Here is a 72,089-nt window from a genome sequence, read left to right as displayed (position 1 = left end):
GCAACACATTTTAGGCGTCACATATTCAACTTAAACAAATCACAAATCATGCTCATAAAACATGGATACATAACACTTATATCGGAGGAAACTCATTGTTCATTAAACATTTAAAATCCAAACAATTTCATAACATCGCAGCGGAAATCAGATAACAACATAAATCCAAATCATATATCCTTGCCAACATGGCACAATGTATCCAACATGTCTCAACAAGACATAACAACAAAATCCAACAAGAGATAATCAACATAAATCAAGATACAAGCAAGTATCGCAAACATTCACCCGAGTGCTACGTATCAGAGCATCGACACATCTACTCGAGCTATAAGGTAAACGGCTACATCGCGTCATTACCTGCACGTTACCAACAAAGGGTAACATTCAAACAGAAGGGGTAAGATATCATTCACTATAAACAAACGTATCATAATATTCAAAGCATGGTAAAGATCATACATATATCACCACTTCTCATCACATAGCATCTTACAAAACGGAAATCATGTCAATAATCAATTATGACGACATACCTAGTTCACAGTTATAATACCAATGCATCACAATAACATCTCATCATCACGTCACAACAAACATCTCATCATCTCAACAATTCAAACACAAATCAATGCAATCTAAATGCAATTCAAATGCGACTCGACTTATGCAAATGCATGTGGTACCATTTGGAGTAAAACTCCCACCGTCTCAAAATTTGCCATTGGGCACACCATCACTATGTGCCATTAAGGCCACCGTCTCATTATGCAATGGATGTGACTCAATGAACACGACATCAACACAAACACAACACACATCACAAACATCGACTAAAAATTATTACTTTATAGTAATTCATCACTTCATAATCACGTCTCTATGTTGTAACATCATACAACAATACATCACTTCACATTCACATCGCTATGTTGTAACATCATACAACAATACATCACTTCACACCAACAATCACAACATCAAACATTTTCATTTAGAGAAAGCTTCAAGAAGGTTTCCAAAGGATTTTCAAATCATATTCATTAGAAAGACATCAATTAAAGCTTCACGGAGGTTCAAACGGAACTTAAAAAGGAGTTACGGATCAAAATATACATCATGTCAAAGTTACAAAAAGTTTTTTACAGCAGGGTCCGCTTAGCGACCCTCCAGCGCGCTAGATGAAGTTCAATTTTCCACTAGCCAGCTTGAAGCGCGCTTCTACAAACTAAAAACATAAGCAAACCAAAATCTGAGCTCTGCTTAGCGGACCAGCTCCGCTTAGCGAGCTCAATTATTTTTTCAAAAACAAACAGCATTCGCTTAGTGCCCTCGAGCCCGATTAGCGGACATGCGATTTTGCAGAAAAATAACAGCAAACACAAAACTGCGAAATCACACACCCACCACCCAAAAATCATTCCAAGCAGCAATTAAACACATATAAACACATCAGCAACCATCATTCTTCATCAATCATTAATCAAAATATGTTTTCAACCAAAAATTCATGCAATTTCATCATAAACCTAGGGTTTCTACAACATTCAATCCATAGTTTCTACATACAATCCAACCCACCCTAAACATCATCCTTACCTTAGGTTTTGGATTGAAGACAACTCTAGCTTCAATCTTGGATTCTCCTCTTCTCTTCACTCTTATCTTCTTTCTCTATTTTCCTCAAATGAGATTCTAACTTCTATTTCTCTAAAACCCTTGTTTTGTTAAACCTTCACTAAACCTCAAATTACTAATGGGCTCTATTTAGCACCTCTCAATTACTAATACCGACTTAGGCCCAATAACTCATAACACTTACTAACTTATATTATTTACTAATAATTCTCAAATAAACTAACAAAAAAATCAATTAAGCATATAATTAACACATAACTCACACAATGCACATAACATAAATAATTAAAGTAAAAACGGGCATTACAACAACAAAGTCATCATTCTCAATGAAAATCATAAGGATATGATTTCCTTGTTATTCAAATATACAGAGTCTTCAATCAATATGTCATTCACTATGACATTTACATATTCATCATTCTCTATGCCCTTCACATTGTCATTAACTAGTATAACTTGTTTAGCCTTTTTAGGGATGTATCTTGTAAATTATTTAATTAGAGGTTTCTCAGTATTATTTTCTTTCAACTTCCAACATTTATCAATATTATGACCAACACACACACATTGATCACAAAAAAGTAAAATCTCGTATTCCGATTCAACAAAGAATGCATAACCCTCTCGTTCCACAAAATATACGATCATGGAAAGTATTAGACATTTTAAGGTCTATTTGCACACGCGCAAAATGCCCCTAAGTTATTTTTATAGTAAGCTCATCAATTGATAAATGGGTATCGATGCTAGAAGCAGCTGCAAATAAAGTAGCTGGTTCCTAATACTCTAAGGGAAAATCGTGCATCCTCAGCCACACTTGAGCAACTGTAATCTTTAAATTTTCAGATCTAAAATATCCATGTAGACAAACACATGAGCGAGGGCTTAACATTCCATGTCCATACACTCCAATTTTTTTTTGAAATCCTCTCTTAATTTGAATAAAAAATCAAAACAGTCACGTCCTAAATGAGTTAAATCCCATATAATTTGGATGCCTTCAAAGATTTCTTACCTTTACTTGTGATTAGTTTCCCATGTAAATTATTCTTGTAGCTTTAGATTCATGCTTTGTAAGCCTCTTCATGTATCTTGATCAAGAAATGATTACGTTTAAGAGAAGGCTTCGAAAAATAAGAAACAGGTATGTCCCATGCATTTTAAAGAGCTTGTGCAAAGGATTTCTTTTGTAATTGTGATTGGGATGGAGACATAGGAGTTGTTCGAGGAAGAAAAGTCGGCCATGGATAGTCTCTATGCTGGTGGCTTACACCAGAGGATCCCGTGCAGATTAGGTTTTCATTCAAACTGTGTCAGATTATCTAAAAAACCATTTACTCCTTAGTTTAAAAATAACACTTCTTCCATTCTAAATCATTTACCTTTTTGTAAAATAAATTGTTCCAAAATGGTTAATCTAATTTAATTATCTACTATTATCATCTCAATTAATAATGAAGGTAAAATCATAATATCATGTATAGTAACTATTTTAGGTTGGCCACAAGCCCAAATAGGAGGGCTCAATTGTGAAGCCTCTCTAATGACCAGACACTTGATCTCAACTACTAAAACATTGCATGTGGCCAGATATGATCATACAACTTCCTGGATCTCATGCCAGGCTAGATAGAAGAAATTTTAAGCGTCTTCCATATATAAACCCGAAGACGCGTATTCCGAAGCGTCTTCCATAGAATCTCTCTCCTGTAAAAAGAAATAGCTTGTTACCTAAAGAAACATATTTCTTATTACACCTAAGAATATTGGCTTCATCTGTTGGAATCATATTCAAGTCCCTCAAGTTCTTATGAAAACCAATGTATTTTCATTGCTTATCTGCTTCAATCAATATTTTTTTTGTTCCTACATTTAGTCAATCTTACATGAATCACGACAACCTCCAAGTCCACTAAACTAATCTCCCAACGTAATCTCGTTGTTATTGAGGTAGTTGTTAACGTTCCCAATCCAGTATGAGATGTTTCACCTCTTCTAACAGTAAAAATTAATCTAGTTGTGTTGACTTCTCCTATCATTCTAAATCCTTTTGACTTTTCAACCTTGTCGATAACTACTAAAAGGACAATCCTCCAAACAACTTCCACTACAACCTGCGATCCCTGAACAAGATATACTCTAGATCTTTCATCAACACAAATTCAACCTAGTCATGAAAAGAGCACATGAACTAGCAACACACGTTCATTGGAGGTAATACTCCCCTGAGTGGATGAAAGCCGAAAGTGTGCTCCCTCTAAAGACTATCCCATGCACTAACTAGTAGCACACGTCAATTGTAGAACCACGCCACATCCCAACCTCGTTGATACCATCTCTTAGAGTTGAGACACTCCTGGGTCACCATATTTCTTCTGGTATCAAGAGTGTCAATCTCATCTACCTGACTCTAGAGGAAGAAGAGGTAGACTTACTCTATTGGGAGAATTACATCATCGCCAATCCCCACCACATCGGTCTTGAAGGGGATGAAAACATGATGAAGGAAGGAAAACTCTTGACCAAAGGAGGAACCCTCTAAAGTTAGTGAGCTACAACAAAATAGAAAGTCTAGACAAAAACATCAAACATGTGGATACTATGTTTGATTATCACCATGCACAGGATGCAATAAAGTGTAAATTGTCCATTCTAACTGTTAAAGGAGACGCCATGACGTGGTTCAAAGCCCTGATTAATTATCACACAAACTCCTGGAAAGAGATTTGTAACTCATTTACTGCCTAATTTACTGCTCGGAAATGACAACCTACGATAATTGTCGTCCTTAGTCGGATTCAAAAGAAAAGAGAAACTCTACAAGAATATATAGGCTAATTCACTAAGGTGGACATAGAGGTAGAAGGGACGAATGATAAGTTAAAGTGTTGGATATCCAAGAAAGGACTGAGAGTATACTTTATGTATCACAAGAAATTAGGGCTAAAAGAAGCTTAGAGCTTAAACGACCTTCAACCTAAGCCCAACCTTACATTAAGTACGAGGAGAAACTCCAAGCTAAGGAAATGGAAAAGGGTCATTGGCTAGGGATGACAAGAAATAACCAATTGGCTAAAAGGGACCTTAATTGGTTTCAGGATGAAGGAAATAAAAAACCCCGTGCCAGGTTCTCATCTTACAACCTCTAAACACATCACGGGAAAATAATGTGTAGGGATCTGCCAAGACCAACTTTAAGGAAGTCAGGATAAGAAACCCTTACCCTGTAAAGGAATCAACTAGGACGAATAAGAAAAAGTTTTGCAATTTCCACAAGGGCCATGGGCACAACATAGATGAATGTGTGCATTTTAAAATCACGATCAAGGAGCTAATACAAATTAAAGATTAACTCGGTATACCCAAGAGGACAAACAAAAAGATAATCGTGGAAGAAAGAAATAGTGTAATGGACGTGGTGAATCACCAAAAAATAATTCTTCTCCATGTCAAGAGAAGTCGTCCCCCGAGAATAAAACCGAAGTTGTGAATGAAAGCAATGAAAGAAAGGACAACAGTGACAAAGAGGAAGAAAACCAAAGGGGAAAGCATTAATATATAGCGTCCATCACTAGAGGTCTTCCTCGATCAAATAACACATATAAAAAGACAATCAAAAGAAGGATTATCGAGTTAATGTCAGTTAGTAGAAAGGGATGGACGATCCTATAGGAGAAATAAGAGAGACTCATCCTTGAATTCAAGGATAGCGAGAAAGTGGGCAGTATTCCGAACGAAATATTTTCCTCTAGTGATAATGGTAACTATGACCAACTTCCATATGTTGAGAATTCTCATTGACAAAGGAAACTCGTGTGACATCTCGTACTCGAAGCTCTTCCAGAAGCTCTAGCTGAAAAGAGAAAGATTGTCACCCTATGTAGGCTCTGACCTGCAAACTTTCAAAGGAACATAATGACCCACCCTTAAGGATATATATATATATATATAGTTGATGGTTACTCTCTGGAAAGGCGTAGATGTCAGGTGGTAGACCTTCATCTTTGTATTTTCATGCAAAAGCCTTTACAATTACACTAAAGGAATACCCTTGGCACGACACTCAATATTGTGGCCTCATCAATTCATTTAAAGTTGAAATACCACAGCGTCCATGACAATCCTGTGACAATATGCATCGACATATCTAGAATCCAACTACATAAAGCCTTATAGCACAAACATGCTCAACTCTAACTATCTATGAGAAATAAAACACACTAGAAGTAATTGTTGTTTGCCTCAACAAACAGTTGAAAGCAATGGCGACTAATCAACACAATGGAGGACCGACATCCCCTACATGTACAATATGAATTGTTCTAACTCGTTGAATGTATGTGACAACGACCAAATATAACATGAGTTCTATCTACAAGAAATGACATAGAACATGCAGGGAAAGCTAACCCAGGACTACCTGGATTAATAAACAACTCTAATTTTAATCTTTAAAGTGAAATCCCATATTATCATGTAGCCTTTACCTTCATTAATAAATAAAGTGTTCACTAAATTTCTTTTTTATTAACATATGAGTCGGACTCATCACCAAGATTCACCACCCTCTCATCTATATTTCGTCTTTTGAATATTCACCAAGATTTTATTGATCTTTTGAATATGTGATCCAAATTTCTTCTTTATTGTTCACGATGTATCTACTCTCTAGATTTAAGAACTTTGGATGAAAAAACTCCACTTGCCTCAAAGCATTTTTAAAATAAGCATGCAATACAAAATAACTATGTTCTAACGACTTTGCATACTCTCCGAATATGTCGATATTTTTGGATGACATATTCAAAAGATCATTTTGAACCTTTTTTCAGTTGTCTGAGGCTTCCTTCAAAGATGCCTCCAACTCCCTTATTGTCTAGCAAAAATAATCTAAAGCTCCATTAACATTAACAAGAACTCCTTTATTGTTATTAAGAATTTTGGTTGAGATTGGTTCTCTATATTCTTGCTAGAGGTAGGGGAAATAGCACGAAAGAAGTTTGGATTGTCAATCCTTATGTGTATGTTGGTGTGTAGGTTAGCTCTTTCTTGGCTTTCCATTTAAGTTCCCTTGTCTCGTTTCGTTTCTTTTGTATTGGGTTGCACCCCTTGTGCGTTTAATACAAGTGCTTATCGAGAAAAAAAAAAAAGAACGGCCTCAATGTCAGATAATGTCTTATAAAAATAAATCATCACAACATCTTTCGTCTTTATCTCTGAATTAGCAATTACACTTTATATATATATATATATATATATATATATATATATATATATATATATATATATATATATATATATATATATATATATATATATATATATATATATATATATATATATATATTCTAAGAAAATTTAACAAATATAAAAAATAGAATGATAAATTTATACAATTATTTATATTAATTGTTGAATTATTGTATATCACAAATATAAATTGAAGAACAGTAACTTTTTTTTTTTGGAATATTAATAGAAATTTTTTTTTGGAACACATATTGAAATTTTAAATATAATTTTATTACATTTAATTACATTTAGCTTTTTTTAATTATAGTATCTTAACATGTCCCTTAGGGCACATGTTAGTATGACCTTACTAATAATATTAATTAAATTATACTCTTGAGTATTATACAATATTTTGTTCAAATATGCAATTATTATTGAACCTAGAAAGTAATTGGAACATGCATAAACCACAAAAAAGATAGCAGGTGAGGTCCACATAAGTGCAGCCAAATCTGTTCACAGGTGAAGAAGGGTCCAAGTGGGTGTTGCTTATTTCCCATGACTGACTCGGTCGGGTCCACGCCATGAGCTTGTGTTGCCTGGCTCCTCAAATATTCAATATTGGTTTTGAAATGATGGCTCTTCAAAGACTTTAGAGTCAAACATCAGTATAGTGCATAACTGCATATATCCAGGCATTGCATGCTCCATGCTTTGTAATGCAACCTTATTATTCCATGAATTGTATTTATAAGGTTTTCTTTTATACACTGCTTTTTTGTTCATGTATATATTTATTGAAAAAACTAAAACATTATTTGATTATAGTACAAAAATAACACTCATCCCTTTGTAAGGATAATATATCCTAAATATAAGAATTTTATATGTTATTATTAGCACTCATCATGTATATTTATACATTAAATTTAATAGTATTCAATGTGAAAATATTTTAAAGAAGTAACATGCGCTGAAAAAGAAGAAGTTGAATATAGAAAGAGGGAAATATATCGGAGCAGGAAAATATCTATCTATATAAAATAATATCTCAAATTTTCTTTCAATACACTGAATTCACGTTAGATAAGTGTAATAATTTAATTAGTTGTGACTTTCTTTAAGTCTATTTGGTTTAATAGAAGTAAATGTGGATTTTATTTTAAAAGATTGTGCATGAATAGATGACAGGAGGGATGAATTTTAACGAAAAACGTGTAAAATTATATTTTTCTTTTTTATAATATTTAGTTTGAGATAATAAAAAATATTCACTGCTCACAAAATATATGAGGAATCTCTTTGTCCATTCATATATCTTTTTAGGAATTTCGGTGAATTTTTTTCGTATTCAGAATTCGGAGATTTAATTTATAGTTTTTGGTGTTTTCGAAGATTTCGGAGATGCATTTTTAAATATTTTAATATTTGATATTGAGATTTTTCGGATATGCATTTCTGAAGTAACCAATATTTATTAAAAAAATTAAAATCAAGGTGAATCAATTCTATTAATAGTATAATTAATTGTATTAATCAAGATATATAATTAAATATATATCATTATAACTAAAATATAATAATAATTTGTAAATACCGGTGATAAATATTTAAATCAACACATTATTCTTATATAAATTTAGTTAAAGAAAAAAATTAATATAAATTAAAAATTATAATACTAATAGGAAGATATTTTTAACATGATAATTTCATTAATTAACAACATTACTCTATTTTTTTTATTGATTAAAGGATTCTTCATTGCACCCTGATACCCTTGATACAAGTGAGTTCAAATTTATTCGAAACGCACCAAATACAATAATTACTTTTATAATTTTAAAAATAACTTATGACAAATAAATTATTTCATAATTTAAATTTTATTTAACCTCTTTAGTCCTTATTTATAACTTAATCTCTATTCCTTATTTAAAATAATTTGTATTTAAATTATTCTTTATTAATAATAACTCACTTTAATTGTATTACAACTATATTATAAATAAATATCTTTTCAAAATAATTAAAATATAATAAAAAAATTGAGATATTGGTTAATTCGGATATGCATATCCGAAAACTCCTGAAACTGAAATATTGTAATACTTCAGATATGCTTATTCAAAAACAACTAAAAAATTGGATTCGATCAAATATGCATATGCGAATGACATTTTGGGGTTTTCAAGGGTGTTTTTCACCCTATATGGGTGTACAAAGAGATTCTCAAATATCTGTTTATTAAAAGAAGGACTAATTAAATATATTTTTTTATAAAATGGAGGGCAAGCGCCCAAGGAAGAAAAACTAACCGAGGAACATAAATCTCCAACAAATCACAAATTAATAGAGGAACATAAATATCCAACAAATCACTCTCTAACAAGTGAATAATAAAATTTGGGAACGAATCAAAATTACACATAACTTCAAGAAGATCAATTCCACTTCTCGCTAAAGCATCTGCACATAAGTTCACTTCTCGATAAACATGACTAATAATTTTTTTTCAATCTTGGAGAAAATAAAATCTAATTTTGGTAATCAGATTTCTTCCCATGATATTACTAGATTTATTGGAACTAACGTCAGTCAACATTAATTTTAATAGTTCTAAATCTCAATTTTGTCGCAAGTTTTAAACCTTCATAAACTCTTCATAGTACCACTATATAGACACTGAAAACAATAATCTTCTTCACAAATCCTCCTAGCACACCCTCTAACTGCCTCTAATTATGCCTCCACAACCTGCATTCCCTTTATTGTCTCTAGCTTCATCAATATTCAGCTTGACCCATCCCAACAGAGGGGACTCCCATATGATTAATTTCACTTCTCTTTGGAAGTTCAAAATGATAATTGACGCAATTCTCGCATTCCCATAATCCTTCACCAACTTGTTTATTTGAGTAATCAGACAAAAAGATCTAATGAAATTGTCATCATGGATCTCTTTATTACGCCAACTCCAAAGATTGTGGCAAGTTTCCGAAAACACATTCCAATCACCATATGCATTCAAATTCAGATTATTGTTCATATTTATATTAACCCAAAGGCTCATGTCACATGCGAAGGAAGTCGTTCTCGTGTTAGCATACACATCAGATAACCAATCGAGCATTGTAAGCGGACAACCTTTGAGATAATGCAACATATCTTCTTCAACATCACCACAATAATTGCACATCGTACTACCTAGACCCATGCGATTCTTTTTTTGATTCGTTAACAAGCCATCATAACTCAACAGCCAAATGAAGAACTGAATCCTTTCGGGGGCTTAAATTTTCAAAATGCTCTTCCAGTATTCATCATCATACTCATTGTAGTTACCAACAAATATCTTGAATATGTTTCCCACAGAGAAACTACTACTATCATCACCTATGGATATTCTCACATCTAGCCCCGCATCTATACATAGAGGAACAATGCTTGCGATTTTATTCAAGATATGCTCCGACAACCACGATTTTAATACTTTCCATTTCCAATCTCCTTCCCCATTCAAAAGATCTACAACTTTAGCCATTTTGATTTGTACAGGAATTTCAAGGTTTAAATCAACTATTTTAATCCCTGTGTCAATCCATTTTGTAGTCCAAGCATCAACAGTGTAACCATTACCAACCGAAAGCAATTGTCTTCAATCTTCGGCCAAATCTTAACTATATTTTTTCGGAAAATTGAATCTGTTGGCTTCATCGCTATTAGAAATGTTGCTTTTATAGACCCATTTAGCGATTGAAAAGCCAAAAAAATTGGTCACTAAACTCACTAGCGACCAAATTCGCGACTAAAACGGTAAAAATGTGAAAACCCTGGTCGCTAGTCCGTAGCGACCATTTTGGAGACTAATTTCTAGTTACTGATTTCAGAGACCAAATTCAGTGACCTAATCCAAAGAGCGAATTCAGAGACCATATCCAGAGACCAAATTTAGAGACCAATATCAGAGACTGAATTCAAAGACCTTTTTGGGACTGATTTGAAACTAATTAAGAGACGTTGTAGAATAAACTCAGTCTCTATTTCCATCTCTAATGTCAGATTTTTTTTAAATTATTATTAATAATTTATAATCCCTAAAAATAACTTTTTAGATCTAATTTAATATCTTTACAACTATTTTATACACACTAAACAATTAAACAGGCACATAACAATAACAATATGAACATAATATATTTAAGTATTATCAAATATAGTTCTCAAAGACATAGAAACTAGAAAAGTGAAATGGTAATAAACTGCATATTGTACCAGTGCAATAGTATTGCCTCAAGACATGGAGACTAGAAAAGTGAAATGATAAATCATAATAGAAAATGAAAGATCATATCTCTAATGTGAAATATATTTTAAAAAAATACATACAAATATAAAATTAATTAATTAAATATATTACAAATGCATATTGTACCAGTGGAACAATTTTGCCTCAAGACATGGAAACTAGAAAAGTGAAATGATAAATCATAATAGAAAATGAAAAATCCTATCTATAATGTGAAATATATTTAAAAAATACATACATACATTAAATTACTTAATTAATTAAATATATTTCAAATTGTTGTATATCATTTTTCCTCCTAAAACAAAAAAATGGCAGAGTGCATTTAAATTCACGTTACCACTGGAAACAGTAAACCCAATTTCTATGCATGACAGACCTTGTCATTTATGTTTGTCTTGTTAGGTCTTCAATTCTATTATGATTGTTATTATTTTTTTTTTATAAACAATGAAATATCATTAAAGGATATTTAGTATAGTAAATAATTTGTATGACATGTAGTCTCATCCCATAAAAAAGAGAGCACACGAAAAGCTTACAATAGTGTGTTTTATTAGGGGGTATCTCCCTTTACGAGAACCTCTAACTTGGGGCTAAGGAAATATGACTTCTCACAAAATAAATTATATTGCAGTAGCATAAGTGATAAGTGCAATAGAAACACAAAGTTAACATCACACAAAACAAGTCAAAAGCACAAACATATGCAATAGAAACAAAGATTTAACAACATACAAAACTAGTCAAAAACACAATCATATACAGCAGAAACACAGAGTTAACAACACACAAAACCACTCACATACACACCATATTTATATAAATAAAATAAAATTTACCAAATTAGCTCTATGTTGGATTGTGGTGATAGAGCCACGAGTGTGAAGGGGAATTCGAAAACCTCCACAGTCAGATGCTTGATTTATTTTCGCCTGTATACTCTTCTTTTTATAGTTTGGAGTTCCCCAATGATCACATAATGTATTCCACATATTCAAATCAATCCAACTTGGTCTTTTCCTTGTGACACGAACATTGTTTAATTTATTTTTCATTATTGTTTCACCTTGTATTTTAAAGTTCTTTCTAGCCCATACATCATCGGGCAGAACAAAATTATACTTTTTATATATGGTTAGACATATAGCAAACATAAAAATGGAATGACTAACACAATAAGCAGAATAATAGCAATATTAGAAAAATACCTTAAAATCTCCAAACCACAAGTATCTCGTATTAATGTCTATCTTTTTCCATGAGTTCCATGTCGTACTATAATTACTCCTAATGATATCTCCAATCCCACTGTTGTAGCATATGAAGGCAAAAAATCTACAAACAATACATATTAATAGTTAAGAAATTTATATAGTATATGAAAAAAAATTCAAAATATACACACACACAAATATATATATATATATATATATATATATATATATATATATATATATGTGTGTGTGTGTGTGTGTGTGTGTGTGTATGTATAGTCTTGTAAGTCAATGTATAAAGTTTGCTTTCCGCCACAACTTTGTGTCTCAGATGAACAACCTTTTCACTTGATCTTGGAGTTTGTGCTCCATCAAAATGAGAAGGTTGTGAAATATTTGGTGATGCTACCCCTTTTATTGAAGATGAAGGTGTGACATTAGATGTCCTAGTAGCAGATGCAGCACGAGGAAGTAGGACATTATATGTCCTAGTAGCAGGTGCATCATGAGGAAGTGAGACATTAGATATCCTAGTAGCAGATGCAGCATGAGAAGGTGGGACATTAAATGTCTTAGTAGCATATGAAACATGAGGAAGTGGGACATTATATGTCCTAACAGCGGATGCAACATGAGAAGGAGGGACATTAGATGTCCTAGCAGTAGACTCCCTTGTAGGAGGTATAACATGAGGATATAGGCCATTAAATGTCCTAGTAGCAGATGTCGTAGTCTGACGTGGGCCATTAGATTTCCTACAAATAGGTGCAACACGAGGGTGCAACATGAGATGTACTATGAGGAGATGCAAAACGCAATGTCTTGTAACATGCAATGTCTTATGAGAAGGTGCAACAATAGGAGGTTCATCATGAGATGTCATATGAGGAGGTTCATCATGAGATGTCATATATAGAGGTGCCTCATGATATGTCATCTGTGGAGATGCATCATGAGATGTCATGTATGAAGTTGAACGTTTGAGATGTTTTGCTTTACGAGTCTTGGAAGCTTTTTCTTTAACTTTATCTTCACCTACCATATGAAATTAGTAAAAAAAACAAATAGAATTATTTATAGCATAAATTAATAAAATGCATCACCTTACACATAATGAAAACTATTACAATTTAATCATCACTAGGTCCATGTATCATCATCATCATCACGAATATCATTGTCAGTGTCATCATCATGATACTTTGAGTTTTCTATATCATTTTCTAAATCAAATTCGTCCTTGTTCTCCTCAACATTCTCATCATGTTCTTTTTCTAGTTCTTCAATACTCATTTCTATTTCCTCACATTCCTCTTTATCTCTTAAATGACCAAGTAGCTCATCAGTTGCAACAAAATCTACACTTGTTGTAGTTGTTGTTGAATCTTGATAAGCAACCTCCAATGTATATTGATCATCGACCCTGCCTCTAGGTTTGATTTTAATGGAAACCCACCAATCAATCTTTTCTTTTAGTTTTCCTGGATAAGGTACATAATAAACTTGAATAGCATTTGTTGCAAATATGAAAGGATCATAATTTGAATATCTTCTACAATGATGAACCTCCACAATGCCATATTGGTGTTGAACATTCATGCCATGATTGACAATAACATCAAACCATTCACAATAAATAAAACTAACTGTTTGGTTATTTATCTTATTTTTATTATTATCTCGATTATATTTTCCCAACAGCACTGCACTCTATAACTCACAATTTCCAATTTAAAGCTTTCATCCTAGCTTTAAGATGCAAGCTTTGTTCATAACATCTAGTCTCCTCAAACCAATCCCGCCTACTTATTTTGGTTTGGCTATATTATTCCACTTAACTGTATGATACTTTATTTCATTTCTCCTTTCACCCCATATAAATCTCCTTTGTAGTTGATGATTATGTCTATGTAAGTTATGGGAATCATGGTTGTCATCGTTGGGTAAATAGGAAGCGCTTCTATTACACTCTTAGCTAGAGTTACTCTGCCTACAAATGTTATTTAACTTCATTTCCACCTAGTAAGTTTAATGTTCACTTGATCAATGATACAATGATATTCCTCTTTCTTTGAAGCTCTCCCAATTAAAGGCACACCTAAATATTCATTCAAGAATGTTATTTCACTGAATCCAAAAACTTGCACCAATTGATCACACACACTACGACTAACATTTCTTGAAAAGAAGATTCTAATTTTCTCATGGCTTACTTGTTGTCTAGACATGTTGTAGAATTTGTCTAGAATATCGATCACACACTTCATATAATTAGTTTTCGCTTCCCCAAAAAGCAGGAGATCATCCGCAAACATTAGATGTGACACCACAAGACCTTGTATTCCAACTTTGAATTCCTTCCAGTCTCTTTCATCTACTGCGTGCAATATGAGATGTGATGATTTGTTTAAGCACAAAACGAAAAAATTGGGGAAGATAGGATCAACCTATAGGATTCTCCTACTTGGTTGAAAATAATCAGACGTGGAACCATTCCATCTGATGTTCGTTTCAACACTAGTTACTCTATGCATAATGATATTGGTCATTTTCATAGGTAACTTAATTTCCTCCAACACTCTCCAAATAAATTCTCGTTTGACCTTGTCATAAGCCTTTGAGAGATCTACCTTGATAGCGAAGAAACCCTTCTTTCCCTTCATTTTGTTCAAACTATGATCTAACTCTTAAGCCACTATGATATTTTCGCGAATGTTTCTACCCGATACAAAACCGATGTGAAACGAGGATACAAGAGTAGGGATTCTATCCTTGAGATGTTCCATAATAAATTTACTCACTACTTTTTAGGTTGTATTACACAGAGAGATTAATCTGAATTGGTTGACAAACTCTGGTTGATTCGCCTATGGGATTAAACAAATGTTTGTTTGGTTAACCAATGCCAGCTCACTAGGGTTCTCCCAAGCCTTCCTTACAATTGTATTCCATGACTTATGCTAAAACCCCGTAGGAAAGCCATTAGGACCTAGAGCTTTCCACGAGTTCATGCAAAACATGACATGCTTGACCTCATTATTCTTGATGTCCATGTTTAACTTCTCCATAGTTTCGATCGCAAGTTAAGGAAAAGTGTATATAGATTGCACCCACTTTTGTCTCATATCGTTAAAAAAAAATAGTGTTTTGAAGGACTAAACTTAGTTTAGGAGAGGTTTGACTTCCATTCTTTTCGCTCATGTTAATCATAATTACATTAAGTAATTATATTTCGATTTTATTTTTCTTATTTGATAGGGTAGTTAGTTTTTCAATCTCTAACCATTTTAGTATATTATTGTGGTTAATTTGTTATAGTTAATTGTGTATATATTAGACTTGGTCTATCATTAAAGATAAGCAATTAATACAATTTGATATTCTTTCTCTTTTTATTGTTTATACTAGTAAAACATTGATGTGTGAATATTATGATCTGTCAATTACTCATTGAGTATGAGTTAATATGGTATTAGATCACTTTATTCATTCTGATCATGTTGTATCTTTGCCTTCCACATGTGTTTCCATTTTCGCTCATATCATATTCCATTCACATTATCACCCTCATCCTTATCTCAATCCATCTTCAAGATCTTCAAGATTAAACCCTAATTTTTTTTCATATATTCAAACTCATTTCATTCGTATCTTTATCAACAAACCTAGAAACATCTCACAAAAACTCAGAAATTCTTCAACAAATTCAAACCTTCAAACCAAACCGAACAAATCTTCGTTACCCAGATACATACCCAGGAATCTCACCTTACAACAAAATTTTGTTCATTTGCTTTCCCTAAATATACCTACGAAACCACCCAAATTTTCAAAACCTTATCTCTCCTTCCTGAAATCACTCTCACAAATCCTAATTTCAAGCATCCACCATGGAAACACAAGAATCAACCTCAAACGCCCAACACACAAATAATGCAGATATACGTAACTCTAAACCCTCCACCACCACCACCACCACTAAAAACACTCATTTTCAAAATACAACATGTCGTAACTTTTAGCAAGACTTGCTTGATCCGTATATAATTCACCTTAGTGATAACCCTAGCGTCGCTATTATCAAACATCACCTCAATAATTTCAATTACCATTCATGGTCGCGTTTTGTGACTGTTGCAATTCGATCCAAGAACAAGTTAGGTTTCCTCGATGGTACTTTAGCTCGTCCTACAGATACTGATTAACTATCTCTATCCTGGGACGAATGCAATACTATGGTTATGTCTTGGCTCACTAATTATATTGATCAAGATATCTCTCAGAGTTTACTATGGATTGATATTGCCAATGAGATTTAGAATAAACTTAAAGACAAAGATCATTAAAGAGACGTATTTCGAATATCTGATTTACAAGAAGAAATATTTTGTCTCAGGCAACACAATGAATATATTACCCAATACTTCACCAGCTTGAAGAAAATTTGACAAGAGCTGGACAATTTTCACCCATTACCTACTTGCTTGTGTAACCCTAAATGTTCTTGCACCCTCTTATCGACCACTAAATCCTACAAAGACACCGATTATGTTATTCGATTCCTAAAGGGCCTGAATGAACAATATGCTCCCATAAAATCCAACATAATGCTGATGAATCTGCTTCCTCCCATCAACAAAGCTTTCTCCATGTTAATTCAACAAGAATGTCAGTTTGGTAGTCCTCCAAATAAAGATGACAAATTGTTGGCTAACTTTTCTAAATCTTCTCCCAAATATCATTTCCCTAATAACAACAATAAAAAATCTTCATATGGGCGCGGTCAAGGTACAAAATCATGCAGTTTTTGCAACAAGATAGGTCACACGGTCAAGGTATGTTGTAAAAAACCTGGCCTTCCTCCTTATTAGAAGAAACCCAATATACATCAAACAACTACGACTGTTGAAGCTTCAGAGGATATCAATCATGAAGAAACTGAAAGACTAATACCAAATACAGGGCACACTTTGTTCACAACTGGTCAACATAAAGTTTTTCTTGCCCTCCTTCAACAACCTTCTACTTAAACCTCATCTCAACAACCCTTCTGCTCCATCCGATTCTATGAATCCAAACAAAGCCTAATAGTAATTTATATAATACTAATTTAGTTTAAGCTTAAATAGTCTTTTGGTCCTTGTAAGTTGGCGTGTTTTTGATTTTCGTCCCTGTATCTTATTTTTCTTGGAAATGATCCCTGGATGTTAAAATCCTTTTAATTTTAGTCCTTAAAATTAAAATCCGCAGGAAAATTCGAAGCAAAATCCGCAGGAAACTTGCAGACTTTCCTGCGAGTTCCAACTTTAGGGACTAAAATCAAATGAAATTTAATATTTGAGGACTTTATTCTCAAAAATAGAGATACAGGGAAGAAAAACAAAAATACGCCAACTTACAAGGACAAAAAAACTATTTAAACCTTTAATTTACAAAACCTAACATGACCCAACAATCTTTACTTGTGTAATAGCTAATTTAACTAATTTAACTACCTACTCCAAAGACTTCTGTTCTAACCAATAATTTAACAATGCTCAAACTTTTGTATCTAATTAAACAAATACTAGTACAACTAAGTACATACTGTTACTATATAAAGATTTCTTTTGACGGCACACAGTACCATAAAGGTTATTGTTGTTACCATTTTTTAAGCATGTATTTTATTAAGATTACATCCATTAGTTATGGGTCAACAAGATAATCCGCAAGGCTAGATACTAGTAGCATTATTAAAGTAGTATTATTTCTATATATTTTCTTATATTACACTTGCCGCAAATCATACACATTATTATAAAGAATTTTGATATCAAAGTATCATTCTAAGTATAGATATTGACGTAGAGTTACTTTGAAAGATGGGAATATACACACAATTTGCTACTACATATAGTATATCTTTCTAATTACATCAAAGACAGGCAGACATACAATCCCTTATAGATTATCTCGTTGACCCATAACAAATCCGTGCTTTAATAAAATATAAACATTCATAGAAAATAGCAATAAAAATTTCTAAATCGTGACATACTGACATTATATTATATAGTTTTTGCTTAATTAAATACAAAGGGCATGGGGGACATTTTAGTGACAATAAAATATGGAGACCGCGCATGTTAATCCAACTATCGTTTATAAAGGTTAGGAACATGTTAGATTCTACCTGATCATGAAGGACTCTAGCTAAATTAGTATACTTTTCTTTATAAAGAAAACTGCAATTAAATAAATCAGTTCCCTTTAATTCTTTAGATTTCAAATGATTGAGAATTTAACTATATAAAGTGAATCTAAAGTGTAATATGGAGAAAAATAATTGAGTTGTTATAATGTACATTTGATTTTATTATTATTAAATGTTGACATACTTTTACATTCTAAAGATATTTGTTTGTATTTTATGATCATTAACTATTTAGTTTTGGATAAATTTTTGGATTATTTTAAACAAAATTGAATTTAGAGCCCACCAGGCCCGATAAATCATAGGGCTTGGGCCTTAAAATTAGAGCCCATATTTTCAGGGTCTTTTTAGCCCAGCCCTAAAAAGTCCGCTACCAATTAGGGCTAGCCCATATGGGCCGTGGGTAGCCCATTAGGTCCGCATACTTATAAATTTAAAAAAAATATTAATATTTATATTATCTTACTCCAAAATAGCATATTGATTTTTCTCACTTCACTAAATTTTATCTCAATTTTATTCAATCTTTCTCTTTTAAATATTATACATTAATATAATCACTATTTTTTCATCGTATTATATTAATTTTTCTCTTATAATAAATATTCAAGTATTATTTTATACATTATAGTATATATAAGAGATAATATAGTACTTAAAAATGTATTATGTTTAAAATAACATAATTTTAATATTATTTATAATTAATATTATTGAGTTTTTATTTTAATTTTTTAAAATAAAAAAAGCCCATTTAGGGCCGGGTAGCCCGAAACCCATCTAGGACCGAGCTCAGGTAGTAAATCTCGAGCCCATATTACACAGGGCCTTTTTAGCCCAGCCCTAAAAAGCCCAGGACCCGCCAGGGCCGGCCCTGTAGCTGTGCAACATGGGCATCAGCACAGGGCCTCATATTTTATGGGGCCTCTAAAAATCTTGAAATAACGACTACATGGTATTTACTTTTACTGTGCTTATACAATACTATGTTTAAAACTTGTTTCACACTATATATTAATACTGACATTTATTTCTTCAATGTTTTCCAATGTAGATGTGGGACAAATATATCTATATACTATTACTACTAGTTACTACTATTACATGATTTGGGTAGAAAAATAATGAATTTTTATATATTACACTCAATATTTTATTACCATGCTTAGAACACTGTAGAATAAAAAGTTTAATTTTATTTTGATTGACATATGATAAATAAAAAACTGCATAATAACAGCAATCTAGTTTAATTGAATTATAATGAACAAAATTTTAATCTGACTTTTAGTTTAATTATTATTATAATAGAAAGCTACCTCACATTAGATAAATGAAACACTATTAGACTAAAAGTGTATAATAATAATTTCGCATTTAGAGTATATGAAAAACAATAGAATGAATGTAAGATATAAAATTAACAACAAAATTATATTTCACTTATTTCTCGATCTTTTATTAAAAAGTAAGTACAATAATTAAAATTTCACTTATTTTTTGATATTTTATCAAACATCAAGTATATTAATTAAAATTTAAACAAATAAAAATTTTGATTTAAAAAAAGCATTTTTATTCGTTCAATTTTAAAATTCGTACGGGGCCTCAGAATTGTTTGGGCCGGCCCTGCGGATAGTCCATATTGACAGGTCTATATAATTGGCAGTGTACAATGCTCAAGAACGAATTCACCATTGTATGGGTGACCTAGGATTACTAGTGATTTTGACTTCATGTAGGCGAGTTGCAACCTACAATCTAAACTGAGGGCAAGTCTACACCATTACATATTTGAGGTATTGGCCGCTTTGAATAATGCATTAGACCTCACAAGTTTGTCTGTTTTGTAAGACATTTTTTTACATTAAAGAGTGTGAATGTTGTTTATAAAATACTATTAACATCGATTCTTAAGTGTTAGAAAATCTATCAATATAATAAATTAAAGATAAATAAAAGTAAAAGACAATGAAAACGATCGATCTTTGTTAACGTAGTTTGGCCAATGATGCCTACATCCAGGACTATAATGAAAATATAAATCATTTACAATAATACTGTTAGAACAAGATTTGTTCTGATCAATTATCTTAGTTTTGATGATAACAAATAATATGAATTTTGCTTAAGATAATATGGTACTCTAATCCAATGCAATTTCCTTTTCAGGAAATATATAAAGAGTATGCATAATTCAGCGCTCAGAAGCTTTGTCTCAAAGGGTTCAGCATGCAACATCAGAACATGGTCTGGCAAGACATCAGAAGATGGTCGAAGCAGAATCAGAACATGGGTCTATGGAAGCATCAGAAGAACATGAGATCAGAAGCACTAAAGTTCTGATGGTATCACGCTCAGAAGCACTTCAAGGTCAGAAGATCAGAAGATGCTTTGCACCAAGCTGTTTGACTCTGATGATATTCAAACGTTGTATTCACAAACATCAGATCAGAAGGAAGTACATGTGGCAGGCTACGCTGACTGACAAAAGGAACGTTAGAAGCTATTAAAGGCAACGTCAGTAGACACAGCGTGAACAAGGCTCGAGGTAGTTGACAAAAGCGTATAACATTAAATGCGATGCTGTACGGAACACGCAAAGCATTAAATGCACTCAACGGTCATCTTCTCCAACGCCTATAAATATGAAGTTCTGATGAGAAGCAAGGTTAACGATTCTGAACAAAACAACTCATATTAACTTGCTGAAACTCTGTTCTATTCAAAGCTCAGAATCTTCATCTTCATCAAAGCTCACTACATTGCTGTTGTAATATATTAGTGAGAATAAGCTTAAACGTTAAGAGAAATATCACAGTTTGTGATTATAGCTTTTAAGAAGCAATTGTAATACTCTTAGAATTGGTTACATTAAGTTGTAAGGAACTAGAGTGATCGTGTGGATCAGAATACTCTAGGAAGTCTTAGAGGTTATCTAAGCAGGTTGTAACTAGAGTGATCGTGTGGATCAGAATACTCTAGAAAGTCTTAGAGGGTATCTAAGCAGTTGTTCCTGGAGTGATCAGTGTGTGATCAGAAGACTCTGGAAGACTTAGTTGCTGACTAAGTGGAGAACCATTGTAATCCGTGCGATTAGTGGATTAAATCCTCAGTTGAGGTAAATCATCTCCGCGGGGGTGGACTGGAGTAGTTTAGTTAACAACGAACCAGGATAAAAATAACTGTGCAATTTATTTTTATCGGTCAAGTTTTTAAAGCTACACTTATTCAAACCCCCCCCCCCTTTCTAAGTGTTTTTCTATCCTTCAATTGGTATCAGAGCGCCGGTTCTAAGGTGCAAGCACTTAACCGTGTTTAGAAAAGATTCAGGAAGAGAAAAACGCTTCAGTAAAAGATGGCTGATGAAACTGCAAAGTCTACATCTACATCTGGCTCTGCTGAGCAACACAATGGTAACAATGGTTATACTAGACCGCCGGTATTTGATGGTGAAAACTTTGAATACTGGAAAGATAAACTGGAAAGTTACTTTCTTGGTCTAGATGGTGATCTATGGGATCTTCTGATGGATGGTTACAAACATCCGGTAAATGCCAGTGGCGTAAAGCTGACAAGGCAAGAAATGAGTGATGATCAGAAGAAGCTTTTCAGGAATCATCATAAATGCAGAACTGTTTTGCTGAATGCTATCTCTCATGCTGAGTATGAGAAGATATCTAACAGGGAAACGGCCTATGACATATATGAGTCCTTGAAAATGACTCATGAAGGAAATGCTCAAGTCAAGGAGACTAAAGCTCTTGCTCTAATCCAGAAATATGAAGCCTTCTAGATGGAGGATGATGAAGACATTGAAAAGATGTTTTCAAGATTTCAAACTCTTACTGCTGGATTGAGAGTTCTTGACAAGGGATACACCAAGGCTGATCACGTAAAGAAGATCATCAGAAGCTTACCCAGAAGATGGGGTCCTATGGTGACTGCATTTAAGATTGCGAAGAATCTAAATGAAGTCTCTTTGGAAGAGCTGATCAGTGCCCTGAGGAGTCATGAAATTGAACTGGATGCAAACGAGCCTCAAAAGAAAGGTAAGTCTATTGCATTAAAATCCAATATCAAGAAATGCACTAACGCTTTTCAGGCTAGAGAAGAAGATCCTGAAGAATCAGAATCTGAAGAAGAAGATGAACTGTCCTTGATCTCCAGAAGGCTAAATCAACTCTGGAAGAACAAGCAAAGGAAGTTCAGAGGCGTCAGAAGTTCAAAGAAATTTGAACGTGGAGAATCTTCTGATGACAGAAGATTTGACAAGAAGAAGGTCATGTGCTATGAATGCAATGAGCCTGGACACTTCAAGAATGAATGTCCAAAACTTCAGAAGGAAAATCCCAATAAGAAGTTTCATAAGAAGAAAGGTCTTATGGCAACCTGGGATGAGTCAGAAGATGATTCAGACTCTGAAGATGAGCAGGCTAACTGTGCGCTGATGGCGACAGAAGATGACGGATCAGAATCAGATTCTGAAGAGGTATTTTCTGAACTTACTAGAGATGAGTTAGTTTCCAGTCTAACAGAACTTCTGGAATTCAAGTCTCAGATTAGTCTCAAATACAAAAAGCTGAAAAAGCTATTTGAATTTGAAACGAAGAAGCTTGAGTTGGAAAATTCTGAATTAAAAGAAAAAGTTTTAAAATTATCCAATAATGTTGGATCTCCTTCCAATTCAGAAAAATCCACTCCTAGTCTAAACCATATTCTGAAAGAATATGATTTAAGTTTCAGGAAGTTCTTATCTAGAAGTATTGGCAGAAGTCAGCTAGCTTCTATGATATATGCTGTGTCTGGAAACAAAAGAGTCGGCATTGGTTTTGAGGGTGAAACCCCATACAAACTTGAACCTGTTGATGAAATGAAAATCACATACAAGCCATTGTATGATCAGTTCAAGTATGGCCACTCCCATGATATTAGGCACACTTCACATGCTCAAAGTTTTCACATTACACACACTAAGAAGCATGTGACACAACCTAGGAAATATCATGAAACTCACATTAAGAATTATCATGCTGTTCCTCCTATTGCTTACAATGTTAAACCCAAGTTCAATCAGAACTTGAGAAAATCTAACAAGAAAGGACCCAAGAAAATGTGGGTACCTAAGGATAAGATTATTCCTATTGCAGATATCCTTGGCTGCAAAAAGGACAAAGCACAACATGTCGTGGTACCTGGACTCTGGATGCTCACGACACATGACAGGAAGAAGGTCTATGTTCCAAGACCTGGTGCTTAAGTCTGGAGGAGAAGTCAAGCTTGGAGGAGATCAGAAGGGCAAGATAATTGGCTCTGGAACTATAAAGTCTGGTAACTCTCCTTCCATTTCTAATGTACTTCTTGTAGAAGGATTAACACATAACCTCTTATCTATCAGTCAATTGAGTGACAATGGTTATGATATAATCTTTAATCAAAAGTCTTGCAAGGCTGTAAATCAGAAGGATGGCTCAATCCTATTTACAGGCAAGAGGAAGAACAACATTTATAAGACAGATCTGCAAGATCTTATGAGTCAGAAGGTAACTTGTCTTATGTCTGTTTCTGAAGAGCAGTGGGTCTGGCACAGAAGATTAGGTCATGCTAGTTTGAGAAATATTTCTCAGATTAACAAACTGGATCTTGTCAGAGGACTCCCTAATCTGAAATTCAAATCAGATGCTCTTTGTGAAGCATGTCAGAAGGGCAAGTTCTCCAAACCTGCATTCAAGTCCAAGAATGTTGTTTCTACCTCAAGGCCATTAGAACTCTTGCACATTGATCTGTTTGGCCCAGTCAAAACAGCATCTGTCAGAGGGAAGAAATATGGATTAGTCATCGTAGATGATTATAGCCGCTGGACGTGGGTAAAATTCTTGAAACACAAGGATGAGTCTCATTCAGTGTTCTTTGATTTCTGCATTCAGATTCAATCTGAAAAAGAGTGTAAAATCATAAAGGTCAGAAGTGATCATGGTGGTGAATTTGAGAACAGATTCTTTGAAGAGTTCTTCAAAGAAAATGGTATTGCCCATGATTTCTCTTGTCCTAGAACTCCACAGCAAAATGGAGTTGTAGAACGAAAGAATAGGACTCTGCAAGAAATGGCCAGAACCATGATCAATGAAACCAATATGGCTAAGCATTTCTGGGCAGAAGCAATAAACACTGCATGCTATATTCAGAATAGAATCTCTATCAGACCTATTCTAAATAAGACTCCTTATGAACTGTGGAAGAATATAAAGCCCAACATTTCATATTTCCATCCTTTTGGATGTGTATGCTTTATTCTGAACACTAAAGATCATCTTGGTAAGTTTGATTCCAAAGCACAAAAATGTTTCCTTCTTGGATACTCTGAACGCTCAAAAGGCTACAGAGTATACAATACTGAAACATTGATTGTAGAAGAATCAATCAATATCAGGTTTGATGATAAGCTTGGTTCTGAAAAACCAAAGCAGTTTGATAATTTTGCAGATTGTGATATTGATGTATCAGAAGTTGTTGAGCCAAGAAGCAACGCATCAGAAGCAGAGCTTCTCAGAAGCAAAGAATCTGAAGATCAAGTATCAGCTTCTCTGGAGAATCTAAGCATTTCTGAAGAACCATCTGTCAGAAGATCATCCAGACTCATCTCTGGTCATTCAGAAGATGTCATTCTTGGAAAGAAGGATGATCCAATCAGAACAAGAGCATTCCTTAAGAACAATGCAGACTGTCAATTAGGTCTTGTATCTTTGATCGAGCCAACTTCTGTTGATCATGCTCTAGAAGATCCAGACTGGATAATTGCTATGCAAGAAGAACTGAATCAGTTTACAAGGAATGATGTTTGGGATCTTGTTCCTAGACCAGATGGATTCAATATAATCGGTACAAAATGGGTCTTCAGAAACAAGCTCAGTGAGAAAGGTGAAGTGGTAAGGAACAAAGCCAGACTGGTGGCTCAGGGTTACAGTCAGCAAGAAGGGGTTGACTATACAGAAACCTTTGCACCAGTGGCCAGGTTAGAATCTATTCGTCTATTAATTTCATTTGCCACTCAACATAACATCACTCTCTATCAGATGGATGTTAAGAGTGCCTTCTTAAATGGTTATATAGATGAAGAAGTTTATGTCCATCAACCTCCTGGTTTTGAAGACTCTATGTCTCCTAATCATGTTTTTAAACTAAAGAAATCGTTGTACGGATTGAAACAAGCTCCCAGAGCTTGGTATGAACGCTTAAGTTCTTTCCTTCTGGATAATGGTTTCACTAGAGGAAAAGTGGACACTACTCTCTTCTGTAAAACCTTTAAAAGGGATATTTTAATTTGTCAAATATATGTAGATGATATTATTTTTGGAACATCTAATGCTACACTTGGAAAGGAGTTTGCTGAGTCTATGCAGGCTGAGTTTGAAATGAGCATGATGGGAGAACTCAAGTATTTCCTTGGAATACAAATAAATCAAACATCAGAAGGAACGTATGTTCACCAAACCAAGTATGTGAAGGAACTTCTGAAGAAGTTTAATCTTCTAGACTGCAAAGAAGCCAAAACTCCTATGCATCCAACATGCATCCTAGGTAAGGATGAGGTAAGTAAGAAGGTAGATCAGAAGTTATACAGAGGTATGATTGGATCTCTTCTATATTTGACTGCTTCTAGACCTGACATTCTGTTCAGTGTTTGTTTGTGTGCTAGATTCCAATCAGATCCTAGAGAATCTCATTTAACTGCTGTTAAGAGAATTCTAAGGTATCTGAAAGGTACTACTAATGTTGGCTTAGTTTACAGAAAATCTAAAGAATACAACTTAGTAGGATTCTGCGATGCTGACTATGCTGGAGACAGAATTGAAAGAAAGAGTACTTCAGGAAGTTGCCAATTTCTTGGAAGTCATTTGATCTCCTGGTATAGCAAGAAGCAAGCAACTATTGCTCTTTCAACAACAGAAGCAGAATATGTCGCTGCTGCTGGTTGTAGTACACAGATGCTCTGGATGAAGAGTCAGCTAGAAGATTATCAGATATATGAGAGTAACATTCCTATATTCTGTGATAATACTTCTGCTATATGTTTATCTAAGAATCCTATTCTTCATTCAAAAGCTAAACATATTGAGATTAAACATCATTTCATAAGGGACTATGTTCAGAAGGGTGTTCTATCTTTAAACTTTGTGGATACAGACCATCAATGAGCTGATATCTTTACAAAACCCCTGGCTGAAGATAGGTTTAAGTTCATTCTGAAGAACATCAGTATGGATTTATGCCCAGAATGAGAAGATGAGAAGTTCTTATGTATGAATATCTTCTGAAATGAAAGTGGATTATTTTTTAATCAGAAGTTCTGATTGAAATCTTTTAGTAATTATGATTCGGTTATTACTAACGTTTCATTGTCTAAGTTGATTCAGAACCTCTTTTAAAGCAAAACAGCTGTAACGTTTTATCTCGGGATGGTAAACCTGTCTTTACTGTTCATGGATAAGCGCGCGTGCAGTTGAAGGGACGCCGACCATAGGTAACTGTGCTAGTCACCTCATTTGTCTTTATTATCTCTCCTCATGTCACGTAACATTAAATGCTATCCATCATTTGTTTCATTTTATTTTCTTTTAAATACTCTTCAAACGCTTCTCCTTCCCTCTTATATTTTCTCTATTACACTCTGTCTATGTTTTTTTCTCTTGCTCAAACAAAGTTTTTCTTTCTTTAAAAAAATCCTAGTTCAAATCTAGCGTTCATCTTGAATCCTTTGTCTGGATCTCTTAATCATGCTCTAAGCCTGTTGAAGATCTATGACTCAAAGGCGGCAGATCTATGCATATCTCGGGATGGCTCTCCTAATACCTCTCAAGTCAGACCTCTTCTTTGATGTTGTTATCAACTTTCACCCAAAGACAGAAGACTTTCTTGAGTTATGGGAAGAGGTTAAGAATGATATTCTTAACTTCTATGTTAAGAGAAAGCCCCGTTTGCAACAGCAGTTCTCTGTCTGTGAACTGTCCCTCTCTTCCTCTTGATGGGTTGACACAGAATGTGTCTTGCTAGGGTTTTGTTTTTAATTTTTGTAGTCATTTCCTCTTGGGATGGCTTTTTATGTATTTGCTAGGAATGTTTCTCATCTTGTTAAACATAAGAACCTTTTGTAATATCTTTTGATTATCAATGAAAAGTTTCTTTGTTTTTACATTCCAGTGATTTTATTTGTCGTTTTATACATCTGAATCTTTTGATATATTCTTTTTGATGTTATGACAAAAAGGGGGAGAAGATAAATGATAAATGATTTGATTAATCTATCAGTTGCTGGGTAAAGCTCCCACACATTCACTAACAAGAACTGCAAGTTCTATATGGTTTAAGTGTTTTTGCAGGTATAAAGAAGTGAAGAAAATCTTCAAAGCAAACACAAGAAGCAAAACCATAAGAAGTGTTATTCTGTAAAAAGAATAAGCTCATGGAAACTGAAGCAAGCTGAGTGCTGTCAAGCTTCAGAATCAGAAGCACTGATAATAGAATTTGATCCATATTTGTCTATTTGCTCTGACAAAATTCTATTTGCTCTGATACATTATTTTAGCCTATATGGCTCTGATACATATCATGTGTTCTAATATACATTTTATGTTCTGACTCGTTCATGCTGACTTTTGTCGTTTAGTTTTTGTTCTGTAACATTTCAGGATGTAGAGATGCTCTGATGATGCTCTGGTACATTCAACAATGTTCTGATACAAATCTAGCATGAAGTGATGTTGGTAGAAATTCAAAGCTCTGAAGCTATCCGAGGGAAGCAGAAATCAGAAGCTGTGAATGTTCTAAAGATCCAGAAAACTCAAGTTCTGAAGCTGTCCTAAATGGAAGCAGAAATCAGAAGCTGTGAATGTTCTGAAGATCAAAGAAATTCAAGTTCTGAAGCTGTCCTAAATGGAAGCAGAAATCAGAAGCTGTGAATGTTCTGAAGATCAAAGGAATTCAAGTTCTGAAGCTGTCCTAAATGGAAGCAGGAATCAGAAGCTATGAGTGTTCTAGGGATCTAAAGAAATTCAAGTTCTGAAGCTGTCCAATGGAAGCAGAAGTCAGAAGCTATGAATTCTCTGAAGACAGAAGCTTATGTGATCGTCTCTACCGAAATAATCAGGGAAGTCTTTTATTAAAGTTCTTCGAGTATTTATTTCAGGGGGAGATTATTTATCTCAGGGGAGATTGTTAATCTCAGGGGGAGACATATTCACATGCTTATGCTATAGCTGTGTAATTTGTCTTTTGCCGTCTGCTCTTTCTGATCGCAAATTCATATCATTTATATATGTTTTTGTCATCATCAAAAAGGGGGAGATTGTTAGAACAAGATTTGTTCTGATCAATTATCTTAGTTTTGATGATAACAAATAATATGAATTTTGCTTAAGATAATATGGTACTCTAATCCAATGCAATTTCCTTTTCAGGAAATATATAAAGAGTATGCATAATTCAGCGCTCAGAAGCTTTGTCTCAAAGGGTTCAGCATGCAACATCAGAACATGGTCTGGCAAGACATCAGAAGATGGTCGAAGCAGAATCAGAACATGGGTCTATGGAAGCATCAGAAGAACATGAGATCAGAAGCACTAAAGTTCTGATGGTATCACGCTCAGAAGCACTTCAAGGTCAGAAGATCAGAAGATGCTTTGCACCAAGCTGTTTGACTCTGATGATATTCAAACGTTGTATTCACAAACATCAGATCAGAAGGAAGTACATGTGGTAGGCTACGCTGACTGACAAAAGGAACGTTAGAAGCTATTAAAGGCAACGTCAGTAGACACAGCGTGAACAAGGCTCGAGGTAGTTGACAAAAGCGTATAACATTAAATGCGATGCTGTACGGAACACGCAAAGCATTAAATGCACTCAACGGTCATCTTCTCCAACGCCTATAAATATGAAGTTCTGATGAGAAGCAAGGTTAACGATTCTGAACAAAACAACTCATATTAACTTGCTGAAACTCTGTTCTATTCAAAGCTCAGAATCTTCATCTTCATCAAAGCTCACTACATTGCTGTTGTAATATATTAGTGAGAATAAGCTTAAACGTTAAGAGAAATATCACAGTTTGTGATTATAGCTTTTAAGAAGCAATTGTAATACTCTTAGAATTGGTTACATTAAGTTGTAAGGAACTAGAGTGATCGTGTGGATCAGAATACTCTAGGAAGTCTTAGAGGTTATCTAAGCAGGTTGTAACTAGAGTGATCGTGTGGATCAGAATACTCTAGAAAGTCTTAGAGGGTATCTAAGCAGTTGTTCCTGGAGTGATCAGTGTGTGATCAGAAGACTCTGGAAGACTTAGTTGCTGACTAAGTGGAGAACCATTGTAATCCGTGCGATTAGTGGATTAAATCCTCAGTTGAGGTAAATCATCTCCGCGGGGGTGGACTGGAGTAGTTTAGTTAACAACGAACCAGGATAAAAATAACTGTGCAATTTATTTTTATCGGTCAAGTTTTTAAAGCTACACTTATTCAAACCCCCCCCCTTTCTAAGTGTTTTTCTATCCTTCAATTGGTATCAGAGCGCCGGTTCTAAGGTGCAAGCACTTAACCGTGTTTAGAAAAGATTCAGGAAGAGAAAAACGCTTCAGTAAAAGATGGCTGATGAAACTGCAAAGTCTACATCTACATCTGGCTCTGCTGAGCAACACAACGGTAACAATGGTTATACTAGACCGCCGGTATTTGATGGTGAAAACTTTGAATACTGGAAAGATAAACTGGAAAGTTACTTTCTTGGTCTAGATGGTGATCTATGGGATCTTCTGATGGATGGTTACAAACATCCGGTAAATGCCAGTGGCGTAAAGCTGACAAGGCAAGAAATGAGTGATGATCAGAAGAAGCTTTTCAGGAATCATCATAAATGCAGAACTGTTTTGCTGAATGCTATCTCTCATGCTGAGTATGAGAAGATATCTAACAGGGAAACGGCCTATGACATATATGAGTCCTTGAAAATGACTCATGAAGGAAATGCTCAAGTCAAGGAGACTAAAGCTCTTGCTCTAATCCAGAAATATGAAGCCTTCAAGATGGAGGATGATGAAGACATTGAAAAGATGTTTTCAAGATTTCAAACTCTTACTGCTGGATTGAGAGTTCTTGACAAGGGATACACCAAGGCTGATCACGTAAAGAAGATCATCAGAAGCTTACCCAGAAGATGGGGTCCTATGGTGACTGCATTTAAGATTGCGAAGAATCTAAATGAAGTCTCTTTGGAAGAGCTGATCAGTGCCCTGAGGAGTCATGAAATTGAACTGGATGCAAACGAGCCTCAAAAGAAAGGTAAGTCTATTGCATTAAAATCCAATATCAAGAAATGCACTAACGCTTTTCAGGCTAGAGAAGAAGATCCTGAAGAATCAGAATCTGAAGAAGAAGATGAACTGTCCTTGATCTCCAGAAGGCTAAATCAACTCTGGAAGAACAAGCAAAGGAAGTTCAGAGGCGTCAGAAGTTCAAAGAAATTTGAACGTGGAGAATCTTCTGATGACAGAAGATTTGACAAGAAGAAGGTCATGTGCTATGAATGCAATGAGCCTGGACACTTCAAGAATGAATGTCCAAAACTTCAGAAGGAAAATCCCAAGAAGAAGTTTCATAAGAAGAAAGGTCTTATGGCAACCTGGGATGAGTCAGAAGATGATTCAGACTCTGAAGATGAGCAGGCTAACTGTGCGCTGATGGCGACAGAAGATGACGGATCAGAATCTACATCAGAATCAGATTCTGAAGAGGTATTTTCTGAACTTACTAGAGATGAGTTAGTTTCCAGTCTAACAGAACTTCTGGAATTCAAGTCTCAGATTAGTCTCAAATACAAAAAGCTGAAAAAGCTATTTGAATTTGAAACGAAGAAGCTTGAGTTGGAAAATTCTGAATTAAAAGAAAAAGTTTTAAAATTATCCAATAATGTTGGATCTCCTTCCAATTCAGAAAAATCCACTCCTAGTCTAAACCATATTCTGAAAGAATATGATTTAAGTTTCAGGAAGTTCTTATCTAGAAGTATTGGCAGAAGTCAGCTAGCTTCTATGATATATGCTGTGTCTGGAAACAAAAGAGTCGGCATTGGTTTTGAGGGTGAAACCCCATACAAACTTGAACCTGTTGATGAAATGAAAATCACATACAAGCCATTGTATGATCAGTTCAAGTATGGCCACTCCCATGATATTAGGCACACTTCACATGCTCAAAGTTTTCACATTACACACACTAAGAAGCATGTGACACAACCTAGGAAATATCATGAAACTCACATTAAGAATTATCATGCTGTTCCTCCTATTGCTTACAATGTTAAACCCAAGTTCAATCAGAACTTGAGAAAATCTAACAAGAAAGGACCCAAGAAAATGTGGGTACCTAAGGATAAGATTATTCCTATTGCAGATATCCTTGGCTGCAAAAAGGACAAAGCACAACATGTCGTGGTACCTGGACTCTGGATGCTCACGACACATGACAGGAAGAAGGTCTATGTTCCAAGACCTGGTGCTTAAGTCTGGAGGAGAAGTCAAGCTTGGAGGAGATCAGAAGGGCAAGATAATTGGCTCTGGAACTATAAAGTCTGGTAACTCTCCTTCCATTTCTAATGTACTTCTTGTAGAAGGATTAACACATAACCTCTTATCTATCAGTCAATTGAGTGACAATGGTTATGATATAATCTTTAATCAAAAGTCTTGCAAGGCTGTAAATCAGAAGGATGGCTCAATCCTATTTACAGGCAAGAGGAAGAACAACATTTATAAGACAGATCTGCAAGATCTTATGAGTCAGAAGGTGACTTGTCTTATGTCTGTTTCTGAAGAGCAGTGGGTCTGGCACAGAAGATTAGGTCATGCTAGTTTGAGAAAGATTTCTCAGATTAACAAACTGGATCTTGTCAGAGGACTCCCTAATCTGAAATTCAAATCAGATGCTCTTTGTGAAGCATGTCAGAAGGGCAAGTTCTCCAAACCTGCATTCAAGTCCAAGAATGTTGTTTCTACCTCAAGGCCATTAGAACTCTTGCACATTGATCTGTTTGGCCCAGTCAAAACAGCATCTGTCAGAGGGAAGAAATATGGATTAGTCATCGTAGATGATTATAGCCGCTGGACGTGGGTAAAATTCTTGAAACACAAGGATGAGTCTCATTCAGTGTTCTTTGATTTCTGCATTCAGATTCAATCTGAAAAAGAGTGTAAAATCATAAAGGTCAGAAGTGATCATGGTGGTGAATTTGAGAACAGATTCTTTGAAGAGTTCTTCAAAGAAAATGGTATTGCCCATGATTTCTCTTGTCCTAGAACTCCACAGCAAAATGGAGTTGTAGAACGAAAGAATAGGACTCTGCAAGAAATGGCCAGAACCATGATCAATGAAACCAATATGGCTAAGCATTTCTGGGCAGAAGCAATAAACACTGCATGCTATATTCAGAATAGAATCTCTATCAGACCTATTCTAAATAAGACTCCTTATGAACTGTGGAAGAATATAAAGCCCAACATTTCATATTTCCATCCTTTTGGATGTGTATGCTTTATTCTGAACACTAAAGATCATCTTGGTAAGTTTGATTCCAAAGCACAAAAATGTTTCCTTCTTGGATACTCTGAACGCTCAAAAGGCTACAGAGTATACAATACTGAAACATTGATTGTAGAAGAATCAATCAATATCAGGTTTGATGATAAGCTTGGTTCTGAAAAACCAAAGCAGTTTGATAATTTTGCAGATTGTGATATTGATGTATCAGAAGTTGTTGAGCCAAGAAGCAACGCATCAGAAGCAGAGCTTCTCAGAAGCAAAGAATCTGAAGATCAAGTATCAGCTTCTCTGGAGAATCTAAGCATTTCTGAAGAACCATCTGTCAGAAGATCATCCAGACTCATCTCTGGTCATTCAGAAGATGTCATTCTTGGAAAGAAGGATGATCCAATCAGAACAAGAGCATTCCTTAAGAACAATGCAGACTGTCAATTAGGTCTTGTATCTTTGATCGAGCCAACTTCTGTTGATCATGCTCTAGAAGATCCAGACTGGATAATTGCTATGCAAGAAGAACTGAATCAGTTTACAAGGAATGATGTTTGGGATCTTGTTCCTAGACCAGATGGATTCAATATAATCGGTACAAAATGGGTCTTCAGAAACAAGCTCAGTGAGAAAGGTGAAGTGGTAAGGAACAAAGCCAGACTGGTGGCTCAGGGTTACAGTCAGCAAGAAGGGGTTGACTATACAGAAACCTTTGCACCAGTGGCCAGGTTAGAATCTATTCGTCTATTAATTTCATTTGCCACTCAACATAACATCACTCTCTATCAGATGGATGTTAAGAGTGCCTTCTTAAATGGTTATATAGATGAAGAAGTTTATGTCCATCAACCTCCTGGTTTTGAAGACTCTATGTCTCCTAATCATGTTTTTAAACTAAAGAAATCGTTGTACGGATTGAAACAAGCTCCCAGAGCTTGGTATGAACGCTTAAGTTCTTTCCTTCTGGATAATGGTTTCACTAGAGGAAAAGTGGACACTACTCTCTTCTGTAAAACCTTTAAAAGGGATATTTTAATTTGTCAAATATATGTAGATGATATTATTTTTGGAACATCTAATGCTACACTTGGAAAGGAGTTTGCTGAGTCTATGCAGGCTGAGTTTGAAATGAGCATGATGGGAGAACTCAAGTATTTCCTTGGAATACAAATAAATCAAACATCAGAAGGAACGTATGTTCACCAAACCAAGTATGTGAAGGAACTTCTGAAGAAGTTTAATCTTCTAGACTGCAAAGAATCCAAAACTCCTATGCATCCAACATGCATCCTAGGTAAGGATGAGGTAAGTAAGAAGGTAGATCAGAAGTTATACAGAGGTATGATTGGATCTCTTCTATATTTGACTGCTTCTAGACCTGACATTCTGTTCAGTGTTTGTTTGTGTGCTAGATTCCAATCAGATCCTAGAGAATCTCATTTAACTGCTGTTAAGAGAATTCTAAGGTATCTGAAAGGTACTACTAATGTTGGCTTAGTTTACAGAAAATCTAAAGAATACAACTTAGTAGGATTCTGCGATGCTGACTATGCTGGAGACAGAATTGAAAGAAAGAGTACTTCAGGAAGTTGCCAATTTCTTGGAAGTCATTTGATCTCCTGGTATAGCAAGAAGCAAGCAACTATTGCTCTTTCAACAACAGAAGCAGAATATGTCGCTGCTGCTGGTTGTAGTACACAGATGCTCTGGATGAAGAGTCAGCTAGAAGATTATCAGATATATGAGAGTAACATTCCTATATTCTGTGATAATACTTCTGCTATATGTTTATCTAAGAATCCTATTCTTCATTCAAAAGCTAAACATATTGAGATTAAACATCATTTCATAAGGGACTATGTTCAGAAGGGTGTTCTATCTTTAAACTTTGTGGATACAGACCATCAATGGGCTGATATCTTTACAAAACCCCTGGCTGAAGATAGGTTTAAGTTCATTCTGAAGAACATCAGTATGGATTTATGCCCAGAATGAGAAGATGAGAAGTTCTTATGTATGAATATCTTCTGAAATGAAAGTGGATTATTTTTTAATCAGAAGTTCTGATTGAAATCTTTTAGTAATTATGATTCGGTTATTACTAACGTTTCATTGTCTAAGTTGATTCAGAACCTCTTTTAAAGCAAAACAGCTGTAACGTTTTATCTCGGGATGGTAAACCTGTCTTTACTGTTCATGGATAAGCGCGCGTGCAGTTGAAGGGACGCCGACCATAGGTAACTGTGCTAGTCACCTCATTTGTCTTTATTATCTCTCCTCATGTCACGTAACATTAAATGCTATCCATCATTTGTTTCATTTTATTTTCTTTTAAATACTCTTCAAACGCTTCTCCTTCCCTCTTATATTTTCTCTATTACACTCTGTCTATGTTTTTTTCTCTTGCTCAAACAAAGTTTTTCTTTCTTTAAAAAATCCTAGTTCAAATCTAGCGTTCATCTTGAATCCTTTGTCTGGATCTCTTAATCATGCTCTAAGCCTGTTGAAGATCTATGACTCAAAGGCGGCAGATCTATGCATATCTCGGGATGGCTCTCCTAATACCTCTCAAGTCAGACCTCTTCTTTGATGTTGTTATCAACTTTCACCCAAAGACAGAAGACTTTCTTGAGTTATGGGAAGAGGTTAAGAATGATATTCTTAACTTCTATGTTAAGAGAAAGCCCCGTTTGCAACAGCAGTTCTCTGTCTGTGAACTGTCCCTTTCTTCCTCTTGATGGGTTGACACAGAATGTGTCTTGCTAGGGTTTTGTTTTTAATTTTTGTAGTCATTTCCTCTTGGGATGGCTTTTTATGTATTTGCTAGGAATGTTTCTCATCTTGTTAAACATAAGAACCTTTTGTAATATCTTTTGATTATCAATGAAAAGTTTCTTTGTTTTTACATTCCAGGATTTTATTTGTCGTTTTATACATCTGAATCTTTTGATATATTCTTTTTGATGTTATGACAAAAAGGGGGAGAAGATAAATGATAAATGATTTGATTAATCTATCAGTTGCTGGGTAAAGCTCCCACACATTCACTAACAAGAACTGCAAGTTCTATATGGTTTAAGTGTTTTTGCAGGTATAAAGAAGTGAAGAAAATCTTCAAAGCAAACACAAGAAGCAAAACCATAAGAAGTGTTATTCTGTAAAAAGAATAAGCTCATGGAAACTGAAGCAAGCTGAGTGCTGTCAAGCTTCAGAATCAGAAGCACTGATAATAGAATTTGATCCATATTTGTCTATTTGCTCTGACAAAATTCTATTTGCTCTGATACATTATTTTAGCCTATATGGCTCTGATACATATCATGTGTTCTAATATACATTTTATGTTCTGACTCGTTCATGCTGACTTTTGTCTTTTAGTTTTTGTTCTGTAACATTTCAGGATGTAGAGATGCTCTGGTACATTCAACAATGTTCTGATACAAATCTAGCATGAAGTGATGTTGGTAGAAATTCAAAGCTCTGAAGCTATCCGAGGGAAGCAGAAATCAGAAGCTGTGAATGTTCTAAAGATCCAGAAAACTCAAGTTCTGAAGCTGTCCTAAATGGAAGCAGAAATCAGAAGCTGTGAATGTTCTGAAGATCAAAGAAATTCAAGTTCTGAAGCTGTCCTAAATGGAAGCAGAAATCAGAAGCTGTGAATGTTCTGAAGATCAAAGAAATTCAAGTTCTGAAGCTGTCCTAAATGGAAGCAGGAATCAGAAGCTATGAGTGTTCTAGGGATCTAAAGAAATTCAAGTTCTGAAGCTGTCCAATGGAAGCAGAAGTCAGAAGCTATGAATTCTCTGAAGACAGAAGCTTATGTGATCGTCTCTACCGAAATAATCAGGGAAGTCTTTTATTAAAGTTCTTCGAGTATTTATTTCAGGGGGAGATTATTTATCTCAGGGGAGATTGTTAATCTCAGGGGGAGACATATTCACATGCTTATGCTATAGCTGTGTAATTTGTCTTTTGCCGTCTGCTCTTTCTGATCGCAAATTCATATCATTTATATATGTTTTTGTCATCATCAAAAAGGGGGAGATTGTTAGAACAAGATTTGTTCTGATCAATTATCTTAGTTTTGATGATAACAAATAATATGAATTTTGCTTAAGATAATATGGTACTCTAATCCAATGCAATTTCCTTTTCAGGAAATATATAAAGAGTATGCATAATTCAGCGCTCAGAAGCTTTGTCTCAAAGGGTTCAGCATGCAACATCAGAACATGGTCTGGCAAGACATCAGAAGATGGTCGAAGCAGAATCAGAACATGGGTCTATGGAAGCATCAGAAGAACATGAGATCAGAAGCACTAAAGTTCTGATGGTATCACGCTCAGAAGCACTTCAAGGTCAGAAGATCAGAAGATGCTTTGCACCAAGCTGTTTGACTCTGATGATATTCAAACGTTGTATTCACAAACATCAGATCAGAAGGAAGTACATGTGGCAGGCTACGCTGACTGACAAAAGGAACGTTAGAAGCTATTAAAGGCAACGTCAGTAGACACAGCGTGAACAAGGCTCGAGGTAGTTGACAAAAGCGTATAACATTAAATGCGATGCTGTACAGAACACGCAAAGCATTAAATGCACTCAACGGTCATCTTCTCCAACGCCTATAAATATGAAGTTCTGATGAGAAGCAAGGTTAACGATTCTGAACAAAACAACTCATATTAACTTGCTGAAACTCTGTTCTATTCAAAGCTCAGAATCTTCATCTTCATCAAAGCTCACTACATTGCTGTTGTAATATATTAGTGAGAATAAGCTTAAACGTTAAGAGAAATATCACAGTTTGTGATTATAGCTTTTAAGAAGCAATTGTAATACTCTTAGAATTGGTTACATTAAGTTGTAAGGAACTAGAGTGATCGTGTGGATCAGAATACTCTAGGAAGTCTTAGAGGTTATCTAAGCAGGTTGTAACTAGAGTGATCGTGTGGATCAGAATACTCTAGAAAGTCTTAGAGGGTATCTAAGCAGTTGTTCCTGGAGTGATCAGTGTGTGATCAGAAGACTCTGGAAGACTTAGTTGCTGACTAAGTGGAGAACCATTGTAATCCGTGCGATTAGTGGATTAAATCCTCAGTTGAGGTAAATCATCTCTGCGGGGGTGGACTGGAGTAGTTTAGTTAACAACGAACCAGGATAAAAATAACTGTGCAATTTATTTTTATCGGTCAAGTTTTTAAAGCTACACTTATTCAACCCCCCCTTTCTAAGTGTTTTTCTATCCTTCAAATACTACAACTCAATTTACAATCATACCCATTAACCATATCGCAGTGCCTATTGCCCCTGCATCCTAGTCAACCTACCCACAATAAACAGTTCGACCTAAGACACGTTTGAATTTCCACATATCGTATTCCTCTTTGTCTTAATATGAATCATATTCAATAATCTCCACCTTAACAAATATTAAACCCCTATGAAGACTTCCTGCATGACGATGACATCTTGACAACTTGGAAGGTACACCTCCTACTTAACATTGAGAAACATGTAACAAGTTCATCCAATGCTTGAACTTATCATTGATGTCTGACTTGGTCAACATATCCGTTACATTCTCTATAGTATGAGCCTTTTCAAATTATATATGTCTAGATGCAAGTAACTCCCTAATATTGGGAAACCTCACATCAATATGTTTGATCCTAGCATGATACACTCGATTATTTGTCAAATAAATGACAATTTGACTATCACAATGCAAATGTACTCCACCTTGCTCAACACCCAACTCTTTCACCAATCCTGTATATGCTAGAAGGATTCTTTGGAAGCTTCACTTGCCATCATGTACTATACTTTAGTTGTCGACATAACCACTATGTATTGAATCAATATTAACTGCCAATAAAAAAGAACATCTATGCTAATTACCATCTTATTTTTAATCGGACTCCATAACTTGAACCCCTTCACACCTTTTGCATAAGCGACGAGTACAACAAGATAATTTTCTTATCTTCGTCATCAATCTTTATCCCAAGCCTCATCGGGTCGATGATTATATTGTTGAATACATTGACATGTTGTAGCAAATCAGATTCTTCATGCATCTTTAAACTATTATTCACTGCTTTGTGATACATCAGCTTGTTTGAAACCCATGATTGAACCAATCTCGCGACTTTCTCCTTCATCTTTGCCTAATTGGTATCTTCCATCTTAGTCAATTTCGTTCACACAATGCTTTTTGTAAGCTTTGCTAAGGCAACATATCCTTATCTCCTTTTTGCCTAATTGCTATAATCTGAAATTACACATTCCTTCGAACCTTGTCTCCTCGAATTTTGCACAAAGATTAATCGACATCTGATGCCATTTGTTATAATAACAACCAACATAGATGATTAAAGAGAAATAAAAGTAATAGACAATGAACACAATCGATCTTTGTTAATGCAGTTTAGACAATGATGCTTACCTTTGCGACTATAAAGCAACCATTGTTTCTTTTTTATTTTTGTGATTAAGTAGGTTTACAATGTTACGAGAAATATATATATATATATATATATATATATATATATATATATATATATATATATATATATATATATATATATATATATATATATATATATATATATATATATATATATATAATACTATACTACGAATCAGTTTACAATAATACTCTTGAACCGTACCCAAAAAAATACTACTCCCCATCTATCACCCACCCATCACTCACCCAGAACAAACAGTTGGACATAAGACATATTTAGAATTTGTAAATGTTGTATTTCTCTGTCTTAATATGAGCCATATCTAACATTAAACAATATAAAACTTTTGGTATATTACAACACTAGTCACAATCAAAGGTGATGGACTAAATTGTCCGACCACCTCAAATTTACAACATTGTATTTATGAGATTTTGTTGAACTTAGGTCTCACGCCCTCACAATTTTATCTTTTGTAAAGACATTGATTTAAAAGTGTATAAATTAATTATGATGGTTTCAATTCTTAAATAATATGTGATTTTTTTGGTGTTGCAAAAAAAACCTAGACACTAAATAATATAATGTCCAATAGATTTACTTAAAGAAACTTACACACTAAGTAATGTCCAATAGATTTGCTTAAAACAACTTATACACTAATTAAATATTCCAAAACCCTAATTATAATAAATCCAAGACTAACAAAAGTATAAAAATAGAGAAAGGACACCACTCCTCTTCTAGCATGATTGAAATGCCAACCATTAATATCATAGGCCACCACTCAATTAACCCCAAACTAAAGTCTCTCCAACAATGAAGGGACTAAGATTGCTCCTTTTGTCAATTATCTTAATATAAAAATAGCAATGATCAATTCAATGACTTGATTAATGTCTTAACCCTCAATTAACAAACATAATTTTGACTATTTTCTTAAGACCATCTTTATATACTAAAAAGAATGTCACAATCCAAACAAGTTATAATGATATGGATATGATTTTGTTGTGTTCCATTATGGATTCACCCAATTTGCAAGGATAATATATAAAAGAGCAATACATAGAATAGGGACACATTCTCTCTCTCACACATCTTACCATGGTCACACACAAACTATTATGGGAAACATACCCACCCACTTTATGGCAAAAAAATGTTAAGAGACAAGAGAAGCGTGTGATTCACTCGCTTAAAAAGAGAGTAACCATTTGATTTTCAAAAGGTCACAAAAACTTAACCATAACATTAACCATAGTTTAGAAAAGGAAACCTTAATTTCTCTCTCTATTTTTTCCTCTGTTTCTGTCTTCTCAGCTGTGTGCGTGTGTTGCTGCATTGGTTTTCTGCAAACTCTGCAAAGCTTTCGCCGCCTTCCGCGTCTATTTGGGTCTTAAAGTTTGGATTTTTCGCTTTCTTCGAGCTTATAAGGTTGCTTTTTTGATAGAATTGGGAATGGTTAATCATCACTCCCACTCAAACATTGGAATAGGAATAAAAAAAGCTTGTTATTGTGAATGAGGTTAAGTTTTCATCAAATTTTGAAACTTTTTGAGTACCCAGTTGAGAAAAGATAATTGGGTTTTCCTTGATCTCAACTGGGATTTTGGATTTTGGATTTTGGATTTTGTCACTGCCGACTTAAATGCTGTTTAGGGAAAGAAATTAAGATTAAAAAATTAAGATCGGTTTAAAGTCACTTACTTTATACTTGACAAGGTTAGTAAGCATGGTTTATAATTAATTTGTTTGACTGATGTTGTTTTATTAGCTTAATTTTGTATTATTGTTTTGTTACTTTTGTTTTCTCATTGATAATGACTTTTGGGGTATTTAAAAAAATGATTCTTTTTTTAATTTTGTAAAATTGTTGATGTAAGCTTATTTCCTTTATTGTGGCTTGTTTCAGGTGTTTCTGCTTTGTCTTCAAACTTCATTTGGATTCCAAAGGTTGCTCAGTTTTTGCAGAAGAATATGTTGGAAGCAATGTTAAGATTAAGAGCTTTGGTTTTCTGATTTGAGGTTTTTTTTTGTTGTCTGAGTTGAGTTTTGGTTCTGTTGATTGATCCTTTGATTCATTCATCATCATGCCTCTTTATGAGTTATACCGTTTGGCTAGAGAGAAGCTTGGGAATGAGAGTAACACCACAAGTGTAGCTGATCAACCTTCCTCGTAAGATTTTCATGTGTTTGATTTGATGAAATTAAGTTTTTCTTTTTGTTTTGGTCTTTTGTTTCTTAGTTGTGTTTCTTTTGGATTTGATTTGAATGTGCAGACCTGAGAATGATTTTTTTGAGCTGGTTTGGGAGAGTGGTCAGATTTCGAGCCAAGGTCAATCGAGTCGAGGTAGAAAGAGTAGTCCACCTTGCAGGAGTTTGCCATCTCACTGCTTACCCTCACATAGTCCGAGAGGTCGAGAGAAAGACGTTGGAGGAGGATACGGTAGCAATCAAAAGATAGGAAAGTTTGGTGATTTAGAGTCTGGTTTGAATGAGATTCCGATATCAGTGCCATCTCGCGAAGTAGATGAAATGATGCCTTGGTTGGATTATTCGATGGATGGTTCTTTGCCAACTGAATATGGTTCTGATTTCTTAAATGAACTACATAACGACATCCCTGCATCGAATAGTTTTACTTTATTCGATAAAAGGAGTAATGGAAATCAGGTGTTTAGGGACTCGAATAAAAATTCTGCAGAACCGATGAATGTTTCGAAGGGTTCTTCAGCTGAACAGGTTGAGACTGCGAGAAATAAAGCTAGCACCAATCAGTTATATCCGCCATCGTCGAATCAATGTCAAACATCATTTGTACCTGTTAGATCTAGGGAATCGGATATACATGAAAACAATAATGCAAGTAATGGTAACCAGGATGTGCCTTACGGTGTTCCATCTTCCTCAAGTGATTTTTCTAGCTTAAAGGCGCAGAAGCAAGATCCTAAAATGCCCGGCAATGGTTCCAATGTAGTGAATTTTTCCCATTTTGCAAGGCCCGCTGCTATTGTGAGAGCTAATCTCCAGAACATTGGGCTGAAGTCTGGTTTGATTTCACCTTCAGCAAGATCGGATAGTATTGGAATTAAGAATAGAGGTGAAGCTTCAACTAGCAGCAACCCTCCTGAATCAGCTCTTGTTAATTCGAGCGGCGAGTGTTCAAAGGAACCAGAGATTCGGTGTCAGAAGGCGGTGGTGCAATCCAAGGCTGATTTGAAACCTTTGCAGACGAAATCTCTTGAAACGAATGTTGTGGCTTCTAAACAATCTGAGCCTGTTTGCAAAGAGAGTGGAATTAAAAAAGATCAACCTTCCAATCAAGTTCTTGGCGACGGTGGCACTAAAGTACAAACAGCTGCGGAAAAAGGTATAGAGACGGCAATAGCATCTTCTTCTATTTGCTCTGGCAACGGTGCAGACAGAGGCTCGGATGATCCAAATCGAGATTTAAAACGGAAAAATAGAGACACTGATGACTCTGAATGCCATAGTGAAGTAAGTTAACAATATAGATTTACACTGTTTTTTGACTTATTTTATATTTTCCCTCTATAAACTAAGAAAACACTTTACTTGAAGGATGTTGAGGAGGAATCACTGGGTGTTAAGAAGGGGGCTTCCGGACGAGGAGTTGCAGGTTCCAAAAGAAGCCGTGCTGCTGAAGTGCATAATCTATCTGAAAGGGTAAGCAAGGCCATGCATCTTCTATTTGTGTCGTGTTAACTTCGAAACCACGCTTATTTTCTTTCTTTTGAGCTCAATTTGTTCACGATTCGTCGAATCATAATTTATTCATACAGAGACGAAGAGACAGAATAAATGAGAAGATGCGTGCATTACAAGAACTCATACCTAACTGCAATAAGGTTGGTTTATTTCTTCTCATTCTATTTTGCACTTCTTAGGTCCACTTGAAAAAATGTTATGTAGTTTCTTTTTTTTTTTTTTGTTGTTGAGAAATATTGAATGTTGGTTATTGTTAAGAAATGTGGTTTAGGCCTAACTCATCCTTACAAAACCGGCTTGTAGGGTGAGGATTGCCCCCACTTATACCACATGTTCAGACCATATATTGTCCGATGCGGGACTCTTAACATGCCCTCTCACGCCCAGGACTGGACATCTGGAGCGTGGAAATAAATATTTTAGACCAGACTCTGATACCATGTTAAGAAATGTGATTTGGGCCTAACTCATCCTTACAAAATGACTTGTAGGGTGAGAATTGCCCCCACTTATAAGCATATTTTCAGGCTTTATATATTCATGCATACTTGATTCCTAATTTATTTTGGTTTTTCTAACTTCACATGTACTCCTACTAGGTGGATAAAGCTTCAATGCTTGATGAGGCAATCGAGTATCTAAAAACACTTCAGCTCCAAGTTCAAGTAATCTCAATCCCCGTGGCGTTAATTTGTTTAGTTTGTTTAGTTTTAAATTTTATGACTATAAATGATCTCAGAGAATGAATAAATGATCTCAGAGAATGATTCCTATCTTGTTATGCAGATGATGTCAATGGGTGCTGGTTTATATATGCCTCAAATGATGTTACCTGCTGGAATGCAGCACATGCATGCACCACACATGGCTGCATTTTCGCCTATGAGCATTGGCATGCATATGGGGTTAGGTATGGGCTATGGAATGGGAATACCTGACATGAACGGTGGACCTTCTAGATTTCCAATGATGCCTCAGATGCAAGGAACTCATATCCCTATGTCTGGACCTTCTGCTATACATGGGATGGCCAGATCGAATCCTCAAGGGTTTGGGCTTCCAGGTCAGGGAATTTCCTTGCCGATGCCGCGAGCTCCTGTATTTCCTTTTTCAGGAGGGCCTGTTTTGAACTCATCAGCTCCTGGACCATCTGCGTATGGATCCACCGGACTTGTTGAAACCGCGAATCCGGCTTCAGTGTCGGGCTCAAAAGATCCAATGCGGAATGTGGACTCTCAAATTAAACAAAGCGCATGTGGCCGCGACCCTACAAACCAGATTCCTAATCAGGTCTGTTTATCCATAACTAGGTCCTCTTGATCAACTTTCACATTAGTTAACATTTAGTTTTGAGAATAATTCTATGCTATTCTTATGCTTGATGTTTATGTTCTACATTTCTGTCATACTACACAGTCGGCTTTGGCGCATAATGGTGGTCATCCCTTGGTGGCCGATGACAGTAGAGCTGCTAATCCTGGAAAATAACACTTTGTGATTGGTAAGTATTATGAACATGTATTTCAGTTCCAGTAAATGCATGAATACATGAACTCATTCAACCTCAACTTTTACTTCTGGCAGGTTATGTTTGATACTACGCTCTGATCGTGGCTAGTAGAAGAATCAGGTTTTTCGAAATGTGAGTCCAAAATCTCTTGTATCTCATCTTTGCAAGTTCAATCCAGATTACTACAGAGGATGTTTGGGAGTCATTGAGGTTGATCCGTCAAAATAGTGATGGGAATTCTAGTTTCCGGGATTTGAAAATTGCACAAATTTTGGTATCTTGTGATTCGCCACTCATTTGTACATCCACAACCTGTCCAATCTAATGGCATAGTTTTTTTATATATCTTACTTAACATTATGCATTCAAATGCTTGATTCAGATCTTTCATAGTGATTCTTTGGATTAATGAAATAATAAGATTACAAATAACATTTTGTTCGTTTATTATATTTGTTAAACAAATTTCAGTTTCACTCCCTAAAACATAGTTAATAAGACAAGAGTATCCAAACACATATAACATTGCGGTTCATGAACTTTGGCAATGTAAGACTCAAATACAACTTCAATATCTACCCTCAAGCCTAACCTGAGCCTAGGTCACGCCCAAAAACTACGTCGTTGATAAGACCACCCAAACACATATATACATTGCACAATCCTGAAACTTCGACAATGCGTGGCTTAAATACAACTTTAATAATACTTTACTAATTACCATCATTTTATTTTTCCTCATTTGGTCAAAAAGCCTAGATTTTTTTTCACATAACAAATAACAGTACTCAAGATCACATGGTTATTCCTGATTAGTATGTGGTATAAACCGTAAAAACAGTTCACTTAATAAGAATATATTAGTTTTGGTAGTTCATGATTATAAATGGTTGAGAAGCATCTATTTAGACGGCGTAGTATCGAGGCTAGTATATCTCTCTTGAACTCATGTCTTTGTTTCATCTTCTTTTGTATAGAAATGATAGTGAATTGAGCTAACTTATCACTCAAGTAATCATTTACATTATTGAGAATGAGAACTAGTTGTGATTGTGAAGGCTTCTTTACTTAGTAAGTAGAAAGGGACATAAGGATTGAAACAAATTGGCAATAAACAATCAATACTAGATCATCATTCATCACAGCTCATTGTACAGAAGTACAAACCATTCATTTTCACGCCATATAGTTAAAATGGCTTCCATCGGTTACAAACATCAATCAAGAACAAACTGCATACATTCAAAAGAATAAAGAAGAAGAAAACAATCAAATTTTACACTACTGTCTAAAGCATGGCCTAAGGCCATCTATATACACTGCACTCTGCACACCTTTTTGCATTCAAACAAATTCAAGAGAAAATAAAAAATGTATAGAAACCAAAATATATGCTATATATATGCCATCTATATACACTGCACTCTGCACACCTTTAATTCATCAAACTTAATTCATTCTGTGTCGCATTATTTGACTTTAATGTCCCCCTTTTGATCTGAGTTCAGGTTTTTGGAGGATGGTGATTTACCAGTGATAGCCTTCTTTGCTTTCACTAGTGACTGTTTTACCTTTGATATGATATTATTTGATTGCTTCTGAGCTGGTTTGGCTGGAGTTTCTTTTGGAAGGTCCTTGGTTACTGTTGTTGTATCATTTTCCTTAGTGGCTTCAACCTCAGTTTTCACTGGCTCTTCGATTTTTTCTTTCTCCGAATTATTCTCTCCTGTTTGAATAGTTTTTTCCTCCTCGTCTTTTTCTTCAAATTTAGATGCCAGTGTTTCTCTAACAGGTTCACTTACAGCTTTAGAGATTTCATCTACCTTTGTGTCAGCTTTCCCTGCTTCAGGTGTATCTGTCTTTGCCTCATTTTGTTCCTCAGCCTTCTTGATCTCAACCTCCGTTTCTCTTGAGGATACTTGGACAGCATCAGGTGCTTCTGGTTCCTTCTTTACATTTTCTGCGGCAACATCAACCTTTTCATCGACACTGGTAGCGTTCTCTGTAACACCGGCCACTTCTTTCTTAACATCTTCTACAACAGTCTTTTCTTCAACTTCAGGAGAAGGTTCCACTGGATTTTCAAGCTTTGTCTGAGCTTCCTCATTTAGTGAAACTTGTTCAGTATTCACTGTGGTGTTAGTTTCACTTTCGTCTTCTTTGACAGTGGAGTTTTTTATTGTACCGTCGATAGATTCTTCACTTTTTTGCGTTGCTTTCTCAGGCTCCACCACCTTAATAGTTTCCACAACTTCTTCACCTATTTGTAATTGTTCTCTTGGCTTTTCCTCCACTCCATTAGACAGAGAGTCTATGTTCTCTTCTTTTACAGGAATTGCTTCTAATTCCGAGTTGCCAGCCTCTTTCACCGGGTCAATATCAGAGTCTTTAGAAGGGTGAACCTCCACTGTATCACCTATTTGTTCTTGACTTTCAGATTTTTCCTTTGGCTTCGCTTCTTCCTCTTGCTTGAACGATTGAATTTCTTGTGCACCTTGGCTTTCATCCACTTCAGTAACCACAGGCTCTGCTTTCTCGGTTTCCGTAGGCCCTACATTGTTGTTGTTTGTCTCTTTCAGTATCGTGGCCTCAAACTCTAATTCTCTTGTCTTTTCTTCTACAGCAATGACATTATTAGTTTCGGTAGACTGTTCAGGAATTGAAGATGCGTTTAGTTGCTCGTCTTCCCTCGGTTCTGTTGATTGTTGTTCTGGTTCTTTCTGATTTTCCTCAATTTCAATAACCGCAGGCTCTTCTTTCACTGTTTCTGTGGGATCAACTTCAGCAACCACAAGTTCTTCTTTTACTGTATCTGTAGGCTCAGCTTGAGTAACCACAGGCTCTGCTTTCTCTGTTTCAGTAGACTCTGCATTGTCGTTGTTTGTATCTTTCAGTGTCGCTGCTGCAAACTCTAATTCTCTTGTTTTTTCTTCCACAGCAATGACATCATTAGTTTCTGCAGACTGTTCAGGAATTGAATATGTGTTTGGTTTCTCCTCTTCCTTCGGCTCTTTTTGATTTTCCTCAACTTCAGTAACCGCAGGCTCGTCTTTTACTGTTTCTGTGGGCTCAACTTCAGCAACCACAAGTTCTTCTTTCACTGTTTCTGTAAGCTCAACTTGAGTAACCACAGGCTCTGCTTTCTCTGTTTCAGTAGGCCCTGCATTGTCGTTGTTTGTATCTTTCAGTATTGCGGCCTCAAACTCCAATTCTCTTGTTTTTTCTTCTACAGCAATGACATCATTAGTTTCTGCAGACTGTTCAGGAATTGAAGATGTGTTTGGTTGCTCCTCTTCCTTCGGTTCTTTTTGATTTTCCTCAACTTCAGTAACCGCAGGCTCGTCTTTTACTGTTCCTGTGGGCTCAACATCAGCAACCACAAGTTCTTTTTTTGTTTCTGTTGGCTCAACTTCAGTAACCACAGATTCTGCTTTTGCTTTTTCTACTTCGGTGTTGTTGGTCTCTTCCGCTATCGCTGCTGATATCTTTTCCTCATTGGCTTCAGCTGAGGGTTCAACAATTGCAATTGTGCTTGGTTGCTCCGCCTCTTCTGATTTTTCTTGCGATTCTTTTTCTGGTTCTTGCGTTACTTCCCTCTCTTTTGTAGCGACAGGCTCGGTCACCTTTTCGGCACCTGTTTCTGAAATTTCAGCATGTTTCACCTCAGCTACTTCAGATTGATTAGTCTCAGTCGCATCACTTGAACTCTCAGTGGTGTCAACTGATTTTTCAATGATTTCAGCTTCTGGAACGTCTCCTGTTTTGGATTTATTTTCTTCATCTACAGGTTTCTTTTCAATCGTTTGTTGTGTTTCCTTCACATCAGTTTCAGTCGATTGTGGCTCGTCTTGCTGGCTTATTGCTGCGTCAAGCACTGGTTCTGCAACACTAATAGGCTGTGATTCAGGAATTGGATTCTTCTCCTCTTCCGCAATGTCTGCAACTGCAACAGGTTCTATTGGCACTGAATCATCAGTTTTTTCTACAGGAACAGGAAGCTCAGCCTTCTCTTCATCTACTTTTTCTACAGCTGAATTTGGTGCATCATCAACTATGTCAGGTTTCGGACTATCTTCAATAGAAACCTTCAATGCTGAAGAGTCATCAGACTTTTCAATCTCTGATGATGCAAGCTCAGCCTTCTCTTCATCTCCTTTCTCTGCAGCTGAATTTTGTGATTCATCAACTATGTCTTGTTTCAGAATATCTTCCACAGATATTGTAAATGCTGAAGAATCGTCACCCTTCTCGATCTCTGCTGCTGCGAGCTCAGCCTTCACCTCATCTCCTTCTGTTGTGGACGAAGGAGTAGCTTGACCTTGTGAATCGTCAGGCTTGAATCCATCTTCATTGGCTAAGGAATTGATCTTTTCTGCAATAGCCTCGTCCTTTTCCAGCTTCACAAATTCCTATGTAATAAAAGAAAAAACAATGTTAATTAAATGAAACAGCTGGATTTTGTGCATCATCAACTATGTCAGGTTTCGGACTATATTCAACAGATACCTTAAGTGCTGAAGAATCGTCCCCCGTTTCAATCTCTGCTGCTGCAAGCTCAGCCTTCGCCTCGTCTCCTTCCGTCGTGGACGAAGGTGTTGCTTGATCTTGTGCATCATCAGGCTTGCCTCCATCTTCTTTGGCTAAGGAATCAATCTTTTCTGCAATAGCTTCGTCCTTCTCCGGCTTCACAAATTCCTATATAATAAAGGATGATAAAAACATGATGAGTTAAATGAAACAGGTGGATTTGGTTCATCATCAACTATGTCAGGTTTCAGACTATCTTCAACAGATACCTTCAATGATGAAGAATCGTCACCCTTTTCGATCGCTTTTGATGCAAGCTCGGCCTTCACCTCATCGCCTTCTGTCGTGGACGAAGGAGTAGCTTGACCTTGTCCATCTTCGGGCTTGTCACCATCTTCATTGGCCAAGGAATTAATCGTTTCTGAAATAGCTTCATCCTTTTCCTGCTTTACAAATTCCTATAAAATAAAAGATGAAAAACAATGTTAGTTAGAAATGAAATAGCTGGATTTTATGCATCATCAATTACGTCAGATTTCGGGCTATCTTCGACAGGTACCTTCAATGCTGAAGAATCGTCACCCTTTTCGATCTCCACTGCTGTAAGCTCAGCCTTCACCTCATCTTCTGCCTCGGATGTAGGAGTAGCTTGACCTTGCGAATGGTCAGGCTTGTCTCCATCTTCATTGGCTAAGGAATTGATCTTTTCTTCAATAGTTTCATCCTTTTCCAGCTTCACAAACTCCTATATAATAAAAGATGAAAAAACAATGTTAGTTAAAAGAAACAGTTGGATTCTGTGCACCATAAACTATGTCAGGTTTCAGACTATCTTCAATAAATACCTTCAACGCTGAAGAATCGTCACCCTTTTCGATCGCTTCTGATGCAAGCTCTGCCTTCACCTCGTCTCCTGTTGTGGACGAAGGAGTAGCTTGAATTGGTGTGTCATCAGGCTTGTCTCCATCTTCATTGGCTAAGGAATCGATCTTTTCTGCAATAGCTTCATCTTTTTCTGGCTTCACAAATTCCTATATAGTAAAAAATGAAAGAAACATTGATAGTTAAATGAAACAGATTGATTTGGTTCTTCATAGACTATGTCAGGTTTCGGACTATCTTCAACAGATACCTTCGATGTTGAAGAATCATCATCCTTTACGATCTCTGCTGCTACAAGCTCAGCCTTCACCTCATCTCCTTCTGTTGTGGACGAAGGAAGAGCTTGACTTTGTGTGTCTTCGGGCTTGTCTTCATTGGCTAAGGAATCAATCTTTTCTGCAATAGCATCATCCTTTTCCGGCTTCACAAATTCCTATATAATAAAAGAAGAAAAAACATTATTATTTAAATGGAACAGGTGGATTTGGTTCATCACATACTATGTCAGGTTGCGGACTATCTTTAACGTATACCTTCAATGTTGAAGAATTGTCATCCTTTACGATCTCTGCTGCTACAAGCTCAGCCTTCACCTCATCTCCTTCTGTTGTGGAAGGTGTAGCTTGACCTTGCGCTTCTTCGGGCTTGTCACCATCTTCATTGGCCAAGGAATTTATCTTTTTTGCAATAGCTTCGTCCTTCTCCTGCTTCACAAATTCCTGTATAACAAACGAAGAAAAAACGCTTAGTTAAATGAACCATCTGGATTAACTTTGTCAGGTTTCAGACTATCTTCAACAGAAACCTTCAACGCTGAAGAATCGTCCCCCTTTTTGATCTCTGCTGCCGCAAGCTCGGCCTTCACCTCATCTCCTTCTGTTGTGGACGAAGGAGTAGATCGAACTTGTGCACCCTCTGGCTTATCTCCATCTTCATTTGCTAACGAATTGATCTTTTCTGCAATAGCTTCATCCTTTTCCTGCTTCACAAATTCCTACAGAACATAAAAGATGAAAACATTATTAGTTAAATGAAGATTACTTGATAAAAAAAAAACTTAATCATCAACAAAAAGTGGTTGTTTAGAAAGCAAAAAAAAGCAAAAAACAAACTTAGGGAACATTTTATGAAACATAACTTGTCTAATACTCTTCAACAAAAGAACCCTATGAGAGGAATAAAATCATTGATCATTGGATAAACCATTCAACACTTCAAAATTCAGAATCCATTCAGTTCCTTTATCTTACATGAATCAACAAAACTTCCAACAAGTTTTAAGATCTTAAGATCAACTTTACTATTACTATTTGTCACTATATATTTTCATATTAAAAAAACTAACTTTGTATACAATTATCCTCTGATTAAAAACATGCAAGCTTGATAAAAAAAAACAACCTAAGTACAATTAAGAAAAAGTTAAAGATCATAAGAGCAAACCTGATGAGTAGGATCAGAAGGAAGTTCAAGAGTCTCAGTAGCCATGATGAGAAAACCAAGAGTGAGTAGTGAGGTTAGAATTACAAGTGAAGTTGTTGAGAACTTAAGGTGTAGAAAATAACCAATAAAGAAAGTTTTCAAGTGAGGAGAATAATATGGTTGGCAGGAAAAAAGAAGTTTGTTTTTGCAATGAAGAAAAAAAAGGCAGAAACAGAGATGTTTTGACAGACTGTATGTCACATGAGCTGGTGCTATACTATTGTGGACTCAATGATTTAACAAGATTAGTATTATTATTTATTATTATGATTAATGTGGTACTAAAGTTTTTTTTTGATTAAAATACAAAAAAGTATATGATAAAATGGAAAAGTTGATGATATAGCTGGATTGAGCTGTAGCAAAGTGACTAGCTTTATTGGAGGAGTGATTAATGGGACCTGATCAGTTCTTCATGCATTTAAACGGTTGAAAGTTGAAAAATGTTTTTTGGGCCCTCTTATTGAAATAGATAGATATTATCTTCTTGTGGACTATGGTTTATTAAGATTCCTTTTAATCAAATCTTAATTAAATGTCCTTTTCTAATTATCAAAATCATTAATAAATTCTCTTCTTCCGAAATAATATTTTTAGATTCATTGAATAATTAATGCATCTGATTTAGATACTAATCAGATGAGAGAATTATTTACTAAAAAAAAATTTTATGACGTATTATTTAATATAAAAAATAAGTATTAACAGAAGTATTTAGACAGCAAGTAGAATTATTGTTAATAATAATATTGTTAAGGCAAGTTGGAATTTTAAAATAAACCGCTATTTTTTATTTTAATTACTTTTGATTCTATGGACTACATCATTATGGACTATGGTTGTTGTCACTTGCTACCATTAAGTCAAAAATTTATTATAATTAAGGTGTGAGGGACATTGTTTCTTATTTATTTAAATCAAAATTTCATCATCAACGTCTGCAGGTCTTTTCTCTATCAGGGCATCAAAATCTGGTGTAGTACTATTATAAATATAAAAAAGCTGGTATAGTAGTTAGAATCAGATATGTCTTTTAAAATAAATATTTATTAGTTTAATTGTTTTGTAGATCTTAAATTGTAATTTGGTCGGTAAATTAATAAATTTATTTAATTTTGTTAGATAGTTTCAAGCAATGAATAATATTTTTTTTCTTAAAATATATATATATATATATATATATATATATATATATATATATATATATATATATATATATATATATATATATATATATATATATATATATATATATATATATATATATATATATATATATATATATATATATATATATATATATATATATATATCAATAGTTAGATTACATATATAGAAATTTATATAAAATTTTGTGTTTGATTCTTATTATATTTTGGCAATAACGAACTATTTAATGAATATTTTATAATGAAATATTGAGAAGATTAACTAAGCCTTAAACCCTAACTCTAATAGTATGAGCGAACTACTCGCTCGGGTTCAACCATATATTAATTAATTATGAAGAGAAATTATGATATGAAGATATAAAGAATAATAAGACATTTGGGAAGCTCAGACTCAACCATACATTAATTAATAATGAAGAGAAATCATGATATGAAGATATAAAGAATAATAGGACATTTGGGAAACTCGAAGAAGACACCAAGTGTTGTAAAGATGTAGACAAGGAGATGAACAAGGAATTCAAGTCTTGGTCTTAGAGTATACCCCTTTAACATATTCATGGAGAGAACCCTACAAGAATGTGCCAATAAAACATTTAAAGAAGTCGGGGTGTAATAACCCTAAGCCTTGAAGGAGTAAGAATGCGGTGACAAGACGAAATACTGCAAGTTTTACAAATGTCACATGCATGAGACCAATGAATCAATTGAAAATATGGTCAAGAAAGAAAGACTAAGTAGATACACCAATGAGGATGATCTAAGAGGGGGCAACAAGAGATGCATTGACTCTCTTTAGAAATATCGTGAACTGACTTCAAGAGTGAGCTTTAGACAACAACCCATTCTAGGATTTAGTGACAATAGAGGATTATAAGCATAGCAAACGAGATATTTTTGTTGATAATCATGGCAACCATGGACAATTTTGATGTTTCCCAAATTCTCATCGATGAAGGAAGTCTGTGTGACATTATGTACGCAAAATTGTTCATCAAACTACGCATGAGAAATGAAACCTCTATGCCATACATGAAAATAATTTTTACTAGGCTTCAACATAACGGTAACCCGTCTTTAGGGTTTCATTGAACTATTAGTTACCTTTGGAAAAGAGAATGGAAACATGACCATATACCTCCAATTTTTTGTGGTCCCATGTAAGTTAGTCTACAACTGTGTTCTAGGGAGACTTACCAAAGCGGCCTTGGGGGAAGTGTCATTCACCATCCACCTCAAGATGAAATATCATAACTTCAAAGGTAAAGTAGTGACCATATGCGCAAACCTGATAAGAGATCGATGTTACCTCAAAGTTTTGTAGAGGAACCTAAACGCAACTGTCGCTTGGAAGAAAAGGAAGGAAAAAGAGGCCAACACTTCCAGATAACAACTCTTAGACGTCAAAATGGAAAACTAGGATGATCATTGTGAGGAATTTACATCCAATAACGAGCACGACATAAAGATAATTCTCACTGTCGAGGCTAGGATGATGATGCAAAGGAAAATCCCATATGGTAATTTCATATTCATCCAACTCGACAAAAATCCAACACACACTATAAAGATTAGGGCGAATCTCCCTAGATTTGTGGAAGACTGACATGCCGCAAGGTATGGTTATATTTAAGTAATAAAAAGAGTATCGTCCTTAAAGACTAAATAAATTACCAATTTTAACTACTTCTATGTTTAGCTAAGACAACTGTTTTGAAAATTATTATAATTGGGTTTTAACAGTTTATTAAATGAGATTCAAGAAAATGAATTTTGTCCCAGGTTTACTCATGCAAGTCCTTGATTTTATTGAATAACAAAAAACTCATTTGTAAGATGTTGAAGTATGTCTTAAAATATTTGTCGATGAAGAGAAAGAAAACATGTTTTGAGATTGCCAGAAATCAGAAAGTAAAAAAATAGTCTGGTCTGAGCGGTTCACGGGTATCGAACTCGGTTGGTTCGGTTCATTGATCCATTCATTAATGTTAGAATATTTTATATTAATTTGGAGATCATATAAATTAATGTAAAAAGATATTATAAGATATATATATTTATAATATTATAAGATATATATTTATAATAGTCTAAGAGATATCATAAGATTATAATAATATATTTTATTCTAACAATTAAGAAGATATGTTTTGGGATTTGTTATGGATTTGTTGGATTTTGGCTATTATAAATATATATCTCTCATGTTATTATAGTGTGACAATTTTAGAGCTTACGACAACAAGGGAGAATATAGGTTTATGGAATGCCAAGGAAAAACTTAGAAATACAAAGGTTTTTGGGAAACCTTTGGAGTTATCTAAGGGGATTGGGAAGTAGTTTTAAACACCTTGGGTTTGAGTGATTATTATATTGAGAGTTCGAGAGGTTGGGAAACACTTGGATAGAAAATAGCGTTTGTTCTTTGGGAACTGCGAAGACTATTTCCTTGTAACTCATCTGTAATCTCTTGTAACAACTTTTGAGTATAGTGAATTGGAGAGCTGCTCTCTCCCCAGAATAAATCGTTTGATCGAACTGGGTAAACAAACCTTCGCCTTATTCTGTTATATTATTTGTGTACGAATTATTATTGTTGTAGATCATTTATTTTGGTTGCTACTATTCCTTTCCTCACAAATTGATATTGAATTTTGTCATAATTCACAACAAGATTCACACCATAGGAAAAAATAGAAATTCTAGAAATGTTTACTTTCATTAGTGCATTATTATGATGTAAAATAACGAGTTGGCTGCTTTTGTAGAATATCTTAGACATTTAGAATCCTTTAAAATACATCTATTTTAAAGTGGTAAAGAATTTCTCAGTTGAGCTTGAGACACTTTCATCGCCTCAGGCTTGACTGTCCAAAATTTCTAAATCATGTACCAAATATACCCTTTCAACATATAATTGATGCCCAAATCGTTCATACTTTTGTAGCGAACTCAATCATTTAAGATAGAAAATCGAAACAAATAGGAATTTCTAGTTATATAACTGTAGTGGTGAAATTTGTGAGACTAAAGCCATTGATTGACTTTGCTCATATATTTTAACAGAGTCGCCACTGTGCTTTATTGTTTCCAAACGAAATGGGAGAAAGAGTGAAATAAAAGCCACGCAAGTTTTTAAAATCAAAACTAATAAACTTATTAGAGATTTGGGTACGGGGGGTTTGTTATGCAAGGGGAAGGTTTTAAGCACCCCTCACATCTACGGTATTTCGTATGAACCTTTTTTGAAATATGTTATCATTGTTATTGTCTTAAAAACTGTTTTTGTGTTTTTGTGTTTTGTTTAAATAGAGTGGGAGGATGAGAAAAGAAGGTTTTAAAAGTGAGCTCGATAAGATATCGCATCTTAGGCCTACATACCCCTTAAGTGCAGTAGGGAAGTCAGAGCTTTTGTAGTTCCTCTTAAAAGACAAATAAAAAGTCAACTGGAAAAATCTTTTTTGGTATTGAGCTTTAACAATGCTCAACGGGTTTTTAAAATGTCAAGCTTTAACAATACTTAACAAGTTTTTAAAATGTGCCCAACTTTAACAATACAAGGCTAGGGTTTAACAAAAGAAGTTGATTGAGCTTTAACAATACAAAACCAAGGGTTGATTTAAAAATGTTGAGCTTTAACAATACAAAACCATTTTCAAAACAAGTGGAGTGCAAAGCTTTAACAATACTAAGCACAAACTAAAAGAGTTTGGAAAAGAGATTGAATACCTTGACAATTTTAGTCAATACCATTCCCATTCCTTTGGATATTTTGCAACAACTTAAGCAATCATTCAATGGTGAATATCTTAAGTGGGTGCATACTATGACATGTATACCATGGATAATATCAAGGGTGAGTTCCACAATATCAAGGCATACGCTCAAGGATAAAAGTTAATGAATAAAAGGATGACATACCTCAATATCATTTCATGTATGAATGAATCTGATTTGATGATGGATGGATAAATATCTCATGCATGTGAGTTAGTAAACAATGTATATATACAAAGATAATAACATAACCAAAGTATAAATGTACAGGGATGTAAATCAACAAGTATATGTACAAGTATATAAGTAAGGAGAGATCATAGCAACAAGTTATATTAACATGGAATTGCTAAAGATCAAAGGATCAAGAAATCACAAAGTTAGGGTTTTTTAGGGTTTATGTACACCTAAGCCTAATTGATTAAAAGAGTTGATTAAAGTCTAACCCTAAAAGAGGATGGACTTAAGGGAACATGATATCATCAAGATGGATTTAAATCTAGCCCTAATTGGTGAAAAATATTAAAAGAAATGATTTTAAAAGTATTTTAAAAGAAATAAACACTTGTTTTTGATTTAATTTTAAAATGATCAAATAATAAATATTTTTGTGATTTTAAATTATATTCTCAAAATAGATAAGATAAATAAAGTGTACAAAATTTCAAGTCAAAATGATTAAATTTGTTATTTTAAAATAATTGTCAAAGTTATTTAAAAAAAGGAAGTAAACAAGTGGTAACAATAAGCTTTTGTTGACACTAGTGTTTGAACCCACGCCCTCAAGATTGCATCTCAAAACCTTAGCCACCAGGCCAGATGCTTGCAAGTGACCATAAGGCGCAAACAATTGATAGAATATTGAAAACAAACCATAACTAGTTAAAATGAAAATAAAACTCAAAAGTTGCAAAAGGGGGGATTGAACTCACACCCTTGTAGAGGAAAGCTCTAAAACGCACGTTGTTGCCACTGAGTCACACGATGTAGCTCAGTTTTAAAATACACTCCATTCAAAATATAATAAAACAAAAATCTGGGAATTTGAAGATGAACTTTATCTTCTTCCTCAAGAACAACAACATATGGAAATTGTAACATCATCAATTCTCAACCATTTTTGAAAATTCAAACACGAGACCTGTGTGATTTTTCAAGAAAAATCCAATCATATGACTCTCATTGATTTATTTTACCTCTAACTTGTTAATTTTTGGAAAAACTCTATGAACCCTAATTTTTCAAAGTAAAATTAAATGGCATATACAAAGTATAAATGAACACAAATAGAGGGCTTTTGGTCCTCACATCATTCTAAACAAGATAGAATCAAGCTTTATTAAAAAGGATGCAGAAATGAGAGAGTTCAAGTTTTAAGAACTTATCTCTGGAGTTGGAAATTGAATCCTTTGTTAAAGATGTTACAGGGCAAGTTTGGTGATCCAAATAGTTTCCCTAACCCTCAAGGAGTGTGTTGATGTGCTTGGAATGGATTGAAACCTTCTGGAACTCACCTACTCGACCTCAACTGCAACTGGTTCAAGGTGCAATTGTGGATGATGATTCAGTGTTTACAGATGCAATTTTATGACTTGGATAGCTTCTATGGATGATATGTAAGGTGTATGAATGCTTAACTTGGTTTAAAGTAGCCTATATTGCTCTACTCGAATCCAAGTGCAAAGCTTGAAGGTAAAAATGGAGGATGATAATTTAGTGGTTACAGGTGCAATGTGAGCATTGCTACAACTTCTATGAAGTGTATGGATGATGTTTGAATGGTTGTTTGACACATAAATGGTTTAGAACTCAAAATGCACAAGTTTGTACAAGTGACAATTTTGGAGATTTCGGATGAAGGAGTGACTTTGAGATTTTCTGTGTGTTTGTTGCAAGAAGCAAGACCCTCTATTTATATGCAAGATTTGTGATTTGTGTGTGTGTGGGGGGGGGGGGGATTTCATATTATTTGGAGTTCCCATGCCCAAGTTATGTCACTTTGCTTGTTGGTGAAAAAAGGAGAAAGTTATGATCTCCATGATACTTCCAATGCTCTAAACATGAGCCTAGGGTGGCTCTTCTGCATATTAGGTTGTTTCTTGTTGACATTAGGATGCTTTAGTGCAAAAGAAACAATGTAGAGACTCAAGGCATAAAGTTTGGTGATTAAAGCTTCTTTTCCAAAATAGAAGTCTTGCCTTTAGTTTTGAAATTGTATTATGCATTGGTTAAGACTTGAATCACTTGTTCCATAGCTCAATAGCAAGTGTAATATTCTGATTATGGTGATTTGAACAAGTTTAGAGGTATGCCAAAAAAGATTATGCAGATTTGATTCAAAGTTTGAACCTTGGTTCTTCATGAAATGGCTTGAAATTCAAGTGCTATGGTGCCTTCTTCTTTAATTCGATTCTCCCAAAATACACATGTTATGGAGGTGTTTGAGTACTCTTTAGAAAACTCTAACAATTCTCTTCAACTTTTTTGTTTGGTGTTTCCCCAAATTCATCTTGGATCTTGGTGAAAATATCCATAAAGTTGAAAGAAAATTAGGTTAAAACACTTAGAAAATTTTGCCAAGTGTTGGAAGAAACTTTGTGAGACCATATCTCTCAAATGGTTGATTTTTTGGGAAAAAAAAATATTTGACAAAGTTGTCGTTTAGATTGAGATCTACAACTTTCATGTTGGAAGTTTTTCCAAATTCTTCTTTGATTTTGATGTAAATTGAGCCTGAAGTTATGACTTAAAAGCTTAAAAACACTTAGAAATTTTTTAAGTATTTGAAATCTTCCAACTTTGATCAAATGATTTTTCTAAATCTAACTTATATGTAGCCGCTCCAAATAGGCATAATTCTTTGAGATAGATTGCAAGACATCAAAAATCTTTAAGGTCTTGTGTTGTGTGTTGTTATTCAAACACCAACCTTTGACAAAACATTTTTTTACACTTACAATCTATCTCATACAATGGTGTTGATGTTGTATTTTAGAATTAATTTTTATGTTGTATTTTGGAATAACCTTCTTATGTTGTCAATCAAAGAAAATACTCTATAATTTATTGCTTTCCTCGGTTGGCAACATTGGGAAATTTATTCCTAAAAATGCTGTAAATTGTAAGCAATTGCAACACAAAATAATTAAATGGTAAAAAATTGAAAAGGAAACAAGACATGTTACTTTCAATTTTTTTATCATTCACCATTTTTTTGCAAGTAATAGATTATCTTGGTTTTTTGATGAAATCAAGGAGAATTACCTTATTTTATTTTATTTTTAATTAAAAAAGAAAAATAACTTTCCCCTCAATTTTAAAAAAGAACCGAGGGATTTTGTTACTTAGCTGCAACAATCAATCTATGCCTTACATTCATAAAGTAACAACGCTCAAGATATTGCTAACACATCAATCTACAAGAAACTCTCTATATATCTTGTTTGCTTTCTTGTGAGAGCATTTTGCATGAAATAATTTGCTCAAGATAATGAAATCTTGGAACAAATCTTTAGGATGGATTGCAAGTGCAGAAAAATATTTCTCAAAGTTGGAACAAATAACTTGTCAGAAATTGAATGCATGCATATAAATTCAACTTGAAAAGAATGCACACAAAGGGTATAAAACAAAATATGGATTTGTTGTTCTCCAACAATAAAAACTTTGTATTTTAATATAAAAATTAATATTTGTAAACAATGTAATATTCTGTGTTAATGTAATTTATATTAAAAAACTTTTTCCCTCAACTTTGAACATAAAATGAGAGGTTTATTGTGCATTGGGAATGAAACCTATTTTATTGTATTTTTTATTTAAAAAGAAATACAATTTACCTCGATTTTGAATCATAATCGAGGGGACATATAAGCATGTTTATTGATTTTCTTCAACGTCCTTAAACAAATCTTTATCGTCCATTTAGTGAGTATCAACGCTCAAGACACTGTCATTAGTGATCCGTGTAAAACCTAAAAGGCATCCATTATAAAAGAGTTTTGAATATAAAAAATTGTTAATGAAAGCATTTGACATGAAAACATTTGGGTTCAAGGTTTGTGTTCTTAAAGAAGTTTGGAAATTTTTTCTATAATGGATTACAAGAGTAGAAAAATATTTGGGTTCAAGGTTTGTGTTCTTAAATAATCATATAACCGAATATTTATTTTTTTATTTAACCATTTTTTTATATCAGAAACAAATGCATGCAAAATTCATTGAGAATATACTTGGATCCAACATTTGTTCTTTCTCAAGATTCAGTGAAACGAAGATCCATCATTTAATCTTCACTGACAGTGATGATGATGAATTGGATTCAAAATTTGTTATATATTTTTACTTTAATATTTTGTGTAAACAATGTAATATCCTGTGTAAACAATGCAATTTATAAACAAATTAATTTATTAATATTATGTGTAAACAATGTAATTTGTATGTAAAAAAAAATTATTTTCCCCCTCGGTTTTAGTCATAAACCAAGAGGTATGTGACACTAGTTTTAAAAATATAAAAAAGTTATTGTTGGGTATCAAACCAATGAGCATTTCAACTATCCCATGAGTTATTACAAAATCGAGGGGTAAAGTGGCAAGTATTCATGACGCCCTTCATTACCTCACCTCTATAACCGAGGTTTAATTCCCTTCGCGTCCGAGGTTAAATGTGTTTTTTGTATAGTGCTCATGTCAATATAAGTGGGACAAGGCTCCATATTTTGAGGATTAGCTTCTGCCGGTTCAGTGCTAGAATCGACATGATTATGCTCTACATCGCTACGGTCTACAAAGGGCACACTTAAATATGGATTTCTTTGGTTGTGCATATGCAATCAATATTGAAAAATCATAAATTCAACTGAGAAAAAAATGAAATACCTTAGTTTAAACATATGTTATCTAAAGTAATCCAAATTCTAGAATTTCCAACGAAAAAAATGAAATGTGAAATGAAACCCTCTATCAGACCACTTTGAAGAAAAACTATTTTTGAAAGTGAAATCGAATTTCAAGTTCCTGCTTTATAGGCACAACAACCACCAGGATCAACAATCATAATCCATCAAAAGATCAAAATTCACAATTTAACGATTCAGATGGTTTCTCAAAATAGTAACATCACTTTAGTATGCCTAGGCGTATCACCTTCCTCCCCTACACGCATGGAGGTATGTGTAAGCCATCGCCGCATCATTTCTCCTACACTAAGCACTTTTAATGTGCATGGTCCTCATGCCAACTACTTCCACTAAATGCCACTCTGGAAAGCCTCATCCATTATACATATTCTTAATGGACAATTTCACTTGTTATTGGCCCGACCTCACTAATCTCTACATCAATAATCCTCGCTTCAAGATTGATATCAAGAACTTTGAGAAAATTATTCGAATTGGCTAGAGGACCATAAAATATTGACCCAATCTAAGCGCGCTAACTACTAACGAACAAGTAGACATGCATCCACAGATGCCGCACATGAGCATTACTCTCCTTTCATCAAGACCGTTAATATGCATCCAACAGCTCCTCACGCTCCATGTCGCATAATTCATAGACGATTATAACCGTTCTAACTATATAAGAGTGACTCTAAGTTAAATTCAAGTAAACTTTCACCCCTACTTACAAAATTTCACCTTATTCATATATTGATTTGAGCATCAAAGTAATAACTTTTTAGCAAGTGCCTTGTGTGATCATTAAGAAACGACACCACCGTGCCAGAAACCTTTTAACGATGGTTAACATCAATCTTTCATCCAATTCTTTATTCCAGTAACTAGTAAATAACCCGTGCGTACGCACGGGTTCTAGTCTGGTATGCGCATTTGTTTACATATTATAGTTATTTTAAATAAATATTAAAAAAGAAAAAAATTATATCAATAATAGATATTTTTCGTATATAAAAATATGTAATTCAATAATAATTGTTTCCTCGTATACAAATATTATTTTTGTTTAAGTATTATTTACAAAAATATATAGATCAATAGTAAATTTTTCTATAAAAATATTTAGATCAATAATAAATTTTTTCTCGTATACTATTTTTGAATAAAAAATTAGGATCATAAATATCATTTTTTTCTATATAAAAATATTTAGATCAATAATAGATTTTAGAATACCATACATTTAAATTTTTCCCGTATAAAAATATTAATTTTATATTGTCATTATATATTAAATGTTTTTATTCAGTTCTCATTTATAAAAATAACACCATTTATAAAAACATTTTGATTAACAATACATTTTTATCTATATAAAAAAAATTGGCTCAAGAAAATATTTGTTATAGTAAGAATTATAAAAAAAGTGGTAAAATGGTAAATATGGTCAAATCAAATTATTTAGGTTGAGTGAAGTGAAAAATATAATGAGTATGATATTGTTTGATTAAAATAACAATTGACATAAATATATAGGCTACAGTGATAAAATAATAAAGTGTATTAATTGATTGACATGAGGATGGAAAAAGTCTGTTATTGTTGACACAACCATATATCACGCATAACAAAGAATAATACTATTAAACTATATAAGTACTACTTAGGTTTGGTTTAAGAAAATAAATATTAAGTAAAAGTAGCATACATTGAAATAAAGACTTTCTACTAAAAAAACCCTAGGTACGCACCGGTTCTAGTTTGATACGCGCATTTTATAAAAATATTTATATAAACAATAGATTTTTGTGTTACTAAAAATATTTGTATTATAATGATTTGAATTTTAATAATCATCATTTTTAAAAATAATAAAGAGAATGATAAATTTAATTAATTATTATTTATAGTGATCGCAATAAAATTTTACTTTTTATTTAACTTTTCATTGACAATTATTAAGTGTTATAATGAGAAGTAAAAATGAACTAATTAATTATTTTTGAAACCTGTAAATAAGATCATAAATTGATTCAAGTTACTATAAATAAAATATTACAACAAATATTACTATAAGTCAAAATTGCACGGAAGTGAAAAAAAGAGAAAATACTTTAAAAAATTAAAATACAAATAAGTGTAACATATTGAACTATATTTATATGAGTATTTTTATTTATAATTAAAATATTTAATTGACCCATATTGAAATTGCAAAAAAATAATAATATATTTAATATGTTATAAGTTGAATAGATAATTAATATAAATTTTAAAAAAAATTGCTTTATTTATGAGAAAATAAATAAAAGAATTTTTTACTACTATTTATATCACTTATAATATAAAATATCATTAAATATACACATTTAATTTTTAGTAAAACAATGTGTAATTTTATTTAATTACAATTAAAAATTTTAAAGGATGTTTATTTAATTTGTAATTGTAGTATATTTAATGAATTATAAACTGAACAACTAACTAATATTCAACCCAAAGTACAATATTGCTCTGAAATAAAAATATACTAACAAATTAGTGAGATGGTAACATTGCTTGTAAAAGAAATGAGACGGTACAGTATAGCCCTGAGCAGACAAGAAATCAAATACTCTGTATAGCCCTGCTGCAGAAATTGATTTGACTGTTTGTGATAAAGTATTGCTGTACTCTCAAGGAAGATGACTATTTTATGAAAAAACACAGTAAATGTAATAAATGATGTGACTTGACATTTGAAAATATTGTTAAAGTAATAAAGAAGTGTGATGAACAAACTATATTAAATAGTTTTAGAGAGTGAATTGTTTGTAAATATGTGGTGTACCGTGTACCCTTTAAAAGAGAAGGAAGTGCAATCTCTTATTATTTACCCACAAAATCAGTTTCTTACAAAATAGAAAACAAAATTTATTAAAATCTTATTGTATTTAATTCACTAAAAGAATAAAAAATTGTTAAGAAAATTTGTATGAGCAATCTAAATAATATATATTTATTTCTAAAATATCTTTTTCTTCCCGATTTGGAAAACATATACTTAAGGTTATAAATATTGTTTTAAAGTTTAAAATATATACTAATAATGATTATTAATTAATGTTTAATTTTATATTTCAAATATTTTTTAAATATCATCAATAAATTTCTAATTTTTTTACAAATAATTATTTCTTTTGAAAACGTATTTTAACTTTAAAAGGTATTTACTATAATTTTCATACTTAGCTATCAAAATTTTAAGGAAATAGTAAATTTATCTATCATTCTCATGAATATTTAAGACAAATGAATAGTATATTTCTACATAAAAATATAAAAGTTATTTTATATTGTATTAAATAAAACATTATTTAAATTTGTTTTGCAAATATGGCAAATATTTAATACTATACAATACAGTTTAAAAATATATACATTTAAGAAATGAAATGATTTTAGAGTAACACACATTTAAATTTAGTTACCCGTGTAAATACTATTTGTTTACAGGTAAATTGTATGTTTTTAAGAGATACTATAAATATAATAAAATAAATGAGTTGTCATTTCAACTTTTAAAAACTTAATAAATAATTGTACCGTCAAAATTGAAGACATTAATTATTGTGTTTAGTCCATCATAATAATTGTTTCATTCAGTCATCGTGATAGTAAGTTTTTTTTCTTCAAATTACTATACAAATTTATAAAAATAGAAGAGTTGTTAACCAATGTACATAATATATAAATATGCATATAGATAAATAACTTATTATATTATAGGTGGTGCATCATTTGTGTGCATCAATATAATTTTAAAATAATCCTAAAATCATGTCATAAATCTTTTATCTTAAATATGAAGACCATGATAATAATATTCTAAATTTGCTTGTTCGTGGATTCCTTAATACAATATGATATTTGTTTTTAATATATATCCAACTCTTAATAACAATTTAATTATTCAGTTTAATATTAGTTGCATATTAATAGGGTGTTCAGAAAAAACCCAGGAAACCTTCAATGAAAAAACCCATAAAATCAAAAGTAACCCAGAAAATCAAGAAAACAAATCTGAAAACTCAATAATATTCTTTCATCTTCATTCATTAATCAACTGAAACCCAGAAAAGTCAGCACTTTAAAGAACATTATAAACAAAAAAGCTCTGAAATTCAAAAATAGTCTTCATCAAATCTTCATCTCCCTGAAGAACATGTTCAACGAAAAAACCCAGAAAAGTCCGCCCTTGAGATAAATACATTTCATGAGTTTCAACAAATCAACCCCACCTAATGTTGTCTTCATCTTGTTCCTTCTTAATTTGCATAAGACCATGTTAGTAATTGAAATAAAAACAACATCAAGGAGAAGAATAACATAAGGGTAAGAAACTGAGAAATACATAATTTACGTACCTTCGTCGGAAACCACCTTATCACATCCAGCTGCCGGTAGATTGTGATTCCATCTTTTTCCATTTTTCTGTTTTCAACTTGTTTTTGGTGTTTATCAGTTGTCTCTCTTAGATGTGAAAGTAACGAAAATGCATTTAAAAAAAAATAGATGAAGATGTGTTTGTCTTTAGAAGATAAGAAGAAGAAGAAGGTACAGAAGAATGTGTGAAGAAGAAGAACGGAGAAAGAGAGAGAAAGAAGAAAAAAGTTTGTGGAGGAAAAAAGAGAAAGGGTTTTGAAAATTAAAAGTGATGTGATGAAGTAAATGTGAAAAAGCATCAAAAGTAGGTTTGCATTGGTTGGTTTGGAAACAAAAAGAGTTACGTGACATCAGCGCTTTGTTTATTCTTGACAACCAAAGGCAAAATTCAGTAATTATGTAGTTGTAATGGAACAAAGTGACATCATCGATTGGAAAAAGTAAATTTTGGACAACAAATACCCCTATTTTAGACACATGGCAGATATAGAAGCAGGGTCAAAGTGGTGTTTTCCCGAACAATTTCCTTTCTTATATTATAGACTAGTCAGAGACCCGTGCTTCCGCACGGGTGATTTTTTTTCTGGTGTAGTATTGTTGTAATGATATGAATAATATAAATAAAAGGAATTATAAGCAATATGCATAATTAAAAGGAATTGTTTTACTTGAATAGAGTTTGAGTTTTATTGATTGCTCTATTATACTCCCAATTCTTTGAAAACCGAATATCCGTAGGAATCGTTTTGAAATTTGAAAATAAATATTTTAGTTTTCAAATAAAAGTCATTATTGTTTAAAATAAAATAGGCATTGTATTGAAAGTGGCCCTTAAGATTAAACATTATTATCGTATTCATGTGCTAATTTTGTGTGTAATAAAGAACCATATAAAAAAGAACATGTGAGTTGGAGAAAAAAATAAAATTTTAACAAATGCAAATGTAAAATTTTAAATATAAATGAAAAATATGAAATAATTTATTTAATTTTAAATTTAACAATAATTATATAGAAAACAATGATCCACAAAAAAATGTTTAAGATATGTTAAGAACACAATAGCAAAATTGGGTCAGATAATTTAATAATTGACGGTCCAACAACAATTAAAAGAAAATGATATAGATCACTATGGTTTAATTATAAATGAAAAATGATCATATAAATTCAATTTATATTAAATAATCATATAAAAAATACAATAAGATGGAGATAATAAAAATGAAATATTAACATTTAAAAATAAAAATTATCTCTCAATTAATAGTAATTGTTGATTAAAATAAAATAGCTACTATGTTGATAATGACCCGTGAAATAAAAAAATAATTTGATGCGATATACAATATATTTAAAAACAAATGTAAAATAAACAATAATCATGGAAATTTAATTGTATTAAATAATGATAAAAAATCATGAGATGGAGAAAAAAATAAAAATAAAGATATTATCTCTCAAATAAAGATAATGATTGATTAAAATAAAATAGACATTATGTTGATAGTGACCCGTGAGATAATAAATAAATAAATAGAGAAAAAATTAAAATGAAAGTAAGAAAGTGTGAGAAAATGTGAGAGAAATTTGAAATTTTAATTAAGATAGAGAAAATGTGTAATGATCGATTAAAAAAAATTAAATATTGAGTTGATAGTGGCCCGTGAAATAATTAAATATTTTTGGGAATAATAATTAAATGATCGATTATTAATATTTTTTGCGATAATAGATAAATGTTGAAAAATTAAAATGAAAGTATGGAAAAATGAAATGTGAAAGAAATTTGAAATTTTTAGTAAGATTAAAATTTAAAAATAGATTATTAATATTCTTTGTGATAATAAATAAATTAAAAAAAATTAAAATGAAAGTAAGAAAGTGTGGGAAAATGAAATGTAAAAGAAATTTAAATATGACTTCCATCATCCATGGCTTACATGTGATGTCATCATTCATGCAATAAAGTTGTAGGGAAAATGTTATTTAATTCGGACAAATGAAAAGCTAACACTTGGTGCATCCATTCAATAAAGTTGAAAGAGTGAATACTTAATTTGTTAGTTACAAAAATGACCTTTTATTAGTGCAAATAAATTTTGGTGAAAGGGTAATTTAGGCAATTTGGTCAATCTATTATTAATGAATAGATGAATGAATAGATAGTAGATAGTAGATAGTAGAAGTAGATAAATACATTGCAAGTGTAATGTAAAGAGAGTGATTTCATGATTAAAATAAAATTAAAAAAAAGAAAAGCAATTTAAACAAAGCTTCTTTTAAGTTTCTAATTGATTATAGATTATTGTTTAAAAAAATGTTTTTGATTGATAACAAAAAGTAAATATTCCATCAGTTCTTTTTTTTGTTGGTACAACCATTAGTTATTTCTTTACCTGTAGTTTTTTAATTCTTTACACACATTTATATATTCAATAAATTTATTGTTTCTACTAATGTAATTTACTTTCTTCTCAGAATACATTTAATTATTTGTTATTATATATATTTTTCTGATAATAATAATAATGAACAGTATTATAAAAAAAAATTACAATTAATAAATAGAAATAAAATTGGTGATTAAGACTAGTAATACTGTAAAAGTGAAACGGAGGGATTGGCGAATAAACTAATAATAAGTTAACTGAACTAAACCAATGGCATGATTAAATATAATTACAAATAACTAGATAATAGCAGAACTCTACTAATGTCAAGGGTTATTGAAAACTTTATAAATTCATTTCAAAATGACAAATAAATACTGAAGTTAATTATTTGACATTTTAAAGGTCCAATTAATTAAAAAAACAATTTGCCCTGTTCCACATTTGAGCAGTCGAATTTGATTTTATTTTCAAAGATAGATTAAGACATAACACTTCTATGAAAATGATGTTGCCCATGTCACTTTCTAATACTATTGGAGTTTGCTTATTGGGTCATTAAGTGGCTGCTCCCCCTCTTATCTTATTTCTTTAATTAAATAAACTTTTTTTGATATTATGTTGCTTTCCAACAGGACTATTTACTATGTGTGTTTTGTTATTATTCAATAAATCCAGATGGATAATATCACACAAGAATATGGAAGATTAAGAAGAAACTAAAAATAAAAGACAGATACGTAAGAAGGGATATGTTTATCATGATGTGTTTTGGATAATGTATTATAGTGTTTGTTTTGGATTCTTTATGAAGAAGTTATTCTAATCACTTTTAAAATATCGTTAACTGTTTGAATATACCAAAAAAAGAGAAAAAAAAATGCAATCCTAAAATTTAAAAATATATTACGACTCTATTTAGACATACAACTTAATTTGCAGTTAATGATTTTTTCTCCGGTGAAATTCATTGATGCTTCTAGAAAGGTATCTCCCATTTCCTTGATTTCGGTTTAAACTTTTGGCTTTAGGGTTTAGGGACCTTGTTGAGGAGGTGCTCGCTGATTCCGATTTAGGGATTTTTGGATTACTCCGGCTTTTCTACCTCTTTCGGGCGCTTTGTATCAGTTGGGTGCTAGTTCTTTCTTCGGTTGGCGCTTTTCCATCATGACAAGTCATTCTGTTACGGCTGGTTTGTTACGTTCGCTATTCTACGACTGGTTTGTTACGCTCGCTATGAGTAGTTTTTGGAATGGCCAAAGGGGTGGAGGGTGGAAGGAGGTGAAGAATGTTAGACCGTTCAGTAGGTGGAAACCGCGGTGGGATTCGTTTTCTAATGGAGGTTGGAATATGTTTCAGAAGCAGCATAGAGAGGTTAAGGTAACGTCTATCTACTTCTTTGAAATCCCTAATTTTTCTATTGCTAAGGAGCTGTTCGAGTCATTTGGGATCGTAGATAGGGTTGTAGAGGTATCTATTTCTCCTAGGAAGACCAACATTGGCAAGCGCTTTGGTTTCGCAAGGTTTACGGATGTGGAAGATGAGAGGAAATTGGCAATTCGTCTTAATAATGTGATCATAACTGGCAAGAAGATTCACGCTAATTTACCTTGGTTTCAGAGGGGGCGTCTGTTAAGGAGGGGAGTCGTGTTCCGGGTTTTAGGAGCAAAGAGAAGGTTGAGGCCAATAACAATCGTGTTAGGGGCAGAATAGAGGCAATGAGGGATATCAGGAGTTTCGCCGAGGTAGTTGCTAATGAAAAGGGGAAGGGTGGTGCAAAGGAAGAGGAGTTAGTTAAGTTTAATTTCAAGTCTAATGCTAAAGTTAGAACAAGACTCAATAAGTCTTATGTATGGAAGGTCATTGTGTCGGGTTCAACGTATAACATCCAAACCCATTTCGAAACGGAAGGTTTTTTTGCTATCAAAGTCACCCCTATGGGTTCAGCCGTTTGTATAGATGAACACACATCAAAAAGGGAATTTTTGGACGTTGCGAGAATTTTGGTGAATGTGGCTTCTTCTTTTGTTTTTCCGGATTCAGTGAGGGTTGTAATTGATGACAAAACTTTTATGTTAACGTTGAGGGAAGATAACTTTGGCACCCCTTGTCTTGGGCCGGGAAAGGGGAAATCTGTTAAGTCTTATGGGAATTCTGAATTGAATTCTATGTGGTCTAATGTTATGCTAAGAGAGGAAGATGGTGGTGATTCTAAATTTGCGGAGGACGACATAGAGCAATTTTCGGCTACGGGTGATGGCAAGGGTGAAGAGCCTGTGAAGGATTGTGTTACTTCAGCAGGTTTAAATGTGGAGGAGTCCATGGTCAAAATATTTAATACGGAGCTTGATCGCGCAAATGGAAAGGCTTTGGTGGTAGTAGAAAAGGAACCAAGGACTGCTGTTTCTGTTCACAGGCCCCAAGCGCGCGAGGAAGAGGAAGTTAGAGTCGTAGTTTCCAGCGGTAAGGTTAACAACGCAGCTGTCTCGACGGATGATGTCTGTTTTTCGGGTAGGGGTCATTTTGATGCCGCGATTGCTAGCGTGAAGGACAATTCGGTTTTAGGGGATAAGTTGATCAACGGTCAGCCTTGTTATTCTGATGGATCCACTTCTATTGGGACGCGTATTGCCGATTCTATTTTGATGAAGAAAGCCACGGTGGTGTTAGGGGATGATAGCGCCGATCTTCTATCCAATAGTGTTCTAGGTTTGATTAATGGTGTTTTACCTCTGTTAAGGAATAACTTGCTCAAGTGGCGCAAGAGGAGGAAGTATTTTATTTCGGTTTCTCAGCTGGGAGGTTCAAAACACTTCTTAAATTTAAAGGTTGCAAAGAAGAAGATAGGGAGAGTTAAAAGAAGAAAAGAAGTGGGAAAGGGTACTATCAAGGGAGATGCAATAGTGTATTCTGTCTGGGATCCTACTACATACCAACAACAACATGTTCTAGCGACTTCCGGAGCCACAGTCGGTTTTGATTTTTCAGCCCGGATGCGGGGTTTTTTCGTTCTGCTCCAGCGAAGCTCACAACTTCAGAATTGCAGCAAAAGTCCTCTTCTAAGGTTGTTTGTCAAGGTGTTGGTCCAGCTGAATCGGATATTATTAGATGTAATCAAAGAATTCTAAATAATTTTGGTCTGGAGGCGGGGGAGAAATTATGGAAAGCTATTTCAAATCTTGGGGTTGTTACGGTGGATGATAGAAGTTGTTTGGAGGGAGGGAAGGAGATTGCTAACGGTTTGAAATGATTGTAGGCTCTTTAAATATTAGAGGAGGGGGAAGTAGAATAAAGAGGAAGCGTATTAGTTATTTGATTCAAAGAGGTAATGCTGATTTATTTTTTGTTCAAGAAACAAAACTAAAAGATATTTCGGAGGTGATGGCTAGGAGTTTTTAGGGAAATAGAGATTGTGATTACTCGTTCTCCGAATCTAACGGTATGTCGGGAGGCCTTCTTATTCTTTGGAAAGCTAGCTCCCTCTCGATTTTAAATAGCTTTCGTGGTCCGAGTTTTTTGGGAATTAAGGTTTATTGGAAGAATCACTTGTATTATTTTGTGAATGTCTACTCCGCTTGTTCTATGTCTTTGAAGCGCTCTTTTAGGAAGGATTTGGTGGAGTTGAAACAAAATAAC

The 72,089-nt window shown here is 33.8% G+C and overlaps 2 protein-coding genes across 6 annotated transcripts; one reads left to right on the top strand and one right to left on the bottom strand.

The window, feature by feature from the left end:
* The first annotated feature begins 40,746 nt into the window (after positions 1–40,746).
* Positions 40,747–45,288, top strand: LOC131627334 (transcription factor PIF3-like). 4 transcript variants are annotated; one of them, XM_058898179.1, is made up of 9 exons: positions 40,747–41,087; positions 41,566–41,829; positions 41,933–43,151; positions 43,236–43,340; positions 43,457–43,522; positions 43,982–44,047; positions 44,169–44,672; positions 44,799–44,883; positions 44,967–45,288. In XM_058898179.1, the coding sequence occupies exons 2-8, from the start codon at positions 41,744–41,746 to the stop codon at positions 44,868–44,870; spliced, it is 2,118 nt and encodes a 705-aa protein (XP_058754162.1). In that variant the 5' UTR covers positions 40,747–41,087; positions 41,566–41,743; the 3' UTR covers positions 44,871–44,883; positions 44,967–45,288. The 4 variants fall into 4 exon arrangements, with proteins under 4 accessions (XP_058754162.1, XP_058754161.1, XP_058754160.1 ...); XM_058898178.1 differs by having other exon boundaries at positions 40,747–41,178; XM_058898177.1 differs by having other exon boundaries at positions 40,747–41,375.
* Positions 45,289–46,003: 715 nt separating this feature from the next.
* LOC131627333 (uncharacterized) lies at positions 46,004–52,174 on the bottom strand. 2 transcript variants are annotated; one of them, XM_058898175.1, is made up of 9 exons: positions 51,745–52,172; positions 51,107–51,295; positions 50,835–51,020; positions 50,552–50,734; positions 50,265–50,450; positions 49,979–50,164; positions 49,689–49,877; positions 49,399–49,587; positions 46,004–49,301 (listed from the first exon to the last, which is right to left on the bottom strand). In XM_058898175.1, exons 1-9 carry the CDS (start codon positions 51,787–51,789, stop codon positions 46,362–46,364), a joined length of 4,293 nt encoding a protein of 1,430 aa, XP_058754158.1. In that variant the 5' UTR covers positions 51,790–52,172; the 3' UTR covers positions 46,004–46,361. The 2 variants fall into 2 exon arrangements, with proteins under 2 accessions (XP_058754158.1, XP_058754159.1); XM_058898176.1 differs by lacking the exon at positions 50,552–50,734 and having other exon boundaries at positions 51,745–52,174.
* Positions 52,175–72,089: the final 19,915 nt, after the last annotated feature.

Source organism: Vicia villosa, unplaced genomic scaffold, assembly GCF_029867415.1.
Source record: "Vicia villosa cultivar HV-30 ecotype Madison, WI unplaced genomic scaffold, Vvil1.0 ctg.000358F_1_1, whole genome shotgun sequence".
Taxonomy (NCBI): Eukaryota; Viridiplantae; Streptophyta; class Magnoliopsida; order Fabales; family Fabaceae; genus Vicia; species Vicia villosa.
This window is presented reverse-complemented; position numbering and strand designations above follow the sequence as displayed.

Bases quoted from the DNA above. Each gene is read 5' to 3' on its own strand.
- LOC131627334 (XM_058898179.1), top strand. From the start codon at position 41,744: ATGCCTCTTTATGAGTTATACCGTTTGGCTAGAGAGAAGCTTGGGAAT. The intron at 43,341-43,456 runs GTAAGCAAGGCC...TTATTCATACAG, and splicing joins TGCATAATCTATCTGAAAGG to AGACGAAGAGACAGAATAAA. The intron at 43,523-43,981 runs GTTGGTTTATTT...TACTCCTACTAG, and splicing joins TCATACCTAACTGCAATAAG to GTGGATAAAGCTTCAATGCT.
- LOC131627333 (XM_058898175.1), bottom strand. From the start codon at position 51,789: ATGGCTACTGAGACTCTTGAACTTCCTTCTGATCCTACTCATCAG. The intron at 51,296-51,744 runs GTTTGCTCTTAT...TATGTTCTGTAG, and splicing joins CTTCTGATCCTACTCATCAG to GAATTTGTGAAGCAGGAAAA. The intron at 50,451-50,551 runs GTATCTGTTGAA...TTTACTATATAG, and splicing joins ATGATTCTTCAACATCGAAG to GAATTTGTGAAGCCAGAAAA.